Below are 72,089 nucleotides of genomic sequence, written 5' to 3' on the forward strand. Positions count from 1 at the left end.
CCTAGTACACTTTTGCCCCGGTCTTAATCCTCTTTTCGCCTTTACAAGACACTTCTCACCAAACCATTACAGAGGCTGGATGGTGGCCACGCTGAAACCTTGGAACAGCATTTTTTGTATATTTAGAAGTTTTAGCATAGGTTTTGTCAATTTGCTTATTAAAAGCTTCTTCAACAGTGAAAGTGCTCTCATCTATGAAAGGAATATTTTCATGGCCATTGACCGCGTGCCGCTGAAGAAGCTGCCTACATCTTTCGAGTCTAAGAGTTGTCAAAAGATGACCAGTTGAGTGACGAAAGGTTTTCATGGGGAGATCACCTCTCATTAATCTCGACATGGATCTGGTCGAGACATTCAATTCCCTGGACATGATTTTCTGCTTTCTAAGGGGATTTCTGCACTGGTTCGTACCACCCGAGGACGACCATTTCTCTTTCTGTTTGTCTGTCTGTCACTTCAGACGTTTGGGAAAAACGATTGATCGTACGGTAACTAAATATTCTGCAAATATTAAGTTTTTTCAGCAATGCGATTTTCTTTAGCTCCCAACTCCATTGTTAAGAAGCGAAATTTGCACCGAAACTGAGTATAATTTATTATGATTAAAATGTGTCATAGAATTTATGGCTGGTCTAAGTACATTATTGCATGCATTCCGAGTCATAGTCATTGCAGCCATTATTGCTTTAATAGCAGCTTGACTATCACTGAAGATGTTTGTGCGAGTGTCGAGTGCAGTAAATTCAAAAAATAGCATTCAGATCCAACATAATTACAATATTATTGAGATGGACGCCAATTTTTAAATGTTAAGACTAAATTTCTACCCGTCCCACTCCCGTTATCAACTATAAATCTAGCATAGGCTATGAGTTTAATTGATTGTAATTGCCAAATGCCAGCCCAAATTAGGTTTTACTAAAATGTGCGCGCGTATAAAAAGTTCGATTCGGGCGAATTATCCACTTCCTTACTTATTTCTCTTCTCTAGCATAAGCAAAAATATTAAATTCGTAGAATTATAACTTCATAAAATTGCCAACGCATTCAACAAAAATTAGTGAATTCGCGTGAAGCGTCTATTAATAAATGGTTAAGCAAGAGAGCAGTTTGTGCTCGTATTACTATCGTACATCGCTTTGAAATATCTAAGAAAAATTCCCCGTATTTAGCTGAGAAAGCTTTTTGTTCTAAAAGCTCTTTCTTTCCGGTATGTTTACATTCCTTTATGTGCCTGCATGCATGAGTGTCTGTATAGGAGTTACGAAGCATTTTTTATAATATTGAAATCTCTAATTATTTTAACGCTATAACAGACGTGATATACATACATACGAACCCCCAGCTAATAGTATGTTCGATGAAAACTTTGTATTCTTTTCATTTACAAGTTAATAACAAAGCCGTGCATACTCATACACAAGCATTGTTTGCGCTTATAATTATATACACACTAAAGTTAGCTTTAACCGGGAGGCTCTGCTACACAATACAAATTGAAAGGTATGGGCTGTAAATACCACTTAGAGCCACCTCTCGAACCAAACGTTATTTTACACTCAATTAATGTGTAGGAGTATAAATAATTGACGCATACATGCTTTGTTAGACGTTTGGCCGAGCTCTTCCTCCTATTTGTGGTGATGTTGTTCCACAAATGGAGGGACCTACAGTTTCAAACCTACTCTGAACGGCTGATATTTTCAAGGCAGAAATACACTCAGAGGGGTGGCCGCTATTAGAAAAAACTTTTTCTTCATTTTGGTGTTTCACGGAGGCTTAGACCCACATCTTCGGAATGGTACTTCAATCCATTCAGCTACGGCGTCCGAACACTTTAAAAGGCCCAAGCAATAAACCAGCAGTGATTTTTAAAAATCCAGTTTCTTTATTAATAAAACAAAACAAAGCATTTACGTTTCAATCACATTAATTTCAGCTCATATCATACGAGGTGCCAGAAAATTAATCATCCAATTTTGTTTTTGAATAACTATTTTCTGAAATAAAAAAATGATTTTGGGCTATGGAAATCTTTATTCTGACCTTCAGGCACTCCATTACTTGTTTGTTTGTATGCTGCAGCTGTCTAGTTCGCAAGTGCCAAATATGATTGACGCATGACGCCATTTGCAAAAATTATAAATCTTCAGATGCGGTGAGAAATTTTGCCCCACCTTGTATTTTAATAAAAAATGCTCTGAGAACAATTAAAAAAGAAGAATGCTTGGGATGCAGTTCATAGGGAAATGTTGGCTTCCAGATTCCTCTGAGCTGTATCAAAAAAGTAGCTACAATGGAAGCGGATGAAAATATGCGTAAAACAGGCAATTGTGGTTCTTAGAAAGCTGACTATGGGAACGGGAAGTGTTGATGGAATTGATGCACTCGAAGGTTTGTCATTGTCAGCCGAGGGGCGAGTGCTATTTGAAAACACTTTTTCTTCATTTTGGTGTTTCACCAAGATGCGAACCTATGTTCTCTCTAAATTCCGAATAGTAGTCACGCACCAACCTCTTCGGCTACGGCGGCCGCCAATTTGATATTAGTATTAAAAAAAGTTACAAAAACTAAAAGTTTATGCACTTTTTCTACAAAAAAAATTTAAAGGGATGTGCGGCCAAAGTTCGGTTACTTATTGGTCGAAGCCAAAACGAAATTGAACTGAAATTTTGTGGCCGAACATGACCGAAACCGAAGCCAAAGTTCAGAGATCTCTACTTATTACTTTAAACACTTAAGGAAGTACTAAATTCGGTGCGGATTGAAATTTACATACATCTATAATGTACCACCGCACATTTAACTAAAATTAGATTTGAGCTGGCTGCTAATTTTTGGAACAAACAAGCTCATAGACTATGCTAAATGAGTGCCCATGGCATCTGAGTAACTGCTCTGCGCTTACAGACTGGCAGAAATTTAATCTTAAAATATAAAAAGCGGACTTAATTTTTATCTGGTTTTATCTGGTCTAAATAATATAATATTTAAGTGATATAAAAATGAGGTGGTTCAAAGTTTTACTCGCATCGTATTTATTTTTTTCATCAATAGTACCAAATTTGGATGGTGCTTCACTTTTTAACAGGGATATCGCAATTTCTCCCTTTCTGAAAATTGCAGAAAGATATGGGATATGGGTGGATTTATTGACCAAGTTCGTCGATTTTCATCACCAACCTATCATTGGATAAAAAGTAATGTACCAAGTTTCATTGAAATATGTTAATTTTTGCTGGTGTTATCACGGACGGTCAGATGGACGGATGGACAGACACGGCTAAATCGACTTCTCTCATTATTCTGAGTATTTTGTATACATATGACTGTATCTATTTTGATTCCTTTATGCTGAACGAAATTATAACCCCCTTGTCCGCAAATGCGCGGCTATAAAAATAATTGTAAATATACTGCCATACTCGTATTATATAATCTGTAGTGTGAAAACCTTGCTCAGATACTATGTAGAATGCTGGATCCTATAATTTCAAACTACAGTCGAACCTCAATAAGTCGAACTTCGATATCTCGAATATTTGATATCTCGAATCAGATTGCTTGGCAATGGCGTTTAGAGTGAGAATTGTGTGTTATTTTTACTTGATAACTCGAACTTCTATTACTCGAATATCTTGATAACTCGAACAGAATATTTGGCGCCAGCTTTGATAAGCCGAATTTCCGCGTGAATCCTTTTATTACGTGTTGCTTATTTTTTAGCAAACAGATGTCAGCAGTTGGGTCGCTGCACACGTATTTTATTAGTAGTTCTTACGCGAAAATAAACTCTGTTGACATGTCATCAAAACGTTGTTTAAAAACTTTATCTATTGATGAAAAATTTAAACTAATAAAGGAAGTAGAAATGGGTGCGCGAAAAAAAGATGTAGCTGTAAAGTATGCTATTCCGACAAATAGAGTGTCAACTATTTTAAAAAATAAACAAACGGTTATTACTGCAATCGAAAGTGATGGTGCAAGTGGGAGTTCAAAGAGACTAAAAAAGCCAACATACGTAAATGTGGGCAAAGCAGTTTTAGAATGGTTTAAATGGGCAAGATCACGGAATTTGCCTATATCCGGAGGATTCCTTAAAGAAAAAGCATTGGAATTTAGTAAAAAATTAGAACAACCGAATTTCAAGGCAAGCACTGATTGACTCGATAATTGGAAACGAAGGTATGTACATTCATAAAATAAATGTGCACGCTGGCACCTAAAGTTATTTTTTTTTTCTAAGATCTGGTATATGTCATAAAAAGGCGTGTGGTGAGAGTAATGATGTAAGCGAAGAAGACTGTATGAAATGCCAACGTGATGTTTTACCTCATTTATTAGAAAGTTATCAGACGAGACGGGCTTATTCTTTAAATGTCTTCGAGATAACACCTTAACTTTTAAAAACCAGAAATGCTATGGAGGAAAGCACAGTAAACAGAGAGTTACGATAATGATTGCCGCAAACATGGATGGATCAGAAAAATTGAAATTACTCTTGATAGGTAAAAGTAATCAACCCCGCTGTTTTAGAGGTGTTAAATGGTTACCTCTCGACTATAAAGCAAATTCAAAGGCGTGGATGACGGGAGCCTTTTTTGAAGAATGGCTTCTTAACTTAGACAAACAATTTGGAAAAGCCGGAAGAAATATTCCACTTTTTATTGACAACTGCCCAGCCCATCCTAAAGACATCCAACAGAGATTAAAGTTTATCAAACTTCCATTTTTTCCCCCGAATATGACATCCAAATTACAACCACTCGATCAAGGTGTCACACAAAATTTAAAATGTCATTATCGTCGCAGAATTTTAAAAAATACTATAAAATGCTTTGAAGTAAACAAAAATCTTAACATTACATTAATGGACTGTGTTGATGAAATAACTAATGCATGGAATATCGATGTTAAGCCGGAAATCATCTCTAATTGCTTTAGAAAAGCCGGCTTCGGTCAATATTCTGAATGGGAGGAAGAAGATGGCATTCCTTTGGTTTTCATAAGCGAACGCATAAAAGAAAGGAGTGAGGAAGAAATTCAACTGCAGAATGAATATGAAGCTTGGCAAAATATCAAAGGTACATAAGGTGTCACCTTTAATGATTTTATGCATGTGGATGACGATATTGTTGCTTCAGAGTTTCCCACAGATGAAGATATTGTGGAGCTATTGGGATCTAAATCCGAGTTTGATCATGATAGCGAAAGTGATATAGAAAATGATTTGCAAGATGATATGCTGCAACCAGTTTCAAACGAGCTAGTTGCAAATTCGTTCAAGATTTTGCGGTCATATTTAAAAACCAATGAACATACAACCGATTCTCTGTACAATGGTTTAAATAATATTGAAGCTTTTTTTGAAGATCATAATAAAAATCCTCTTGTCAATCCCAAATAACTGACTTTTTTACTTTAAACGAATGAAAGCTATACATCTATTCATACAGTGTTCTTAATTATGTATATATAATTTTAAAATATACACATACAATATTATATAGCAACTATACATAATTTGAAGCATGTACTGTTTTATCAATAAAATTGTTTGCTAACCCTTGATTTTTATGGATTGTTTTATTTTTCTATCAGGTTTTATTTTGTTTATGGATTTTTATGTATGTATGTACATATGTATATTATATTTGATAACTCGAAATCTTGATAGCTCGACTTTTTTTTGTGGCATGTCATAGTTCGAGTTATCGAAGTTCGACTGTATTCACACATAAATTTAAATAGTCGCAACAAGGTTAGAGGTTAATTTATGGACGCCACGGCGTATGAGTGTTTTTAAATGAATCAGTCTGCAATTAATCATCATCTTAATCGGGATTAACGACTTAATTCCGATTTACAACAGGGCTTAATTCTTATAATTTAAGTGGAAAACAAAAAAAAACTTTTTATAATTAATACAAAAAATATATACAAAAAACATGTACTCATTTCTGGCACTTACTTCACACTTTTGCTACAAGCATTACAAGGACTTCTTATTGCATAGCTCCTCTAATCGCATACCCCACTGCTGTACTTTGCAGTTTGTCACTCATACGCCGTGACTCCGCTGTAAGAATACTGCTAACGGCACGCATAGCAACGCTCCTAGCAAGCGCCCTATAAAATTATTGATCCAGCGGGAGCAACTAGCGAAAATGTGATATTTCGTTGCAGCAACTCATATAAAAATAAAAAAGCATTTAAAAATAAGATATAAATAATAAAATTAAGTGTGAAATTTGAATAGATAAAAAATAAAAAAATATGAGTCTAACAAAAATCTACCTCCGTTATTACCCACCAGGTAGGTATTATTATATTTGTTTCACTATTTAAAAATTTTCACACGAAGTTCCGCATTTTAGGTTTAGCACTTAATTGCCGCACTGCCGACGGTCAGGAAATGCTGCATCACATCGATTTGTTGGATTTGAAAGCAAAGTGCGTAATTTTTACTTACTATCATACAAATAAAATAAAAATAGTTTTTGTTCATTGTAGCACTCAAATGGAAAGGGTACTCAATAGCCTCACAATTGACCCAGAAAGCTCACAACAAGCGAATAGACAATGCTGCAATAAAGCAACGCTCGATTGTGCAACTAACACCAGCGCCAACTGCATCAATACAGAAGAAATTAAGTCCGCAACATTTAAACAGCCTCTGGCCACTAATCGCAGCACAACTGATATGCTTTTTCTGCAACAAATAATCAACAATTATACAGATCCTCTGCGGCAGGTTATCAGAAAGTTGCAACGAAAATTGTTAGAACCCACACAGAAGAAATTCTATTTGCATCGGCGTGTGGGCCACCTGTTGCCATTGACCAACATTTGTTTCGATAGGAGTGGCACGCGTTGCTTGACTGGCAGTTATGACCGCACGTGTCGTATAATCAATACACAGGATGCAGGCGAAGAGCAGCTGTTGAAAGGGCATGATAATGTGGTTTTCTCAGTGGCCTTCAACCAGCCAAAATGGTATTTTTACTCAACTGAAATGCGTCGCACTCCTTCAATTACTACCGCTATTTTTATTCTCTAGCGACAAAATAGTAACCGGCTCCTTTGATGGCACCGCTAGAGTGTGGAGCACTTCAGATGGACAATCGCTGTGTACGCTCCATGGACACACAGCCGAACTAGTGATGGCCGAATTTGATCCCATAAAATCAACAACGGTAGCTACCGCCTCTATAGATGGCAGCGCGCGTTTATTCGACATAGAGACAGCTTTGGAGCTGCAGGTGCTTAGCCATCACGGTGCCGAAGTGATTGTAAGTCGCTTCAGTCGTTGTGGCAATATGTTGCTTACAGCTTCCTTCGATGGTACTGCAGCAATTTGGGATATACGAAATGCATGGTAAGTTCGTGTTGAGCAACTCGAAGCCATCTCTTTCAAATACCTTTTCTAGCCTTACGTCTCAATTGCGTGGTCACACCGCTGAGTTAAGCAACTGTGTTTGGAATTTTTCGTGTAATCGCATTGCTACCTCTTCGCTGGATAGCACAGCTCAGTTGTGGGACATACGACGTCTGGATGAGCCACTGCAAAACTTAACTGGGCATCGTGAGGAGGTGCTTGATGTTTGCTTTGATTCGACTGGCTGCCGATTGGCCACTTGCAGCAGCGACTGTACGGCGCGCATATGGGATTTGCGTGGCGACTTCGAGCTGCTGTCCGTTATGGAGGGGCATAGTGACGAGGTGTCAAAGGTAGCGAATATAGCTATTTTATGTGTACTATTTACGAGCACTTTGCTGCATTCCGTTGCTCTCAGGTTTGCTTCAGCCCTTCTGGCGCTCTTCTGATGACCGCCTCTGCTGATCACACTGCGCGCTTGTGGCTTACTGAGACTGGTCAGTGCTCGCAAGTTCTGAGCGGTCATGACTCAGAAGTATTTTCTTGTGCCTTCAGCTACGCGGGCGATATTATTGTAACGGCTTCGAAGGACAACACTTGTAGGTTGTGGAGATGATATGACTGGTATACCGTTGGATTCAGTGATGCAGATTAAAATAAGTTTTAGACATAAAAGTACGCATAAGAGTTAGCTTATAAGGTCACGATTCCCCATTGTTACAAATAAAAGTATTAAGTGAATAGGACAAATTAACTAAAAACAGTCGGCTAATGGGGGCTTTGAGTAATAGAAGTCTACTATACATCAGAACTAGCGAGCTTTCCACAGGAAGTTATGCGAAATCTTCAGTAGTAGAATTAAGTGAAATATCGAATAAATTCGTTCAATTGCAGTGGATGAAGCGACAAAAGTAATCATCCTGAATATAGAGAACGGAGAGTATCAAAATAATTGCAGTTCTTGAAAAGCCAATTTACTTTACGGTAGCATGCAGCCATGGCCTAACTTGATAGAAAAATGAACTCATATTAGCCAGCCGCCGTAGCCGAATGGGTTGGTGCGTGACTACCATTCGGAATTCAGAGAGAATGTATTTTGGAATCTCGGTGAAACACCAAAATTAAGAAAACGTTTTTTCTAATAGCGGTCGCCCCTCGGCAGGCAATGACAAACCTTCGAGTGTATTTCTGCCATGAAAAAGCTCCTCATAAAAATAACTGCCGTTGGAAGTCGGCTTGAAACTATCTGTGTACGAGTCGGGCTGCCACGCGTCTTATGCCCAATTGATGACATGTTGCGAATTGATTCGTGAGACACGCTAAGGTGAAAATCGCAGAGCACACCTACGGTTGGCTGATATAATTAAATGCCAAAAACAAGCTAATTGACAGATCACGCTCAAACTCCTCGACTACTACCACTACTCCTCGGCAGTACCAATTATTTTTATTGTTATAAAGCAAGTGAAATCATTTATTGTTTATTCATTTATGAATAAATATGAATTCTGGAAAAAACTACATCAACAGTTTTTTTCAATTACTGTATACCTTCTGGGAAATAAGAAAATATGCTGCTGTAAGTAGACTTATATTAGGTCCATTACTGTATACTGACTCACAGCTTATTTGATGCAGGTAATACATACTTTTTTTAGAAAAAAGAAATGACTCGATGTTTATTAAATTGAATAAAAAAATGTATACGACTCGCAATGAGATTTGTATGTACTGTTCACCACTGCCGAAAGAATAACAAAAACAAAGCTTGCTGAAAAAATATAGAAACAAATAGTTTTCTCATCAAAATATGTTCACAGTTTAAATGAACTGTGTATTTTATATTTTCTCAGAGAATGTAATAACGGTGAAAAGGGTTTTTTCTGTTTAGCTTAGCGTCTTAAGTCATTCTCAAAAAATGTTTGTAAAGAAAAGTTGAAAAAATTTTAATTTTTTAAAATAGGAAAACGGACCTCCCTTGAAAAAACCAACGAAAAATTGCAGAAATTGTTGCTATTAGTTCCTTAACTGCCCAGCACATTATAGAAAGACTTCGCCACGAAGATCTGCGCCAAATAAAATATTTAATGATGCAGTTAAGGGGTAACACCACTGTACACGCGTAAAATAAACACGATTTTTAAAGAATTTTTTTGTATAGAAGGAAAGGGGAAACAATCACTCTGATTTGGGAAGTTATTACTTATATACTAAAATACAAAACTACAAAGTTTGATCGAAAAATTTTACAAAATGGCGGCATTGGAGACATTTTTGTAATGTGGTTTCTCTTGATGGAGCTCCGCGGCACGCAGCACAGAGGGTGCAAATTTTAATCTGGAACAAAGAAACATTTTTTTTTCTTAATCTAGATAAGAATAGCTAGAGACACACGTAGGGGATTTAAAAAATATTTATTTTTGTGGAATTAGCAAGCATTTGAGGGAAAAAACTCTATTTTGGACTAAAAAAACGGCACTTAAATAATTATAACAATCGTTTAAACTAATCTATCGAAAATCCCTTACGCTCTTCTCTTAAGAAGGTTATTATACAGACGTAGTGAAAAACCTGATTAAAAATATTTAAAATTGTTTGAGTTATGCTGCGTGCCAATTTCAGAAAATGTGTTTTGAGAAAAACGCGTTTAAAGTTTGGAAATTTGGAGAAGTCGTTAGGTAGCAGTCACTAACGCTTGGTTAAAAGCTTAAAATATTTATGAAATAGAGTTCGGTAACGTATAAAACTTTTTGTTCTGTATTTTAAAAGGTTCAAAGAATTTTTTAAGCTTATAAAAAAAATCAATTTTTTGAAATTTCTACAGTGGTGTTACCCCTTAAGAGGTGGATTGTTTGCAAAGTTAAAGAAACCCCCGATATAAGCGTTCCAAAATTAACGAACGAAGTCAAAAAATACTTAGGCAAGGTCTGTTACCCTGACACTGTTCGTAGAGTTCTGCGCGCAGAAAATGTTCATGGAAAGACTGCCCGAAATAAGCCGTTGGTTAATGCTCGTAATAGAAAACAAAGTTTCCCAGACAACATTTGAACAAAGACATTTCGTTCTGGAAGTCCGTTGTTTTTGCGGATGAAAGCAAATTTAACCCTTTCAGGTCTGATGGGAAGTCCTACGTTTGGTAAAAACCAAACACCGCGCTTCTAACATGTAATTTGCGCTCTACAGTTAAACAATGCGGAGGCAGTGTGATCGTATGGGGTTGCATGTCCTATTCAGACGTCGGAAATTTAACATTTATCGATGGAAACATGAATAAAGAGATGTATCTGGATCTGCTAAAAGATAATTTAGTACAAAGTGCGAATAAAATTGACATTAGGGATTCGTTTAGATTCTACCAAGGCAACGATCCCAAGCATACGTCTGGTATTGTAAAAACTTGGCTTATCTGGAACTGCCCACATATAGTACAGAGTCCAAATTTCAACGTTATTAAGAATTTGTGGTCAGTGCTGGGAAATAAAATAAGAAACCATAATATTCCTAATGCTTCTGTTCCGAGTATGCAGCAAAGCTTGTAGAATATATAATTCCCGATTAAAAGCTGTTCTGAATCAAAAGGGATACCCCACTTATTAGCCGTAATCATGAAATCGAAATATTAATGTGTTTATGTTTTTTGAATACTTTTAATTTAGTGCATCATTTAAGCTATGACCTCAACACTGTAACTGAATTATTTTAATTTGCCATATCTTTCTTATGAATAAACATTTTTTTTTATTTTTCGTTATTAAATAAAACATGTTATTTAAGGGGTTAGGCCACTGTAGAATTTCGAAAAAATCGATTTTTTTATAGAAATTGATACTTTGCAGCTTCTAGAATATTATGCAAACAAAATTAAACCGAAAAAAAAAAAATTTCTTTCAAATTTCGCGCATTTCCTGCAGCGCGTCAGTTGTCCCTAAAATTACTATATGCATTAAATTCGCGCCTACTCAGAAGATAAGTGTAACTGCTTACCGAACATTCACTGAGTGATGCGGCGAAAAAAGCACGCTCCAACATAAAATCAACCAGAAAAGTAGCAGAGGACAAAAACTTCAACTCAGAAGGGCAATTATATGGAGCTGGTATCGCAGATTAAAGGTAAAAAATTTTATGTAGTTGAATTTATCATATTTTGAAGATTTAAAATCAATTTGAAACTTTAAATGCTACTATCTCAAAATACTATTTTTTGCATCGGCACGCAGCACAACTCGGCGAGTTTTTAATATTTCTCTTTGAAATTTTGTACACATATTAAGGGCATCATTACGCAGTGAAACACGTACGGAATTTTCGATAAGTCACTTAGAAAAATTTTCATATTGTATATAAATTAAGAGTCACTTTTTTAATCGAAAATTCAATCTTTTATTTCAACATCCACCAAATGAAATTTTTAATGAATATTTTTAAAATTCCGTACGTGTTTCACTAGCTATACCTACTCATGCAGATTAAGAAAAAAATTGTATTTTGTTCCAGGTGAAAATATACATCAGTTATCCTGCGTGCCGCGGAGCCTTCTAAAATTTTCATGTTACTGGAGAACAGCTACAGCACCGTCATTTTTAAATATTTTTTGATCAAAATTTGTTTGGTTCATCTTCAATACATAGACTATAACTAAAACCGATTTTTTATTCGAGCTTCCCTTCCCTTCAAAAAAAAATCGTCAAAAATACGTTTTTTCAAGCTGTTACAGTGGCCTAGCCCCTTAACAATAAAAAACATAAGATTTTTTTCTGTATTGGAAATACCATAAAATATATTTGATATTTTAATAATTTTTTTTGGCTGCACTTTGGCTGTGAGTCACTGTATGCATAAACTTATATGTGAAGTTTATATGCGCATAGGAACTTTTCATATGTCACTTCACGAGCAGTTACGAACCACCCCCTTTTACTGTATTAACTAAATTTCACTCATGGAGTTAACTAAAAACGTACAATAAAATTGTGATTTGGAAGTAACGTTTCCTTCCGTTTACTTCGCCAATCTGGATGTTAAAAAAAAAAACCTATCGATAAATTGACAAATAAAACTCGAGCCCTTTTTTTACATATAATCTTTGTATTTTTAGTTATCATTCATTTATTAACATTCACTACAAACACGAGTGTATATCTTCTTATTACCATTTCTTTTGTTTCTTTTATTTAATTATTTTTTGTTTCTTTTTTCATTTTTTTTTTACTCACTTACATCTTATTACCATTTTTTTACGTTTTTTTATTAAGGTTCTCAACTACTTTTATACTTTTTATTTTATTCTCAGATTACAAATACATACGTAAACAATATAAGTATTTAGTTCCTGACAGTATGGAAAATTGTAAAATCTTTGTTTTGTGTTTTTTTTTTGTTTTGTTTTATTTTAAACTTAGTTTTAATGCATTCTTGTAGGATTTGTGTTTCTTTAATAAATCTGTTGCTTCTAAACCATTTTTTGCTTTCATTTTAGTTAATACGTAGGTCGTAAAAAAGTAAAAGAAACTTGGTAAAACGTGTAAATGTGCTCTTACAACAAAATTTGTGTTCGTTTAAAAATTTTTTGGCTGCTAGCGCTCCAATTTAGAGCTTTTGGGCAACAATGAAATCAGGCTATTGTTGTAGTATTTTGTTTTGGTTGTTACAAAACAAAGCCGAAAGTAGCACAAGCTCAGTCCACAATTCTCGCCTTAGTTCGTGCTTCCTCCACATAGCGGTAGCTTGTGCGCGTTTTACGCATTTTCAAATACTCTTTCGAGGTTTTGCGAAATTTTCGCCGCCACGGGTTATGTTACTAAAAACTCAAAACTAATTTCCAACGTTGATTTACTAATTTTGATACAAAACAAAAAATACTAATTTACGTCTGTTTTTCGGTATGCAGTTTTTTACATGCAACGCTATTAGAACATAGTTAGGTTTTGACTATGAGTACAATGAATTCGTATGACTCCAGAGACACATCGTTGCTGTTGTAGGCAGGTGTTTAGACGGAAGCAGCAAGTGTGTTGTGTTTCCTAGTTATCGAGATATCATCATTGTTGTCTTCCTAATGTATGTAAATAAAACTGTACACTAGAATTGTGTATGTATTGCGCTTTAAGCCATTGTGTTATTGTTTCCATTGGCCTGCGAGCTGGCTTAGGCTTCCACTTCAATGGCATGTCTCCAGCCACTCATATGCTGAATGTACTTTATCCCACGCCACATATAACCAACCACAAACAACCCAACGTAACGGCTCAAGGCCATTGGTGCGCGGCTCCATATGATCGCTCGCAATTATGAACTGGCATATGAATTCGGGTATGTCCGCATGTGGAAGCTAACTGAATGCTCATTTTGAAACATTGCTCAGTGGCAATACGGCAAGACGTCTGTACAAGATGTATCCCATTGCGCTGACAGCCCACACACTTTGTTTAGCGAAGTAACTCTGGTTAGTAGTCGGTTGTTAGTTTCGCATGAAGCCTGCATTTATACTTTCTTAACCCTAAACTTTGTGTTTCTTTCTCTTGTATGTGTGGTTCTGGCATTTTGATTGAGTTTATTCATTTTTTATTTCTTTGTTTTCTTAGTTATATTTCTGTTTGTTTGTTTTTTCTTTATTATTTTTGGTTATTTCAGTTAAATTTGCACTTTATCAAAGTAATAACCGATTTCTTTTGTTTTTAATGTTTTTGTTTATGACGTGGTTCAATGAGATGGGCTCTGTAAGTACACATTACAAGAAGAAAAGATCATAGAACGAAGACACACATTGGTTTTTAAAACATTGAAACAATATGGGAATTCTGATATGCAATAAAGTTTTAAGTGCAAGCAAATAATGATGATGATGTTAATGTGGGATAAAACAAAGACATGAGAAGAAAATAGAGCTAAAAATAATTAAAATTAGCGTACAATAGTATTAGCTAAGCTCCAGCTTAAAAATTTTATCGTAAATTGGTCATTAGCAAGTAATAGTAAAACTTAATCAAATTTGGCTCTTTGCTAACTATACTCTGAAGTAGACATTTAAGAAGTTATTAGCACTTTTTTTTTAGTATGTAGCTTCTACTCAAATATGAACGAGACGTTATCAATGACATATGGCAAAAATAAATTTTTTGTTTTTTGGTAGGACTGTTATAAGCTTACATGGCAAATTTCAGCGTGATATGTCACATAGTTTGTTTTCTGTGCTACTGTAAACAAGTCAAGCACGAGTGTGTTCTTCGAATTTAACGATGGAAATTCAAGTTGAACAAAGAATTTGTTTGAAATTTTGTTATTCCAACAAAATTTCGGCTTCAGACGCCTTAAAACTGTTGCAGACAATCTATGGGGACTCTGCTCTATCGCGTGCACGTGTTTTCCAGTGGTACAAATCGTTCAAAGAGGGCCGTACATCGGTTGAAAACTTGCCTCATGAACGACGTCCAGCAACATCAGTAAACGACGAAAACATCGGAAAAGTAAAGGAAATTGTGCTTGAAAATCGCACAAATCGCAAAATCGGTTAACGCTGAATATTATTTAGACGTTTTAAAGCGTTTGCGCGAGAACATTCGTCTTAAAAGGAAGGAATTGTGGGACAACAAGTCATGGTTCTTGCATCACGACAATGCGCCAGCTCACACGTCACGTCTTGTTCGCGATTATTTGAACAAAAATAATATTAATATCGTTCCGCAAGCACCGTATTCGCCTGATATGGCTCCATGTGACTTTTTCCTGTTTCCCAAGCTCAAGTTGCCGCTCCGTGGAAAACATTTTGAGACAATTGAAGTCATAAAAGAGAATTTGAAGAACACACTCGAACTTGACTTGTTTACAGTAGCACAGAAAACAAACTATGTGACATATCACGCTGAAATTTGTCATGTAAGCTTATAGCAGTCCTACCAAAAAACAAAAAATTTATTTTTGCCATATGTCATCCGCGGACCGTATTATTGATAACGTCTCGTTCATATTTGAGCAGAAGTATGAAGAAATTACGTCTTAGTTCTTAATAAACGGTTCACTAGACAGGACTAGTTTAGCTCTTCTTTTATGTTGCATAAAAAAAATGCATGACAATATCAATAGCAGTATGTCATTAGTGTAAAATGCACCTAATTCTCTTTTTACACGATTTTCTTTTAGAGAAAAAAAAATTTTTTTTAACCTTTTTTGAGTATTTGGCCGAGCTCGAAAAATCAAGAATTTGTTTCTCCTTTTTTTGAACTGCAATGAACGGCAAGGGCGTAAACCATGCCATGATAATAGTTTTATCAAAAAAATTAAAAATTATCTACCAAAATTATTTTACTATTACACTATATACTTGGGTTTATTTTCCTTTAATTCCTCAACTCTTTCTTACACACCTCTAAAAAGTTGAGGAGCTTTGTCTATGTTTAATTTTGAAGCAGATCTTTTGGCATTCTTTTTTTTTCATTTAATTTTATTTAGTTTAATTATTTTATTTTATTTTGCTTGATATGCCTTCAATTCAATGCATTTAATTTAATTTAATTAAATTTTGATATAATTTATCATAATTTTTTTATTTAATTTCATTGATTTAATTTTATTTGAATTTATATATATGATATTGATATGATTATTTTGTTTTATTTTATTGTTTTAATTTTATTTTGTTTTTTTTTTTTTGTCTTTTTTTTATTTGCTTTTTCCTTTTAATTTATATTAATTTGGTTTGATTTAATTTTATTTGATTTGATATGATATGATTTTTTATTTTATTTCATTTCATTTTATTTTATTTTATTGTACTTCATTTCATTTTATTTCGTTATATTTTATTTCATTTCATTTTATTTTACTTCATTTATTTTTATTTATGTCTATTTAATATATTTTTATATGTTTTTTAATATATTTATTTTATTTAATATCATTCATTACATTTCATTTCTTTTCATTTTATTTCATTTTAAATTCATTTTTTTTTTTAATTTTATTTTAATTTCACTTCTTTTTATTTTATTTCATTCCAATTTTTTTTATTTCATTTTATTTAACTTAATTTAATTTTCTTTTATTTTATTATATTATATGTCATTTCATTTTATTTTGTTTCACTTAATTTCATTATATTTCATTTCATTTAATTTAATTTCATTTCATTCCTTTTCATTTCATTTCATTTCATTTCATTTCATTTCATTTCATTTCATTTCATTTCATTTCATTTCATTTCATTTCATTTCATTTCATTTCATTTCATTTCATTTCATTTCATTTCATTTCATTTAATTTAATTTAATTTAATTTAATTTAATTTAATTTAATTTAATTTAATTTAATTTAATTTAATTTAATTTAATTTAATTTAATTTAATTTAATTTAATTTAATTTAATTTAATTTAATTTAATTTAATTTAATTTAATTTAATTTAATTTAATTTAATTTAATTTAATTTAATTTAATTTAATTTAATTTAATTTAATTTAATTTAATTTAATTTAATTTAATTTAATTTAATTTAATTTAATTTAATTTAATTTAATTTATTTTAATTTAATTTAATTTAATTTAATTTAATTTAATTTAATTTAATTTAATTTAATTTAATTTAATTTAATTTAATTTAATTTAATTTAATTTAATTTAATTTAATTTAATTTAATTTAATTTAATTTAATTTAATTTAATTTAATTTAATTTAATTTAATTTAATTTAATTTAATTTAATTTAATTTAATTTAATTTAATTTAATTTAATTTAATATAATTTCATTTTAATTTATTTCTTCCATTTCATTTCATATTATTTTATTTATCTATTTTTTACCTCAAGCTGTCTGTTTTTACTCTTAAGTTTTTTTTTTAATTCCTCTATAGAACGGATCTGTTAATAATCCTTTCGGATCTGTTAATAATCCTTACTCGTAAAGTGCCCAGAAATTTAAAATTTCCGTCATAAAAAAATTTAAGTTTAAACTTGACTAAAAATCTATTTTTATTCACATGCTGAAGCGAGATTATAAAAATAGTAAAATGGCCTGGTTCTCGACGAAATTATTCTCTTTATTCTCGATTAAATATAATTTAATTATATTTTTTAGTTTTTTTTTCAAGTTTTTTTTTTTACTTTAAAAACTTGTTTTAACTTCGTATTTTCATTCAATTCCTTTAAAAATGTGAAGCAAGTTACTTGAACTGGCAGCTTTGGTAGCCTTTATATTGGCATCCTTGCAAAAGCCTTTGCAAGAAATCACTCGATAAGTTACTTACTTCTTCAATCGCGAAGCAAGAGTCGGGTATGGCGTACGCGCCTACCTGGCGTTTTGAAAATTCATAAATTTAAGGAGTTCCCGCAATAGCGGACAGACCAGTAATGTTAAATAAGTACAATTTGATGCTAAAATAAAATAAAAATAAACTAGAATAGCCTGTCAATTTGTGGATTTTTGTCCCTACATACTCGCATACCACAAAAAAAAGAATAGTCATTTCTTTACATTTTAAAAGCGAGAAAAGGTATGAATTTCTTTCGAGTAATTTTTCCTAAGCTTTAGCTACAATTCCAAATATATTTTATTTTATAGGCATATGTCTACGTATTTTAATTAACGGTATTCAATAATCTATCAAATGCTCACTGTATTTCATTTGTTGGTAACAACTGTTAAAAACTGTCGATTCTTCTTAAAATGATAGATGGCCAAATTTAATTGAATTTCTACTACATACCATAAAATCATGCAAAACAGCCAGAATACATACATATCGTATGTATGTATACGCCAACACATAGAAACAAGTAGTAGAGTCACCAATTCACAGTCATAGAGATTTAATCATTCACATTCAATGTAAATAATTACAGAGCAAATAGAAAAAGAGGAAAAATAAAATAAAATGAAGACACATTCATTCATAATTTCACGCATTCATGCATCCATTCATATTCGTTTTGTTGAACTTGAGTTTTTTGCTGATTCGTTGGCAACCTATTTGGCAAATGAAAACTGCAACTTGTGTTGGTTAAAAATTAAAACTTGAGCATTATTTTTTTAAGTATATTTTTATGGAATAATTTAAACCGTTTGATAAAATTCATTAAACTAGAAGAGAAGAAAAAATAGATAATGGTAAGTAAGTGGAAAAGGAAATGAGTATAAATCGATATAGAAATAAATGTGGTGAAAAATGTGTTATGCTTATTTGGATACAATGGCGTTAATGGTTCATATAAAAATTAGTAACTTAAACGTAAGTTAAGTTAGTAAGCGAAGTAAGCTAAAGAAAATGCGGCATCAAATAGGTACGTTAAAAACAGCCACTAATAATAATGAGTTTAATATACATATATGTATGTATGTAATAAAATCTAGCGAAATTCAATAAATAAATGTTCAAAAATAGTAATAAAAAGTAATAAATAAGCAAAATGAGATAGTTTACAATTCATATCTAGGCGCAGAGAAATAATAATGAAGAAAATATTAATAAGAATTGTACGCAAACAAAATATGCATGAGTAAACGTATTATCTTAAAGCATTATATTGTAAAAATATATTAAATATTAAAAAAATAGTTTCGTACTTCGCATTCCTGATCTGGGTATATCTCTTTGAACGTTCGCTCGATGACTGCGTATCTATAGATGGAAGAAAAAAGAATAACAAAAATAAGCAAGGACGTTATATTACCGCTAATACGTGTATTTACTCACTTTGACTGTAAGCCGCCACCAGGAGGAAGACCTTCAATATCCTTACTCTGCAGTGCTTGCAATACATCAAAGTACTGCGTGAGTTCATTGCAATCTATTTCATCTGGAAGGCAAAAGGAAGAGTGTAACAGTTGTTAGAAATTTTAACATATTTAGGTGACATTTTAATGAAGAATAAAATGCATTACAGCTAGACGTTAGTAGTATATTAAGAAATTCAAAAAATTTATAATAATATGCTAATGTAGCCATATACTGGTTTTTTGGATTTTACTGGTTCAAAAAAATCTGATGCGTTTCAATATTTCGTGAGTACATTGCTAGTTAGATGATATGTGCTAATGTCTGCTTAAAAAAATATTTTAAATATTTTACAAATTTTTTAATTGTTTTAAGAGCATACATAGGGTATATATTTGGTTGATGATATTGGAGCGAAAGTCTAGTTGGCATCTTACCCATGTTAATAGAAAAAACTTTCACTTTTATTTCAAAACCTTGAAAACTAGTTGAAAATTTGCCTCTAATAGTTGAGAAACAATAGTAACTAATACGTTTCACTAATTCGTCGAACCTTAGTGCCCTGCCCATACTTTATACGAATTCGCAGAGAGTGCTCAGAAAGGGAAAATCCGAAGAAGGCGTTGTCACGCACTAAAAAAATATTCGAATTTAAATAAGCCTACCATCTTTGGGAATTGTTCTATGGTTAAAATGTCACCGCTGTTGTTGTTCTAGCAGCATAAACATTATCCATACATGTACGGAGAATGCTGCTGAAGTGACAGCCATTGGCCCTATATAGATCCGGGTCGACCCGGTAGTATAGAACCGACTGTCGTGGGAACGAAAAGTCTCTGTCTTTGGAGCAGATCAAGATAATTGCTTACATTCACATGTAGGTCCATTTTGACCGAGACGTAGAAATTATGGCATTTCTTATAATCAATATTTTAGATCAATAGAACAAGAAACTCTCGGATTGTGCCCCTTTGAACTCTTTGAACAGAAAATCTGCGCTGATTTAAAATTAAAAAAAGCTTCTTGAGAAGTACACTCGAATTAGATTTTAGAATTTAATTGAAAAAGCAATTCAAGCTTGTGTCCTATATTGCTGGTAAGCAAATTTCAAAATCGTGGGCATCACTTGATCCCGAATTTTCATAAATCTGTATTCAATATTGTCAATGTCGTTTCTGCGACCAATCCCAGGAGATTCGAATGCACCTTCTCCTGGAAAGTAGCGCTATAGCGCGGAGAAGTTTGAGACATCTTGGCCAATTGCAGCAAGAAGAAAGGTACATACGCTTAATCCAACCCGGCTCTATCCTGAATTTAATAAGGGAATTGGGTCTGAATGAGGTACTGTGATGTGTAGATGGCACAAAAGACCATAGGGTCGAAGTGCGAACCTCATGAAGAATCTAATCTAAGCTAATTGTGGGAACAAATTTGTACGAGTATACATCCCATTTTGATATACGGAAATTGTCAGGTTTCAAGTCATGAGCTTTAATAACACACTTCTAAGGTTTTTTAAAGACATTACTCAATTGAAATTTAAAAAATAGTTTAAACAAAAATAAATAAATGGCGCGTACACTTCTGTTAGGTCTTTGGCCGAGCTCCTCCACCTATTTGCGGCGTGCATCTTGAAAGTTTTAAGCCGACTCCGAACCGCAAATGATTTTTATGAGATCTTTTTCATGACAGAAAAATACTCGGAGGTTTGCCATTGTCTGCCGAGGGGCGACCGCTATTAGAAAAAACTTTTTCTATCATTTTGGTGTTTCATGCACGAAGAAAATAAAATATAGCTTATGTATTTATTTAACGCGTCGTCACTTTAAAGTCATTTACCGTCGTTTATCGGTCCAAAAACTATCACTCCTGCTTACTTTTTCCCTAAAATTTGTAGCTGTTCAATTAATAACACAAAACAGATGCATGCATGCAATCACATCTAAGCAATTGAAAAACACATACAAAAAATATATCCGGTAAAAAGATAGGAAAAATTCTATAACACGAACCTTGATTTCTTGATTTTTTTTCATATAAGCGCTACAAATTAATTGTTTACTCCAAAAATTAGCCTTTGAAAATCAATTACTTCCCATTTCAAAAACCACAGTTCTAGTTAAAGAATTTCAACTGTATGAAAACAATCTCAAATGGTATAAGCCACTACACTTACACAGCCATGCATGCATACCTATAACTTAAATTAGGAAATTTATGGAAAATAATAGTTCTAATAATTAGCATGAGTTAACAATCGATTTGGCATTTAGAATAATAAATAACTTCAAATGTGAGTATAACAATAACAATCTTAGTTTAACATACAAAATAAAAACGAATTTTGATACAACGTACCTTATGCTCACGCTCTTTCTAAACGCACTGTTTCTAATAACGCTCATATCTATGATAGATCGAAACGTTCATTATTTTTCATTATCAGTTTTAAATGCTTCCGTCAAGCAAAACTATGAACCTTATGAAATTTAACGAATGGCAGTATGCGAGATTGCAAATCAAAACAAGCACAAACAAAAATTAAAGAAAAAAAAGTAAAAGAAAAAAAAAGAGTGTACAAAATGTTGAGCGCAAAGAAAAAATTTTGAACTAACTGAAACTCAAAAGCAATGTAGGATTAATGTAGGTAAGATTTTGTTTGTTTAAGTGGCCTCACAAGAGACTACACAAATGTACACAGACGAAAGTACAAGTCGGTAAGTTTTATTTCTTTGAAATTTAAGATAGGAATTTATTTCTTAATTTGCAAATTCGAGTCTGGCAACGCATCAAAATTCATTTTTACATTTTATTACCAATACCAATACTATGTTAATCTTTTTTTATATTTATTGCACAATACTATTTGCATTTATAATTGAATTCCGTTTTCATATATTACAGTACACCTAAATAACTGCTATTACTTTACAGATATTTAAAACTTTTTTTTTCTCTCCCTGCTTCGCTGCTATAGTACATACACACATTTACATACATAAAAATCGTTTATGGATTCACTTATCGCATAAAGATGTGCAGTTTTGATTGTTATTATTGCCTTTTTTCTTTGTGTATTGCCTCATTTAATACTCAAAATTAGTTTTTGAAAACTTCAAAACAAATTAATGACTGTTTACGTGAGCATAAGGACGCTACTAATTGCTAGAGGATTGCAAAAAAAAATTTGTAATTGTTAGTATAAAAATAAGCAAGGTTGTATGAGGTATGGAACGCATAAAATGTTTGGGAATAAACTGAATGTTGTTTTGAATTTCAAAAATGCTGATTTTTCAATATCATAACATCACTGAATTCTAATGCAGTGGATTCTAGGAGGTAGCAATTAAGTTAAATTCTATTTTTGGGTATTATTCTTTTTTGTTTTGGTTTCTTTTAGATACGCTTTAAGAGTAATACTGTTTATTAATAATATTAAGTTCGTTTAAACGCTTAAGAGAAAATAATAAGTTTAAAATTATTTCATTTCCTTTTGATAGCTTTACGTGGCTTTTCAATTTCAATTTCAGTTACTTCGTCATGATGTGGGTATTTCTCTATATAACAGATCTGCGATATGCATTCAATAAGAGTGCGCCAAAGCTATAGTCTTACTTTTTGCAGCACTGTACATTTTTTTAAATTTCATTATTATTCAATCATTCGTCACACTTGAAATATATTGTGGCATCAAATCCTGATAACTTTTCGCTTGCTTTCCATTTTAATTTTAATATTTTCACTAAAGGCTACGCAGAGCACTACACATTTTGCTAAACTAATTAAATTTATCTACTTATTTTACATTTTATTCCTTCACGTTCGAAAGCCACTTTACAAACATTTACTATGCGAATTTCAAATTCTCTAGATACCATATTATTAATTCCAACTATTTTACAATTCTAGGTGTACGAGCCTTTTTGCGACATTCAAGAGAGCTCTTTTAAATGTCTCGTGCTCATATGAGTGCGGTTATAATGTAGAAAAGGGGTAATAGAATAAATGTTACGAGTCGTAGGAATAATCCTTGGCAGTCATTGTAGCGAATTCATTACAGAGGACAAAGAATTAATTAAGAATCTAAAAGTACTTGAGGGATAGCATAATTCGGTATTGACTAGTAAAATGTAGGTATATCAAGAACTTATGATTTACAAAAAAAATTTAATAAAATATAATATTACATTTAAACGCCTATTTAACTTGAAGCACATATTAACTAGAATAATTTTCACATTTGCACTTAAAAGGAACAATTAATAACAAACTTATTAAAACCCGAGTTAAACTCGCGATTGAATAGGTAGATGACTAGTGAATGGTTTTGGAGTTTATCGATAATCTTTTTTTTTTTTATTATGCTCACTAAAAATTTTCTGTAAAGGGGGCCACACACGCGCCATGCTGACACCACCAAATGATTGCACCATTAAACGCGATCCACATACCGCACCAGCCCTACCATTTTTGTGAATAAAGACAAAATTTGTGCGGCCACAATTATAGTGGCTATTGTCCTAAAGATAAAATATTTAAAGTATAGTAATGATAGGTTGAAAAAAAGCTTTTTTGAAAGCTGAACTCTGTTTACTACTTAAAAAGTTCCTCGAATAAACAAAATTCGAAATACACGGCACAAGCATGCTGGTACAATCATGAGAATTATCAAACTCGTTTTTATATTGCGCCAGCAGAGAATAAAAAAACACCACAGGCACATTCACGATCAAAAGCGTTCCCACGCCAGTCCGTTCCACGTAACCGGAACGACCGGATTTATATCCGACCAAGGACTGTCACCTCGGCAGCATTCCCGGTATATGTATGGGAATTGTTTATGCTGCTACAACGATTACTTGATGGTGACAGCACGCTGTTGTGTGCTGCATGGACCCTTTACAATTTCCTAATTCAAGTTAATTATTTTATGAACCTATGTATATATACCAGAGATGCGGATAGTCAACTAAATTTTAAGTGAACTTCACTCTTAAAAGCCACTAACGCTAATGGTAGTGGTGCTGGTAATTTTTTACCACCAAAACAAAACTGTTATATTAGTTATACTAAAATAAACTTTCAATTGTCAGCTTAAAACTGGCACAATTTCCACTTAATAGTCTGAATAGTGGGTTAAATTTTTCTAACTTATGTAATATTATTTAGTTGTTATTTTTATACAAACATACGTCTCATAGTTATATAATTTTCTTGTTACTTTTTCACTTAGTTGCGATTTTTTCACCACCGATGCTGAAGGTTTTAGGAAATTTTGCCACTACCACTACACGGCGCTTAGTTAAAATTTTTTACTCAATACACCATTTCTAGTAGTTGAAAAAAATGTTTACCACTACTTCAATTAGTGAGTGTGCAGAAGTATACAAGCTAACTCTGCATTAGTATAATTGAATAGCTAAATATTGCACTACTTTATAAATTATTGGACTATCCCCATCTCCAACAGGGTTGGGCACTTTATACTACCACTAATATTTAGTGGTAGTTAAAATAAGGTAAGTTAAAATAAATTCCGAAGTGTGTTCATTCGTGTACGCACAACAAATTCGAATTATAAAATAAATCATTTTCATTATTGCCTAACCGCTGATGCCCTATCAGTTCAAGAATTACGAATGCCGTATATATAACATGTACACGTAACGTCAAAACGTCTACACCTAGATTAATGATTAGAAACAAAAAAGTCGATTTAAACAACCTCTTGTTAGTTTCTCGATTTGCTGTTCCAACCGTTTGTCTGCCTCAATAGCTTCTTGAGTTGGTTTTGGTGCGCCCGGGAAAGCAATTATTATTATGCTCATATTATCTCGACTGCCCTATAATGATAAACACACTCTTGAATGCAAATTCAAAATATTTAAGGGTATATGCCATTTTTGCGAACCTTATGCAAACAGGTATCCACAACTTGATTTGCAACGTTCACTAAATCGTTAGTGATTCTCAGCCTCGAATGAACAAAACTGCAGACATCCTCATTGGTCATGACATCCCATATACCGTCGCAGGCTAAAACTAAAAACTCATCCGTATCTTGGCGACTATCTCCGGTTCCGGCGACACGAGTTGTTCGCATTGGCCCTTTTCTTTCACATTTTTAAAATCATAGTCACCGAGCGCGCGCGATACCGCCAGTGTTCCGTTGACACGTTTAATCATTACACTACCGCCGGCATTGTGTATACGCTCCTTTTCTTCAGGCAGAATGGGCTTGTGATCTTGTGTAGCAAATACAGGTACACCTTGTCGACATAGAACCGCGCGCGAATCACCGCAATTCGCAATGTAAACTTGTGTTGGCGAGATGAACGCACACACCGCAGTAGTCCCGCCACATTTCTCCGCATTTTGCGTCAATTCGGGCAATTCCCGCATTACTTCGTCGATATGCAGAAATCCGGTGCGTATGCCCTTTATGTGATCGCCATTTTTAAATTCATCCGTGTTAATGATACTATCGAGCAGATGTGAGGCGCAATGCTCCGACACCTTGCAGCCGGCATGACCGTCAAAAACGGCAAAGAAACTCCAGTCCTCCAAACCGCTTCCAAGATCGGCACGCGCATAATACGCGTCCTCCATTTCGCAACGCCAGCCTTGCATAGAGCTGACGCCGAAGAGCAATTTATTGCCTTCGCCATGATCATTATGTTTAGTAGTTTTCGGCTTATCCAGGAAACCGCCCATTGCTTTTGTGCATGCTGTGTTTAATGGTGCGCGGGTAGCAAAGTAGCTGAGACGTTCGGTGGATCAATTGTTCGGTTGAATAGTTGACTGATAGATACACTAATATTTGTTTTTAATGTCAAAATTATATTTTATGTATGCGTTTTTGAGATCGTCTACGGAATCAATAACAGCCTGAAAAGCGAAACAAAAGAAATTATTAGAACAAATAAGCATAATTTCGATTTAAAGGCCCCTAATTGTGAAATGAAGTTATTGTGTGGCAATAACAAGATACCTTAACAAGTGTTTAATCGTGATTAACTCCTAGTTCATACAAATTATTTTACTAACGAATAACATAACCCAGAAATTTAGAGATTGTGCATATAAAAATCAAAGTTATTTTTGCAACAAGCCTACCCGCTACGAGGTTGGTATATATTAGCGTGTACTTTTGAGGCGAATCGTCACTTTGAAAAATCAATGATTACACAATTCGCAAAAGCAAGAGCATTTATTGCATACAACATCCGCAAAATCTCATATATAAGAGCCATATTACCATGGTGAGCTGATGCGAAAATGGCAATATGCGTTTGGTCGATTATCAGGACTGCCACAAATTGAAAATACACTTGGCAGGCGACAAACTGGCTGACGAATTGCATTGCACACACTGTATGTATATGTATATGTATATATGAATTCACATACATTCACACATCTGTTTAAGAATATTTGTAGATAGGTACATTACTTCCTTTTTTATCAAGAATTACAAGCCATGTAACTTATCACTGTTCATTTTTTGTAAATTTATTTCCACACTACCTTTTTTGGTGTTTATGTTGGTTATGTGAATGTTGAAATCACTTTTCTTCTACTGCTTAGCAAAATAAATGAAAATTTTGTGTACAAAAAAGAAAAACACAGCGAGCGCGTTAGTGTTCAGAGATGAATAACAGGCCAGAACGTTGTGCTTCTTTTTACACATTTTCATTTGGTCACAAGCGGCATAAGTGTTTGAATAGGGGTGCTATAGAGGCACCTTCAACTTTTAGTAAACGGTCACACGTGAATCGGCGAGAGACGGCAAAATAGAGAGCAACGAGTGCGCCTTAAAAAACTAAAGTAAAGAGTGCAAGGTTTTCCCTCTGTTAGTACCTACTAGCGGAAGAATTCATGTTTTATCTAACGAATATCAAATTTATATAGCGCATATGTATGAAAATTATGATGAAAAAAAAAACATTTATTTAAATTCAAATTTTACTTTTGAGCAAAAATCACATCTGTCAATAAAATCAAAACATTCGCCCATGTAAATAATGTACCCTTGCCCGTTATCCAAGCAAACATTAACGTACAATTGTGCAATATTTATGTCTCCTTCAAATTTTTTAATAATCATACAAATTAATCAGCAATAAAAGTAATTTGGACATGAGACGCAATATGTAAAATGCGCGCTGAGCGGAAAAAAGACCTGCAATGAAAATTTTACAAATCCAAATCAATCAAAGCACCACCCACATACCCTGCTCATCTCTTGTCAGTTTTAACTACATACATCAGTAACAACCACTTGACAGAGCTTCAAGTATCTGAAATGCATCAAACGCAGTGTTGGCTTTAGTTCATAGCATTATGGCGTCAACGAGATGGAAAATAGCCTCGGTGCTGTAACGCGTAGCCATTTCTCAGGTGCACACACGCACCCACACGCTGGGGGCAAAACGCTCTTTGAAATTACTATAAACGTTCTCTCAATTGCTCCTCTTCTAAAATTAGAAAACAATATGACAACATCACCAACCAATCGAAAACGATTGTTACGGCGTATCGAACTCTGGCATCTTTTCTGCGCCCGAGATATGGTTTAAACCAATTATTTAGAAAAGTATATTATAATTTTTGATCTTACTACTTTTTATTTACACAAATCTAGCCGGTGGACGTAATAAACGGTATTTGCTTTTCACTATAAGAGCCCTCATAAAAAAGTAAAAAAAAAAACATGGGAACACAAGTACACGATAAAATTTTTGGTTATGGTACACGAGTGTTCAGCCTTTTCCCGTGCCATTGTCATGCGCTTCAGTACTTTTCGTTAGAGTTCACAAGATTTTTTACAAAACAAATGTTATACAAATTAAATACGCTTATTTACAAATTGAGATTTCTTGAATATACAGACGCCTCCAATTCGCTCACCTCAGCAGCAAAGCGAATGATATGATATGACTTCGCCAAAGATAGGCTAGTACGTCCTTAATATTAATGTGTGACTCGCAAATATTTACTTTTAAACGTAGGTACTAGTATTGTTTTATTATATTACTTGTTTGCTGTTTTCAGTGACCTTTCGCCAACAATTTTTTAAATATAAACTGTATGCAAAAACGCGACCACGACAAAACGACGAACAGCGAATGAGAACAAACCGCGAACGCGAAAAAATGGAGATGGCTGCAGAGATGCCACCTCATTAAATCAAAGGAGAGTAAGCATTAATTTTTAAAGGAGGAACTGTAAGAAAAGTTATGTTGATTTTTTGCAAAAGTATTTGTAATATGAAATTATTATTATAATGACAAATATTTTCTGTAAACCACGATAATTCGCACTCAGGATATTTGGAAACTACAGTAATTAGAGAGCATTCATACAGGGCAACTTTTGTCGGCACAACTTAGGGAATTTTTTGTATATGAAAGCGGTCTTAGGTAAGTTATCAAAAAATTATGTGACTTGTGTCCCTTTATCGTATATTTAAGTGGCCTTCTACTTGAAGGTCAATTATTAGCAAATCTCTACTCTAAAACATGTTATGGATATAATATGGACCTCCATTTGCTATTTATGGACTATGAACAAGCCAACATGAAATAGCCAACAAAGTCGTGTTACCTAAGAAGCTACGGTGTTCCAAAAACAAGATAAAAAACAACTAGACTGATATGATTGAGGAACACATGTTTAAGGTGAGACATCCAAAGAGTTTGTAAAAAACTAAATAGACATTAGTTGTGTTAGATAACTAAATTAGCCATCACCAGCCATCAACCTCAATCCAAAGAGAGGAAAAAGCGATTTGCCACCCTTGTAAAAGCCTCTAAAACAAGACGTATCAGTTGAATTTAATCACACATTTTTGATTGAGTATATAGATAAAAAAAATTAAAAAATGAACTTTGTTTAAAAAAAAAAAACATTTTATATAAAAAAATGGGTTGGATAAATAGAAGATAAAATTACCTAACCCTTAATAAATAGAGTTCGCCTTCCTCTTACCGTAGTATTATGCATGATAAAAAGTAAGATAGAACTAGGTCCGTTCTTTCCATTTGTCGATCATGATTTTTTTTTTTGTTTTGAAGTTTCCCAGCATTATAAGGTCTTTCCCGAAAGAGTATGAGAATGTTGTGCAAAAATAAACTATCTAAATATAAATTTAAATAATCAATTTCAGTTTTTACGTGGGATTGATTTTCAAGAATAAAAAAAAATAAAATAATTGGAAGTTATAAGGGATGCACAAATACCGAATGTAATAAAAATGCTCAAGCTATCTATTTTATTTCCCACAAGATTCGTAAAATTTTATATGTACATATGGACAATAAAAATTCTAAACCAAGTGCAAAGGAGGGAAGATGTGAATAAAGATGTCCGGAAGTTCTTTGTAGCGGTGAACACTGGAGCATCCATTATTTAAGGTAAAGATACAGCAAAAAGTCTAAAATTCTCTTTTTTTTATTTTTACCGCCCAGAATAATAATATAAAAATATTTTAGGTTTATAATTTATTTGAATGAAAATTGAAAGTAAAGCAAAAAATGGAAAGATAGTGTGAGACTAAATGATTTGCAAACGTGAAAAATGCTTAAAAAGCCGAAACTGCAGCGGTTCCTTTTTACTATATTGTTATCATGGTACAGAAATACAAGTAAAAACACTCTTCTTCTTTATATATTTTTGACACGCACTCTAAGTGTGACTTAGACAGGCGTGTGTAATAGTGTGAGTGCTTAGTATTTTTCCTTGAGCGTATTTGCGGGGCTGTTATGCCAAATAAAAGAGCATTTGGAATCAGCTGATCTCAGTTGGGGGTATTTTTTGATAACCAACAGAGAGCGTTTTTACTTATGGATCTATACAATGAGTATTATAAACTGATTTTCCCTGCTGCTGTCGTTTGAGAGCCCGGCCTCGCTCAGGATCATAGCACTGAAAATGTGCACTTCTCTTCTTAACCACATTACAAATAAAACAAAATTTAATCCTTGCCAACAGACCAAGGGGCATTAGCAACAGTGAATGCGAAATTGTCATCGTGCGAGTTTATTTTTTTCTGCGTACTTTGTTCTGTCTTTTATTTGCCGGATATATTTTGGACTAAGGATGATAGAATACCGAGTTGCCCCTTCCGGATTCGCTGTGTCTTCAAAGCCCATGAATAAAAAAACAAAATGAAGGATAATTACTTGTTTGTGGAGAGAAAAAGTAGGCAAAAGCAATTCAAGAAATTATAAGCACATACTTTCTTGCCACGGAGTTTTCCACAAAAAATATGCATTTGGAGGTTCTATATTAATTTGTGCTTTCATAATTTAACACACGGCTCGTTATTTTCATTAGTTCGTTTAGTTAAAATCTCACAAATAACAATATTACCAACCCATTCACTGAATTTTCACAAACATGTTATTGCTGTTTTGTTTTTTTAGTTCGTTTGTTTTGTATTGGTAAGGGGCTTAACGTCAGATTTGGCAAAATCGCGTAAAAAAAGTTACTGTTTTTGGAAGACGCCACCTATAGTACTCAATTCGCCTTGATTTTGGACGCTAGCTACACGTGCACTATTTATTGTGGAAATATTTATATACTTTGGGATATGAATCACGATCCATCAATATTTCACCTTACATGGTCGATAAACCGATCCAAATATCGCGATATATATTGAACTAAGCTCATTAATTTTCTATCAAAGATGCAATATTGATATTCATAGCGATTTTATTTAATAAAGTACCATTAATTAGTTAAAACTAAAGCTAGAAAAGAAATAATAACTAAAAGTAAAATGGTTGAAGCGGATGTGAATATAAAAATGGATTGATTACTTGCCTGTTTTAAGCAGAATGTGAGCAATTAAAGCTCGTTTATGTACGAAATTTACAAAAAAGCGTTTTTCAAACCGAGTTCATTAATAAATTAGTGAACATTAATTTGTAAATATGGTTTTAAACAGAAGAGATATAACTTCTCCGGTCTGGTAACCTATTTCGAGAAAATAACCCGAAATCTTTGGGCAAGTACGCTGGAGTAGCCGTTTTCTTTTTAATTGCACTCACTTGCTGCTATTTATTCCGATTTACGGATTTTGTTTTCTCAAGCAACGTGTGCAACCGCCTTAACATTTTGTTTTGTTTAACTTTCCGGCTGAGATATGGATATGCGTGTCCATTGGATCGGAAAGTTTTTATTTAAGAGCGTAACTGTAATATTTTCGGATTTCGTCGGTTTTTAACTTTCAAAGCCTAGTTAATTTTTTGGGCAACCGATTCAACTTTATCTAACTGGTGTTACTAAAAACCAAGGACATATTGAGTAGTTTCGCCAGCTGATTGAATAAAACTTTAATTTCCGCGCGGTTATCCATTGTGTCGTCAACCATGCCGACAATTAAAGTAACTCCTTTGGGTGCTGGCCAGGATGTAGGCCGCAGTTGTTTGCTATTATCAATGGGTGGCAAAAACATCATGCTTGATTGTGGCATGCACATGGGCTATAATGATGAACGCCGTTTTCCCGATTTTTCGTATATTGTGCCAGAAGGTGCCATTACCAGCCACATTGATTGTGTCATAATTTCACATTTTCATTTGGGTAAGTGAAACCTTATTTAATAATTCGAGTGGTGCAATTTGACATTTTTGGTGTATGTACAGATCATTGTGGTGCCTTGCCGTACATGTCTGAGATGATAGGTTATTCGGGCCCTATTTACATGACGCACCCAACTAAAGCCATCGCTCCTATTTTATTGGAGGATATGCGTAAGGTGGCTGTCGAGCGTAAAGGCGAATCAAATTTTTTCACCACGCAAATGATTAAGGATTGCATGAAAAAGGTGACTGCCGTCACTTTGCATCAAAGTGTCATGGTAGATAATGAATTGGAGATTAAGGCCTACTATGCAGGTCACGTGTTAGGTGCTGCAATGTTTTGGCTGCGTGTGGGTTCACAATCAGTTGTCTATACGGGCGATTATAATATGACACCTGACCGTCACTTGGGAGCGGCATGGATAGACAAATGCCGGCCTGATTTGCTAATTTCCGAAAGTACCTATGCAACAACTATACGTGACTCGAAGCGTTGTAGGGAACGTGATTTCCTAAAGAAAGTACACGAATGTGTTGCCAGAGGCGGAAAAGTGCTCATTCCGGTATTTGCATTGGGACGCGCTCAAGAGCTATGCATTCTATTGGAAACTTATTGGGAGCGAATGAATTTGAAATTCCCCATTTACTTTGCGGTCGGATTAACGGAAAAGGCTAACACCTATTATAAAATGTTTATCACATGGACTAACCAGAAGATACGCAAAACATTCGTGCAACGCAATATGTTTGACTTCAAGCACATTAAACCATTTGACAAGGCCTACATTGACAATCCAGGTGCAATGGTTGTATTTGCTACACCTGGAATGTTACATGCTGGCTTATCGCTACAGATTTTCAAGAAGTGGGCACCTAATGAGAACAACATGGTCATCATGCCCGGCTATTGTGTACAGGGTACCGTAGGCAATAAGATCCTCGGAGGCGCCAAAAAAGTCGAATTTGAAAACCGTCAAGTAGTTGAAGTAAAAATGTCGGTCGAATATTTAAGCTTCTCTGCACATGCGGACGCAAAAGGTGAGTCAATAGTGTACAAAGGACATTTTTATATTGTTTTGCATGTTTTTCTCTTAGGCATCATGCAGTTAATACAAAATTGTGAGCCAAAGAACGTTATGTTGGTGCATGGGGAGGCCGAAAAGATGCAATTTTTACGCACTAAAATTATGGAGGAGTTCAGCATCGAGACATATATGCCTGCAAACGGCGAGACTTGCGTTATATCTACCCCTGTAAAAATACCAGTTGACGCTTCCGTTTCACTGCTGAAATCAGAAGCACGCTCTTATAATGCCCAACCGCCAGATCCTAAGCGTCGACGACTCCTGCACGGTGTACTTGTGATGAAAGACAATCGCATAATGTTGCAGAATTTGACTGACACGTTGAAAGAATTCGGTATTAATCGTCATGTAATGCGCTTCACCTCGAAGGTGAAAATGGATGATCCGGGACCACGTTTGCGTACTGGCGAGAAACTTTTCGCTTTGCTGCAAGACAAATTGGTGGGATGGACCGTGAGTATGCAGGAAAGTTGCACCATATGCGTAGAAACAGTCGAGATTAAAATTGAGGAAGACGAAAAAGATCCAAAACACAAAACTATACTTATAACTTGGACCAATCAGGACGAAGACATAGGCGCTTACATACTGAACCTTCTGCAGAATATGTGTTAAAACGTAAATTTTGTCCATTTATTCAGTTATTCATCTGCCTTAATACAAGCAGCTTTGCTCATACTGAGTAAGCACACAAAGTTGGTAATAAAATATATTTTTATTATTGTAAGACAATTGTAGAAAAACTATTTATTTAGTATCAAAGCATTAAAGTACATATTAAAAGTCGCATCGTCCTGGAAACTCAACTGTGCATCTTTGACAAATAGACAGGTGACTAGTCAAGTTTATAATGTAGCTCATTTGTCATTTAAGAGAGCTTCGGTTGCCCCACCGGGCCCGCTTGTTGTGCAAAGCTATTGCTATGAAAAAATCTTCCTCCACTTGCAGTACTCGAACCCGACGTGGCACCAACGTTTGTTGTTGTGGCACCAGCCGAAAATAATAATGTATCCACGGAAGGTAATTTTTGGCTTGTTGATGACTGTGCCAGCAATGGCATGCTCATTGCGGTCATTGGATGTAAGTAGAAATGATTGATGATCGCTTGAGTTGCCGTTGGCAAGGAATTTGAATTTGGCGCCGTGAATTGTGTTGTGACTTGCGGCAACATATGCTGTAGTTCAGGCACCGATTGATTCGCCATCGCGTTATTGAGATTGGTGACCGTTTTTGTTGGACGCTGCGCGTTTACCGCAAATGAATTTACATGGAAACTATTTGAAACAGCTGTGGTTAACTGCGCATTACCAACATTATTATTGTCCATTAACTGCACCATTGGCATAGCAGCCGGCGTTGCTGTTAGTTCGACGGATGCTGGCGACGAGTACGGCGAAGATTCTAATGACGAACACAGTAGTCGCTGATTGATATCCTTCAATGTAACTAAAATAAAAACACAATTTTTAATTATAACTAATTCAGCATTGAAATCGGAGCAGACTTACTGTACTCTTCTTCTTTGATGCGCGTCGATGACAAATCCATTGGATCGAATTCACTTTTTATTTTGAAATGCAGCGCTGCTGTAGCCTCAGATGACGAAATTGCATTATCGGTGTCCATAGCAGCGGCATGCTGTGCCACGTACATGCCACACTCTTCCATTTCAAGTGCCTGCTCCATAATGAGCTCCTCGGCTGAAGTGATACTGAGATCAGGAAAATTACTGATTGCACATCGTGTATCGGCTAATACGGATGGGGTTGCATGTGATTTTGAGGTAATTTCTGTTTCAGTGATTTCCCGTTTGATGGACGACAGCAACGTGGAGGCGGGATAAGATTTTTGCACTTGCTTGGGCAAAGGCTGCTTCCGTTCGCGCTTCGGTTTCGGCATTTTGCATGTGTCAATTTTATTTGTTGTTGTAATTGCCGGAATTGGTTTCAAGTTCTCGGACACTGGTAAATGAATCGACGGCACGCTATTCGTCGGGCGTATCCCTTCAGTTTTGACAGTTGCACTTGCGGAAACAACGAGGGAAGGTAAAGGATTATTATCCCTAATCGATACTAATGGTGGCGGCTGTGCTGGTGTCGGCAAAGGCAACTGCTGTGGACACTTTTTCTTGCGCTTGGATGCTTGAGACTTCGGAATCGCACCAGCTACTGTCGCATTTTGAACAGGCGTTGCTTTATTCTTCTCAATAGGAACAGGTTTTGTTGTCACTTCAGGTTGCCCAGTCTCGGTATTCGCATCGGCGGGCTTTGCTTTAGTAGATTTGGTGGACTTTTTAGAACAGTAAGACGGAATGTTTTCCAGATGTTCGCCAGTTTTATGATCTACTTTGTGCCGACGACGCGTATGTTTCAACCAGTTTGGAAAGTTTGTGAAGTCTCGCGGGCAATAGTTGCATTTGAACGGCCGTTCTCCCGTATGAATATTGGAGTGCTGCTTCAGCTTGGAATTACTTATAAATGATTTATCGCAGACGTTACAAGCAAATGGTCTTTGCTCGAGATGCACGAGATTATGTACCTTGAGACAACGTTCGGTCTTGTACATTTTGCCGCATTTCTCACAACGGTACGAGCGTGTCTGGGCATGATATTTTTGGTGACGTTGCAGATGAGAACGTTCTTGAAACCTAAATAACAGTAAATAAGTTGATGTTAGTTTCGAAATTGAGCAAATTTAAAAACTTTTTTACCTCTTTTGACATTCCGGACATTCGTAAGGCTTTTCAGCTGTATGGATACGAGAGTGATGAGTCAAATTAATTTTTTGTACAAATTTTTGGCCACAGATATCACAGCCGTATTTTTTGTTATCACTATGTATTTTGCGATGCATCCACATGCTGCCCATTTTAAGGCTGAGGAGAAAAAATACAATTATATGACATTATTTTTTCTGTTATATAGGAAACTAGTTTGCTTACCATTTGCCACAGTCGGGGCATTTTTTCCAAGCGTCTTTTCGCGGATCCGTTGAACGATGCGTTTTTATATGCTTCTTCAAACCCGCTTCCTGTTCGAAGTCACGGTCACACATCGAACATCGATAGTGTATCCGATGTCCGACAGCCTCGTGTGTGGCATATTCCCTGCGTCCCTGCAGTATGAGACCATCACAGTCCAGGCACTTAAATACCGGTTCGGGAACATTGGTACCGCTTTCTTGGGGTGCAGATTCTTTAACGACCCCCCCTTCAGCCTGAGATGTTAGTGTCGCAATGTTATTACTAATACTATTACTGTTAAAACTTGGTGCATTGGTTTCCGGTACTGTAAAAATATTGAAACTAGATGATGAGATCGCTTTGTTGCTACTGACTACAACATGATTGGTGGGCGCACGTTTGATATCGATTGTATTTTTTGCAAGGGTGTGGATATTATCCACAGCTGCATCATCAAGATGTGTTGCATTCAACTGGTAGGGTTGACCAATTGCACTGCTCTCCTTTTTGAAATTACGTTTAATTTTTTCTTTAGCCGGGCCCCGCTCAGGCTGTCGTTGTGGTTGTTCTCCTTGATGGGGCTTACTCAATAAGCGTTTAAGTGGTGAAGGCGTGGGCGGTGGTGCTTCGGGTCTTAGAAAGGTGCCACTGAAACTTGGTTGGGGTTTCTCTTCTTTTATTATTACACCGCCTACAATTTTTGCGTCACCATTTGGTGTAAAGTTTTTATCATAACTACTCGGTAAAATGTCCACAATAGAACAGTCCTCTAGACCATCGTCACTTATACCACCACTTATCAGTGGTTGTTGCACATCATAGCTGGCGTTCGTCAAATCCATGTGGGAATTCTGTGCACTATCGTCTAGAACTCGCCAAAAATCTGTACTCGATAGACTGTTGGTACTAGCTAGCATAGCTGCTGAATCGCCGCTGATAGTGACGCAGGCAGACAAATCGATGTCCAATGATTCGTCTTTGATGTTCGAATCGAAGTTATTAAGACGTAATAAAGAACTCAATATTTCATCGTTGGCCCCCATTTTGGTGGGTGTACTCGGTGCTCTTGGTTTTCGCGGCATTTTTTTGCTGCTTGGCGCTTCTTTCATTCTCAAATTGATCGTAGACTACACTGTTGTTGTTGGTCTTGAGGTTAAGCGGTTTTCTGCTGCACGTCGAAACGGCGTACACTTTGGCGTTTACAAACACAAAACAAACAATTCACTTTTGCGGTACGTCCATAGCATTGGTATGTGCTAACAAATTCACAACAAATTAACGTCGTTTGCTAGTTATTTCACAAAATTCACGATTATATGGATGACGCCTTGTTTATTTTGCCCACACATGGAAATGTTCGGAAAATGTTTGACTGTAAACGCCATTTTGATGAGTGCTGCCAAATTGCATTAGCCGTGGGGTAGAGTTGCGTTCGGAAGGCTTTGTAATGGGCTCATAATATTCGGTTAATCCATTAAACGAGTTCTTCGAAACGCTGCCGACTATTCGATTAACCGTATTTTCTCGACTATTAGATTAGCCGTTGATATTCGTGTAGTCAATTATTATGATCTTTTATTATAATAACATTAGCACTTGATTCGTAAAAATTAGTGGAAGAAATAAGAATATAAATAGCACATATGTGAAAACACGGAAGAGTGGCTGCTATTATTATTATTTGTTCGTTTGATTGTTGGGGCAAAGTATTGGAAAAGTAGAAAACAAAATATTAATTCGCCTTGTTTTATTCTGTGCTGACAGCCACATGGACACAGCGAAAGAAAAAAACACTGATATACCAACACCACCTTTAATAAATTCGCCTCGATCTTTCCTTAATTCCTTAATTTAGCGGTTTGCCATGCGGTAATCCATTCCATAACAAAAATCGATACGACAAAATCAGCTGTTTGGGTTAACAAGTCGAATATTGCAAACTAGGCGGCAATAAAATTGGTGCGGGTAAGCCCATTTGTGAAACAACATCAAGACGTACGCCACAAATAGGAGGAGGACTACCTCAAACTGTGGATTGACCTCTGCTTCGGCATATGGATAATCGTTTCTATTTAGCTGCAGGAACGTTCCGTTTAATTCCTCACTTATGTTGCTGGGGACCTAATATCTCAGGTTGAGAGACAACTTAGAGCTTTCAGAATAACAGCGATTTCGACTAAAAAACAGAATCTTGTAACCTCCAAGCTTGAAATTTGAAATTTGAAAAGTCGAGCCAAGGAGCACCAGGAGATTTGGGGGCTACTAAAACACTCAGGCTAAAAAACCCATTGTATTTAAAGCTTTGGAAAGGGGGTAGATAGTCAAGGAGAGAAGGAGAAAAGTATCAGAGATAGAGATAGTTAGTCCTGTGAGAATTTTCCAGATTCTTTGGCAAATCTGTAAATATCCCCCAGCTTTCGAGAACGAATACTCTCCCAGCTTACTCAAATCTAAATTCTGCCTCTATATTATTGTATCTGTATTGCGATTTTTTGCAATTAGATGCTATCAACGACTCGTAAGTGAGCACTGAGGAATATTCATGAGCTAGTCGCCCGTTATTGTGCAACAGCTGCAATCCACTGTTGTATGTTTTACGCAAAGGTGAGGGCTATCCAAAAGAAATTTGTGATTACAGGGTCCGGCCCTCGAAGTGTAACCAACTTCAGGCCGCTCGCGTAGCTAATGCACGGGCATCAGTTGTCTGTTAGTTGGCTAAATGATACTCCAAAGTATTGTTTACAAGCGCGCGGAAGCATTTTGCCGAGAGTAAACGCGAAAAAAGAAAATCAGTATTGGATTTCAAACGTAATAGTGTGATTGCATTTGGCTGGAAAATCACAACCACCGATTGTTCGTGAGGGCGAGCACCTTAAAGTAAATAAAGTTTTGGTTTGTCGCACCATTACTCGTTACAATGATAATGATAGCCTCACGAAACGTCATGGAGGTGGTCATCAAAAGACTGCAACGTCAACGTGAAATGGTTCAAAAAGTGAAGAAGCAAATTGAGCGCAATCCCCGACGAAGTGCCAATCAAATGGTGAAAGAACTGAATATATCTGACCATAGCATCCGCCGCATACTAAAAAATGATCTCAAATTCAACAAGATCCAAAAGGCGCATGATCTCAGACTTAAGAGAGCGAAGGAGCTGCTTCGCTTGGCCGAAAGCGGTCAATTTCCGAACATTGTGTTTCTGACGAGAAAATTTTTCAAATGCGAAAAGTTGGGGCATCGATTAGTCACCAAGAGGCAGCACCCGCCACTGGTAATGGTTTGTGTAGCTGTAACCGCAGATGAGCGCTCTCCAATCGTTTTCATCGGGTCTGGCGTCAAAGTAAATGCGAAATATTATCGGGAAAGTATTCTGGAGTCAAGGCAAAAGGTGGTCATAATTCTTAATTTTGTATTATTTTCACACGTTTTTTACTTGGAATTGAATAAAAGTAATTTTCCAAACTAAATCTATGTCCTTTATATTTGGTTACACTTCAAGTGCCACACCCTGTAAGTTACTTGACTATGATGTGACTTCTTTTAGGAGCTAGCGATGTCATCCTAAAGTAATATTTGTACAAAAGAATTAAGTAAACAATAATTTTAAATAAATAGTAATTGTATTTTACTTATTTCGTGCTTGGGTAGTATGCATACGTTAGTCGTTTTTGCTATTCGTCTGTGCGCCTAGAAGGCCTAGTGTTAGTTGTTAGTGCAAACGGCAAATATTGTAGACAAAAAAAAAACAATTGTGCAATCGTTTGAAGTTAGTGAATTGCACTACTGGTTCAATTTATAATACGTTCTGTTCGTTTTGTTCGCCGTTGTTAAATGGGCAGCACCTTCGTTTGTAATTGGTAGCACTGACAAGAGCACAGTTGTTTGAAATTGGTAGCACTGACATGAGAATGTATACATGAACATGAAGTTATATGAAATTAAAATTATATATATCAGAGACATATTTCATGTTTATTGAAGTTATTGCAAAAAAACAAAAAATAAAAAAAATTATGCCATGCTGTTAGGCATAAACTATTTCTACAGGCTGCGTATTATTTCAATGCTGTCAGGTTCCAAGCAGCGAATGTGGCGATGAATACATCTACTGTGAGCGTCAAAATAAAGTGTACAAAGCATTTTGTTATAATATGGATTTTATTTTAGTCTTTTAAATTAGTATTTGATTCTGTACTAATTACTAGAAAACAACGAAAAAAAAAAAATAAATTACAACAACAAAAGTTGTAAGACAAAACAGAAAATTTAGTGCATATTTTACGCGTCAAAATAAAGTGTACAGCGTACATCAGTAGCATTTTAGCGATGTTGTACGGTAAAAAATACCGTTATATTTGGTTGTTTACTTAGTTTTTCGATGCACTGAAACTTTTTTCATATTGTATTTTAATTGGTTGCAATCGGCAGAGTGAACAGTTTTTGTCTACAGTAAATTAAATTCTATTATTTATTTTTTTTAATAATGGGTAAACAAACTTTGACTGCTGTTAGAGAACTGGTACTAAAGCTTCGCAATGAAGGTAAAACCTTTTGTGAAATTGGCTCTATTGTAAACAGAAACCATAATACTGTGAAAAAAATAGTTGACAAATACAAAAAGTTCGGCAAAGTAGAAAATCGCCCAGGTGCAGGCCGTCCAAAAATTTTAAATCAGACTGAAGTAAGGTCTATAGTGCGTGATGTGAAGAAAAATCCCTTTAAAAGTGCGGTCAAAATATCACAAGAAGTTTCAACTGCATCAGATACTAGCGTACATAAGTGCCAGTACAATACGTCGAGCGTTGCAAGCAAATGGGTTACATGGTCCTCCCCCACGAAAAAATCCGCTAATATCGACAGTTAACAAATAAAAAAAAAAAGTCTTGATTATGCAAAAAAATACGAAAATCGGGATGTTTCTTTCTGGAATAATGTCCTGTTTAGGCGTGAAAGTAAGTTCGAGGCTGGACAGAAAAAACCGGTTAAAGTCTGGAGAACCAAAAATAAAGAGTATGCCGACCAAAATTTGATAACCACAGTTAAGCACGGTGGGGGTTCGGTGATGGTGTGGGGATGTATGGCGGCAAGCGGATTTGGCGATTTGGTTTTTATTGAAAGTACCATGAACAAAACAGATTATCTGAATATTTTACAAAATATTTTGCAAAATAATTTACTTACCAGTGTGCGGAAATTAGCCCTGCAGGGATCTTGGATCTTTCAACAATATAATGATCCCAAGCACACAGCAAAAATAGTAAAATAATGGCTGCTTTATCGTACTGCTAACATTGGATCATCCTCCATAGTTACCTGACTTAAACCCTATTGAACATTTGTGGGAGTATTTAGAGCACCAAATGCGGAAAAGGACAATCACCAATATGGATATGCTGAAACTCGCTATAAAGGAAGAGTGGGATAAAATGTCATCTGACGTGACGAAAAACTAGCTGAGTCGATGCACCGAAGACTGTCTTCCGTTATCAAAGTAAAAGGGAAATCAACAAAATACTAAATCGATATCATTTTTGTAAAATATATCTCTGTACACTTTATTTTGACGCGTAAAATATGCACTCAATTTTGTTTTTGTCTTACAACTTTTGTTGTTGTAATTTATTATTTTGTTGTTTTCTAGTAATAAGTAGAGAATCAAATACTAATTTAAAAAACATGAAATTAAAATATATTGTTTTGTTATAAAAGACTGAAATAATATCCATATTATAACAAAATGCTTTGTACACTTTATTTTGACGCTCACAGTACATACATACGTATTTTCGTACGTTCTTAATTCATTTCCCAATTACCCTTCGAATTACGTAATCCGCTCCACAAAATTTGGAATATCGTCAACATTTCCGCGAATTTTCTCAATTTTAGGTAATTTAAACTCAATTACCTTTTGAATTACGAACCAATGGATTCCTTCTAATTTTTAACGGAAATGTATTAAAATTAATTATATGGCTAAAATGAAATTAATGAATCAAACCTAAACTAACAAATATCGAATAACACCAGAAAAATTTAAATTTTGAAATTTGATAGTAAAAAAAAAAATACTAGGAGGCTTCACAGTTTGTTCCAAATTGTGTCTGAAAATGTAGGCGTCTACATTTTGCGACATCTTTGGCATCAAACTTTGGAGTACTCCTCTCTAGCAGTCGTCGCAAAATTGTTGCAAAACTTTGCTGGTGTTGCCAGACATTTCTTCTTTCCGTCAATTCGGCTGTTTCGTTTATAGTATAATTCATATTCTGCAAGAGCATTCAAGCTCTTTGAAAATTGTCATTCCGATGATAATATGCCGTCTACAAGTGAACTATTAAATGCAGAGTGCATCCAGAATCCACTAAATTTATTAATGAATTATTCATGGTGCTCATGTTAGCGTTTCCCACTGGAATGGAGGGTGATTAAACTTCATTTCCTCTGTCGTCATTAGCGGTGTGATGCAATTCCTTCGACACCACTTCGATAAGGTCATCATCACCAATTACATCAAACGGTGGCGAGTACCTGTTCATGTTGACTCCATGATGATGATGCCTTCAACCGTTGCAAACTCTCTATAGTCAAATACGTCCTCTAGCTCGTCATCCAATGCGCTTTGTTGTAGAATCAGTCCTATTGTCCCAATTTTATGTTTTAATTAATTCATTTCAATAGTAAAAGTTTACATGTATGTTTTACCAACCTGGGATAGTTTCTCTGTCCTTGAAAGTTGCAACGTCTTTTTGACGTGATAACGTCTTATAATTCGATTTAACAGGCTGCACGCACGAAAAAATGTGTCGTTACCTTGCTCATTGCCGTTACCTTGCTCATGTGTCGTTACCTTGCTCATTGCCGTCACCTTGAATGAACTGCAAGCGAAAGCGCGGAACGAACGACAAAGCAAACAAAGCAAACGAACGGCAACGTTCGACATCTTGCTCTCTCCTACTTAAGTGAGGGTATATGTGTATGTATATGCGCATATGTACATATATAATATAAATTCACGTATTTGTATTTGCATATGCCTTCTTATTGATTATTATTAATTTGATTTACTTGAAGAATTTAAAATAAAACCAAGTTTGTTAATAATACCTGTTGTTTTAATGTTATTATTATTTTTTGACGTGATAACGTCTTATAATTCTATGTAGCCGGCTGCACGCACCAAAAAATGCGCCGTTATCTTGCTCATGCGTCGTTACCTTGCTTGAACAGCATGTTATGTTATGTTATGATATGTTATGTTATGTTATGTTATGTTATGTTATGTTATGTTATGTTATGTTATGTTATGTTATGTTATGTTATGTTATGTTATGTTATATTATGTTATGTTATGTTATATTATATTATGTTATGATATGTTATGTTATGATATGTTATGTTATGTTATGTTATGTTATGTTATATTATGTTATGTTATGTTATGTTATGTTATGTTATGTTATGTTATGTTATGTTATGTTATGTTATGTTATGTTATGTTATGTTATGTTATGTTATGTTATGTTATGTTATGTTATGTTATGTTATGTTATGTTATGTTATGTTATGTTATGTTATGTTATGTTATGTTATGTTATGTTATGTTATGTTATGTTATGTTATGTGATGTTATGTTATGTTATGTTATGTGATGTTATGTTATGTTATGTTATGTTATGTTATGTTATGTTATGTTATGTTATGTTATGTTATGTTATGTTATGTTATGTTATGTTATGTTATGTTATGTTATGTTATGTTATGTTATGTTATGTTATGTTATGTTATGTTATGTTATGTTATGTTATGTTATGTTCTGTTATGTTCTGTTCTGTTCTGTTATGTTATTTTATGTTATGTTATGTTATGTTATGTTATGTTATGTTATGTTATGTTATGTTATGTTAAAGTATATTATGTTATGTTAATGTTAACTCATTCTCTATATCCATACCAAATATCTATCAAACAAATAAAATTAAAATTTTCTTTTGAAAAATGCAACCATTCAATCAGTATTTTCTTATGATGTTATCACGTTAAACTATCGTCAGTAAACCGACTTTACAGACAACCTCTTTTAGTTTCCTTTGCTCTTAAGTACGCTTGCCGCAAATTCCGCACTTTGGTACGAATCGCCTTCTTTATATATACTTAGCTAAATACTTACAGTATTAAACACTGCAACTTGGTTTTCCAAAGGCTGATTGTCGCGCAGAAAATCTATTAAATTTTGCTGCTATGCCTCAGTCCATTTTTATAAGGCGCCTTTCGTTTTTTATTTTGAAAATTTGTAATTGCTTAACTTAATTTCCAGTGGCAATATGTTTTTTAAAATATACAAAATAATTTTTTCTTACTTGTGTTTTGTTTTCATCAGTCATTGCGTTAAAATGCAAATCAGAAAACGCGCACAATAAAATTAAAATATTGCAACCCTGCTGCGAAGTTACAAAACGTAGACGCTCAAAAACCATACCTGTGAGTGTGACAAAATGTAACGGACGTCGTTTTCGAATTTTGGAAGAAACCGTGAACGTCCCAAATGTTTTGTTTTGGTTGCTTGTTTACTTCAGGTCTGCTCATAATGCAAATAATTTGTAACAAAGTTTTGGTGTTCATGTATCCAAAAACTTGCAAAGTAGGAGAAAGTGAGAGAGCAAAATGGCACTTCATTTTGAGGGAAGTTACGTTAAAAATTTTCAAGTGAGAAAAACATCTGATCGCAAAGTAAAAATAAAAACGAATTAAAATTTGCGAATTGTGTCAAAGCTCTAAGTTAAAATAAAAATGATGATTAAAAGGGTGAATGTAAGTAAATATAATATATTATATTTTAGATAAAATTTATAAAGTTTATTTGAGGTCATCAATTAAATAGAAATCGACCAATGATATGGCGGCATGCACTTCTGAACCACAGCCTCCAATCAGTTTTGCTGCAGTTTCCGAAATGGTTGTAATTCTTGGTTATTAGCTAATTTGGCCCAGCAGGACACAACTGCACTTTGCTCTTGGAATGCATGCATCTGTGTTTCAAGCGGAGTTCAGTTCAAGAAGCGATGAACTTTGTTTTGGAAAACCGATGGAGAGACAGATCTGTATGTGTCTGCAGCGACAGCCAAGCTGCGCTCATGGCCTTAGACAGCCCTCCAACCACATCAGAGGTAGTTGAGTCCTGTAAATCCAGGCTGAACTATGTCGGTAGACATAATAGCCTGATGCTAACATGGGTCCCGGGACACGTGGGTATCGCGGGTAACGAGACCTCTGACTCCTTAGCTGGGATGGGCTCATCAAAGCCACGGTTAGCAAATGGGTAACTACAATCCACAAGCGAGCTTGGCAGGCTGAGAGAGGCTGCAGATGGACCAAACTGATGTTACCTGTCATGTTCGATCGACTGTTGCAAGCCTTTCAGTCATTAAACAGAAGGGAGTGCGGACGGCTGATTGGACTGATGACGGGCCACTTTCTGTGGGCGAAACACATGGAAAGGTTGGGCATCTCAGACAGTGTACTCTGCCCAGCTTGTGAAGAGGAGAATGAGACGGCGGACAACTTTCTGTGCGTCTGCCCCGCCTTCGCTCGAATCACGTTTGAGGTCTTTGGCACTGATGTGTTATGAAGCGACCATCTTGGCTCCTTGGCACCACAGAATGTACTCAAACTTCTTCGGAGATCGGGTAGATTTAAAGAAAATTAAAAGGGAATCCAATGGACTTAATTAATGTCTGACTGCTGCACTTGCTAATTGTCCCGACAAAACACATGACATATAAAGGGTTTTCCAATAACAGGTGCTATTTTGAATAGCCCGCTATTTCGGTAGATGCCACTTTTGCAGCTGTCATTTTTTGATATTTGACAAGTAGAAACTACGCCATTAACAAAAATGAAACGATACACGCTTAAACAACGCATTGAAATTATTAAAATTCACTATTAAAAAGGTGAAAATTGGGCAGAGACGGTTCGTAAAACTCGAACATTTTTGGGTCATCGTGAAGCACTTTATCGGACAGCAATACAGAAATTGGTAAACAAATTCGAGCTGTGGGGACAAGTTAGTGATGTGAAGAATAAAACTTGTGCAAGTTGCTCAAGAACAGCCGAAAATATTGCTGTTGTAGCCGAAAGTGTTGAAGAAAATCCAGGTTTATTTATTCCTCGTCGTTCTTTGGATTTAGGCATTCGTTGTTACACCGTATTTTGCATAAAAATTTGGGGCTTAAGGCTTATAAAATCCAGTTAACACAAGAACTCAAGCCGGCCGATCATCGAAAACGTCGTGTCTTTGCTGATTGGGTCGTTGTAATGCATGAAAATGATCCGAAATTCCATCAAAAAATCATTTTGAGTGATGAGGCCCATTTCCACCTCAGTGGCTTCGTCAACAAGCAAAATTGTCGGATCTGGGGCTCAGAAAATCCAAGAGTTATTGTTGATAAGCCTCTCTATCCTCAACGTGTGACTGTTTGGTGCGGTTTATAGTCCGGCGGAGTAATTGGACCTTACTTTTTCGAAAATAAAGCTGGAGCAACAGTTGCGGTGAATGGATTGCGCTATCGAGAGATGATTAACGATTTTTTATGGCCGGAATTGGATGGTATTGAAAAATTGAATTTTTGTGTTTGCTGACAGCTGTTCGTAAAACTTGCACATTGATACTGGTGTTGTGTTCATGGCGCGAAAAGAGAAAATCAGTAATGGATTTCAAACGTAATAGTGTGGCAGGAAAATCACAACCACCGATTGTTCGTGAGGTCGAGCACTTTAAAGTAAATAAAGTTTTTGTTTATTGCATCATTGCTCGTTACAATGATACTGGTAGCAACGCGAAACGTCATGGAGGTGGCCATCAAAAGACTGCAACGTCACGTGAAATGGTTCAAAAAGTGAAAAGGCGAAATCACCGACGAAGTGTCCATCAAATGGCTGAAGAACTGAAAATATCTGAATGTAGCATCTGCTGCTCCAAAATGCGTATGATCTCACATCAAAGCAGCAACAAATCATACTTGAGAGAGCGAAAGACTTGCTTCGCTTGGCCGAAAGCCATCAATTTCCGAACATTGTGTTTTCTGACGAGAAAATTTTTCAAATTGAGCAATTCGTAAACTCCCAAAATGATAGGGCTTATTTGACCGACCGTTCATACGAGAATTTGAGTCATCGATGTAACCGTAGGTAGGCGCTCTCTAATCGTTTTCATCGAGCCTGGCATCAAAGTAAATGCGAAATATTACCGTATTCTGGAGGTTGCTTTGAAGCAGGGGGTAGACTAATATTTTGGTGGCAGACCATAGACGTTTCAACAGGACTCGGCAACGTCTCATAAAGCTCGAGTGAAGAAAGAATGGCTAAAAAACAACGTTCTGAGCTTCATAACGTCCATACAGTGGCTTTCAAATTCACCAGACTCGAATCCGATGGATTATTTTCTTTGGGCTATTTTGGAGAGCAAAGTTTGCACTAAAAGATGCACCAGTCTCGAGGGTCTGAAAAAAGCCATTGTCCGCGAGTGGGCTATAATACCTGTAAGTCATATTCGAGCAGCTTGCGATTCGTTTCTGGACCGTCTCAAGTGGTGGCCATATCGAGCAAAAGTAGGCTGATTCTTGATTTTGTATTATTTTCACAAATTTTTTACTTTGAATTGAATAAAATAATTTTCCAAGCTAAATGTATGGCAGTTTTAGTTGGTTACACTTCGAGTGCCGGACCCTGTACATTTGTACGAGAAATCTATTTTGTGTGTTGTGGGGAATTTCATTCAAAATAGTTAAAATATTTTGGCAGCATGATTTGCTCATGGCTCTCAATTTACTTAAAATACATAACTTAGGAATGCAAAACCTACAGCTCTCTAAGTTTTCTAAGTTAAGTGGAGTTAAGGCACATGCTGCTGGTATGGTAGGTTGACCTAATTAAAAAAAAATTATTTCTCAGTTTTGGCTAATAGAGCTCTAAAACCTACAGCTCTCTAACGTTTCTAAGTAAATGGAGTTTAGGCTAACCAGAAACATGCGTTGTTAGCCTAAGTTAAGTGAAATTATTTCTAAGTATTGGCTAACGCAGCTTTTACTTGTTTTATATAAAAGTTGTTTGTCTTCAAAAACGGTTTGTTGTTCCAAATGTCTCTATTTTGTTGTCAGACGCATTTTTTATATTTTTAGTATTTACGTTTTTATTATATACATACATATCTATACATGTACGTATTTGTTCTTGTTCTGAAACTAGTAATTACTCGATTAGTGATTATGATACACATAAAGTCCACCAACGTACCTAGTCTGTTTTTTAGTAAAAGGTTTTCTTCGCTCATGTTGACTATTTATTGTATGGTTTAGCAGCACAGACGAGCAAACATTGTAACAAATACATGCATAAATATACATACATACATATGTATGTATGTATGTATGTTTATATACGTGCACCATTTAGCCAGCGATATTAATGAAGTTGTTCAAATCGCAAATAAAAATTACAAGTACATAAGAGTACTCGTACAACATGAATGGCACAATAACAGCACAACAAATCTACAACAACAATACAGAATCAAATCGAGCAACAGACAACTTGACGAGATACAAACGTATCGGCAAACCAACTTGTCCAGTTCAATTCACATCACCTTAACAACAACTGACCCATTGGATATGCATATGAACATGGATACACGCACACATGCATACATTTATTTTATATCTACCTGTAAAGTTGGCATACCTATTCTTGCATATGTATGTAGATGTAAAGGCTTTTGTACCTAGTAGGAAAAACTTTAAGAAGTAAGAGTAGTTAAAAACAACAATTTTATTTCGGTAAAACGGAATTTTTTTGATTCAAACTTAATCATTTCAAAAAGTTATTTTCCTACATAGTTACAGGCCTTTCGTATGACGAATTCGTTTTGCTTTTAATGCAAAGTTATCACACTTCGAAAATGAGATCGAGAGCCGAATTGAGGAAGTAATGTTCGCTAGGGGAGTCCAGGATTTTGTCTATTAGCGCTTACAAAAACAGTTTTTCTAGACCAATCGCGCAATTTGGATCGAATTTATGTGACGTCAATATAATATACAATTTTGTCGATTTCTTACAGAAACAGGCTGCTTATAGAAGCATAGAAACGAAGTGATTCTCATGGCACGAGGTCACATGCCACTCGAGGTCAGCATGCAACGAGGCGACAAGTTTCTAGTGAGTCAGAAATCGGTGAAATATTTGGGTATTCAACTCGTTTGCAGGCTTACGTTCTGGTCCCAGATACGGCACGCGGATACTAAGCAGCGAAGATAATGTAGCAGACTTATAGCGAACATCGGTGGGCCAATACAGTGTAAAAGAAGGCTGATCATGGCGATCATAAACGCAATACTCCTGTACGTCAGCGGAATATGGAGTGATGCGCTAAACTACAAAACCAAACGCAAAGCTCTGGTGGCTATACAACGAACAGCTGCACTCAGAGTTGCTTTAGCCTACCGTGTAGCAGTTTTTGTGATCAGCGGGTAGATACCTATCCACCTCATTACTCGGGAACGAGTGGATGCGTGGGATTCCAGGAAAGAATACGCCACCACTAACCACGTGGAATGGAGATGTTAAACCATGCACCAGTGGTAAAGCCGATGATACGCTGAATCAAGTGGCAGATGGACGGCGATGCTGATTCTTACAATAGGCAAATGAGTTCAAAGGAACTTCGGGGAAGTGGACTATTTCATGAGTCAGTTCCTTTCGGGTCACGGATACTTCCGGCAATACGTATACCGTATGGGTAAGGTAAGCGACCTCAAGTGCTTATTCTGCGAAGCACCGAGTGATGATGCCGAACACACGTTCTTTAGTGCGACAGGAGGCTTGTGGAAAGAGATGCTCTGAGAAAGCAAATTGGCGACATCGTATTACGGACAAATAAAGATAGACCTCGACGCATAGATAGGTACAAAAGAAGACGAGCCTGTAGCATGAAGCTGGCTACAAGTATGGTGGACGCAGACGTGGGCAAATAGAACTGGCCCATTTCAAGGAAGTCGTTCAGGGCCGCCCCGAAGTAATGCAGAAGTCCCGGGAATGGAGTCTCCGCAGAAGATAAGAGGTCGGTGTAAGTGCAAAGGCATTTTGAACTCTACCTCACCCAGCAAAAAAAAAAAAATGCTGTTGTTGTGGCATCGCTAGAGCAACAATAATATTTATATGTATTTCGGTTTTGCAATGTGGTTGTTCGAATGGAAGCAAACCAACAAACAAAAGAAAAAAACAACAAGAAAAGAATGGATTATTTTGACCTGCACATTACCAAATCGCTAGAACATAAAACAAACTAGCTGCTCTGGTAACTTCACCTTGTATAGATTCACCTTGAATGTTCGTATTCTTATTTATATAATACATATAAAGCATGATGAAAAAGGTAGTTTCACTTAACATTTTTTTGACGCATATTGAGAGTTTTCTAATGTCATAATGTGTTCATATTGCTAGCAGTGTTGCCATATTGTTAATAGTTAAAAATAAATCATGGTATTTAAAAATTGAAAAAAAAAAAAAATGTGTACAGGTTTTTTTGTTTTGGTATTTAAAAAAACTGTATGCCGGTTTCTTTGTCTTTTATATCTTGCAGCTTGTAAATGCGCAACTAATTTTTTTGTTTTTTCAGTTGGAAAAAGAATTATTGCGATTTTCAAGCTGGTAGCTATATTTCAGTGAAGACGCCATATAGCTCCTCGAACCATGCAACTCCTTGCAGGAATGCGGCTTGCTGTTGCTCTGTTTTTTTATGAGGAGGAGAGTTTTTTTTCATCAGGGTAGGAATACACTCGGAGGTTTGCCATTACCAGCCGAGGAGCGACCGCTATTAGCAAAAGTAGTATCAGCAAAAGTCAAATGCCCAACATAAGTGATAATATTATTACGTACAATTACCTTCTTTTTTGTGTCATTGCAGACAGTCACTAGTATGAACCCGCAAGGTAGCAAACGGCAAGGTCGGCCTAGGTGTACATGGAAGAGAACGCTTGAAAAGGAGATAAGTGGTACCGTAAAGTCATTTAAGAAAATTTAAGTTATTGCGAAGGACCGTACGTGATGAAAACGTTTTGTGGAGGCTTATGTTTCATTCGGTACAAAATAATTGAAGATGGTGATGATCATTCGGTATATTCGGGTTCGAAGCCCACTGTGGAAATAAACATCAAATTATAGAAAAAGTGTTTTTTTCTAATTGCAGTGGAAATAAACGCGGCTTAACTAATCTCTACAAATAATCGATTATTGCAATATTCTGTTCATCACTAACAGTTGCACATATTGCACATAGCGCGTCCCAAATTGGGGACATCAGAATTCGTTTTAGAGGTATGGTTCCTTCGGTAAAGTTTCTTATTTTGATCCCTAGAATATGATTTTCACAGAGCAATGGGCGATTTTTTTGCCTCCCCACAAAAGACACTAAAAGTTCGACCCAAATTGGGGGACATCAGAATTCGTTTTAGAGGTGTGGTTCCTTCGGCAAAGTTTCTTATTTTGATCCCTAGAATATGATTTTCACAGAGCAATGGGCGATTTTTTTGCCTCCTCACAAATCGACCCGGCCTAATATTTATATTTTCGTTTCGGCTGTTAAAACGCGTTCCCCGTAGCGTTCAAACAGAAAAAAATCGCAGGGAGCCATATCAGGTGATTTCGATGGCTGTTGGATGGTATTCGTTTCGTTCTTGATGAAAAACTCACGGATAATGGTGGCACTGTGCGACGGTGCGTTTTAATGGTGCAGAATCCACGAATTGTTTTCCCACAAATGCTTTATTTTTTGGCGAATCGTTTCACTTAAACGTCCGACCTTCTAGCGAAAATTTGTGGTACAAAATACCGTTGTAATTCACAAAAACCATGAGCATCACTTTCACTTTTTTCACCGCAAACGATGTGTTTTTTTGGTCTTGGTTCATTCAGAGCTCTCCACTCACTCGTCTGGTGTCTGGATTGGGTGTCGTACTCATAAATCCACATCTCGTCTCCAGCAAAGATGCGTTTGATGAATGTTGGGGCGGATTCAGCTCGGGAAATCAAGTCTTTGGCAATATCAACGCGATCCCGATTAATGAGATTCTGGTTTTTGAGACCCACTTTGTAGGAACACGGCGCAAACCAAAATAATTAACTACAATGCTCTGAATGCATCCCTAATCAATGATAAAGCCCTCTGCCTGCTCTCTGAAAATTAATTTGGGGTCATTGATCAATTTTTCTTTGACTTTATTTATGGTTTCTTTCTCAATGGACTCACGATCTCTTCTGAAGCATTCATGCCATACATAAATGGCTCTTTTCTATCAATACCGAAACAATATCTCAACACTTCTTAGGCGGTCGCACCATTGAATCCATTTTTACTCGCTTATCCCATTCTTCTTCTCAAATAAAGGGTCATTCAAAACTGAGGCCTAGATGTCAGTAGTGAATAATTCCTAGAGGTCATCTTTGACTTTAGTCAAGTAGACAGATGCACAATTTTCCTCGACAGAAAATCATTCAAACTCATTACGAAAATTGTCGATCTTTAAGAACAACATATCGCTAAATTCTAATTTTTTTTTGGTGGAAATAATCGTGCGAATGAGTTCACATTTCAAAGGTTGGTGCAAAAATTTCAAGAAACTGGTTTTGTCGAAAATATGAGCATTGGCAGACCAAAAACTGGACGTTCTGCTGAGAATATTGCTGCTGTAGCGCAAAGTGTTGCAGAACAACCTTCAACATCGATATCTCGAGGCTTTCATGAATTCGGAATTCACGAATCGACTGTGTGGGGGATTTTACCTATAGACGTGCGCGTGGTGGACATTTAAATGATGTAATTTTTCACATAATTAATTTATAATTGTTGAGAATCGCATTTTGAATTAAAATAGGAAACCTGAAAGAATCTACATTTTTACCTGTTTTATTTTAAAACAACATCTGGGCGCATATTTCAAAATACATTTACTTTTAGGCGTACCGCACTTGAAATATGTTCGGTAATTTTTGCTTAATACACCAATACTACGAGTATAATTTTCACATTCCTCGGAGAAAGCATAGCACACTTTATGACATAAAACTGACCACCAGATGATTAGAACCTTGGGTTTCACTAACCTCCCTTTATCTCCTATTCTGGATGATTAAGAGACGCTTTATTCTTTCATTTTACTCAACCGGCATACATTGTATTTGTAGTTACTAAAGAATACATGGATAAGATCAGGGACCTAGGCGATTTCATAATATATTCCAACCAGTTGATTTCAGTTCAATTTTATTTGCAAAGTTTCTGGATATACAAATTTTGATTAGAAAGAGAATGAACCCGTAGCGAGTCGCTAATTGAGAACTCAATTTGTAAATTTACCTACCGGGTAGATAAAATGGTGTATGCACGTACATATATGTACATATGGATGTGTACATGTGGTTGTATGCACATATATAACTTCTAAATTTTTATTTGTTTTATTTCCTGTTGTACCCGTTTATTGGCCAAATGTATGTACACATGTAATTTTGAGCAAATGTGTGTATGGTTGTGTGTGCATATGTATGTGTATGTGAGTGCAAGTGCATTTATTTGCATCTACGTACATTTGTATGTATGCCTGTTGCTGATGCTGCCTCTGCGTGGGTTGTTGCTCGCTTGTTTGTTCATCTCGTTTAACTGAGATTTCGTTTAGTGCGCACCGCTTTGACCATTCATTGTCTGTCCGTCCGGCCGTTCTCCCATATGTCCGTCCGCATTGGTAATGTGCAGTGAATCAACATCAAAGGTAGATGATATTACACACCGATTTGGTTGAAAATAGCAAATAAAATCTGAGAGCAACAATTTTCAAGTGTTTGCCCATAGAAAAAAATTCATAAAGGAAGACCAGGTAATTTATATGTACACATACATATACGAGTATATACATACATATACATACAAGAGATTTTTATGCTATTTTTGACTTTTTTTGATGATAGGTTTAAGGAAAACTTGAATAACTTAGCCGAATTTTGACCGATTCAGGCTTCTAAGGTACCTTCGGAAAGGTATTGCACGCAATTTTCATGTCTTAGAAAATGAATCAATTTGCGTCCCAAATATCTTTTCGCAAATATCATTATTTTGATTTTGTTGGTAAAATTTTTAAACACTTTTATGCAGATCTTTTGAACTTTAAACTCTTCTATCATATGAGATAACTTTTTTGAAAACATTTTTTAAAACTAGTTTTACTAAAAGATAATGCCACATTCGACAGTATGTGCAGCTCTGACAGTAGGCATGGCGTAGACCGGGTGCTAGAGAATTGATTTCCTTCAATACCAGCCCAAAGAACCGTCACGGTTGAGGAGGATCTGCTGGTGTCATCTGGGGTTAATAGAGGCTGTCCATCCATGCTATCTCCATTGCTCTGGTGTATGGTGATCGATCCTCTACTCCCCACCTTAAATCATGCTGGAGTCTACACATAAGCATATGTGAACGATGTTGCCTGTTTGTTCACGCGCCCTTCGCTTATGAACATCGGTAGAAAAGTGCAGAAAACTCTGGATATGATCGACACTTGGTGCTGTGCTTATGGGCTATCGGTACAACCCCACCAAAACTGGCATTGTCCTCTTCACCAGAAGGAGGAAGCTTGCTGGACTCGTTCTGCCTAAGCTAAAAGGGCTTACAATCCAGCTATCCATCGAAATTAAATATCTTGGAGTAATTCTCGATAGAAGGCTCCTCTGCTCCTCTGGAAACCACACGTTGGAACAAAGACATCCAAAGCACTGACAGCCTTCTGGCAGTGCAAGGGGGTGTTTGCAAAAACGTGGGGTCTTTCTCCTAGAGAGGTCCTATGGATCTACATGGCTATGATAATACCTATTATCACCTATGCATCAGTGGTCTGGATTAGTAGACTCTCTCTCGTGGGAGTCAGGAGGACCTTATCGAGACTACAACGCACTGTGACCATATGTTGCGACGGAGCTTTTCCGACTACATCAGGCCCGGCATGAGATGCTCTGATTAGTCTACCACCACTTGATGTTTTCATCCAAGGAGAGGCCTTGAAGGCCATCTGCAGGTTGAAACACAATGGGAATTGGTATGGCTCCTGTACGGCATTGCAAAACAGAAAAGGCCCGGACTTCGATCCAACGGTTCTCTCCATGCCCCTTGACTCCATGCCATCAAGAGTCCTATTTGAAGAGAGATACAGTGTGGTGCTGCCAGAAGCGCAATTGTGGTCAAACTCTGAAAATGAGTCCGGCAAACACTGTTTTCGCATTTTCACGGATGGCTCCAGGATCGAGCACGGCTTCGGCTGTGGGGTCTACGTGGAATTCAGCGAGACGAAACTGCACTTTGCTCTTGGAATGCATGTATCTCTGTTTCAAGCGGAGGTGTATGCTGTTCAAGAAGCAATGAACTTTGTTGTGGAAAACAGATGGAGAGGCAGATCTATATGTGTCTGCAGCGACAGCCAAGCTGCGCTCAAGGCCTTAGACAGCCCTACAACCACATCAGAGGTAGTTGAGTACTGTAAATCCAGGTTAAACTATGTCGGCAGACATAATATCCTGATGTTAACATGGATTCCGGGACACGTGGGTAACGAGACGTCTGACTCCTTAGTTAGGTTGGGCTCTCTGAAGCCAACTTCTTTCGCTCGGAGCCAATTCTGCCACTCCCTTCTGCAACCCACAAGCGAGCTTGGCAGGCTGAGAGAGGCTGCAGATGGACTAAACTGATGTTACCTGTCATGTTCGATCGACTGTCGCTAATCCTACTGTCACTAAGCAGAAGGGACTGCAGGCAGGTGGTTCGACTGATGACGGGCCGCTTTCTGTGGGCGAAGCACATGGAAAAGGTAGGCATCTCAGACAGTGTACACTGCCCACCTTGTGAAGAGGAGGATGAGACGGCGGACCACTTTCTGTGCCTCTGCCCCGCCTTCGCTCGAATCAGGCTTGAGGTCTTTCCCGCTGATGTGTTAAGAAGCGACCACATTGGCTCCTTGGCACGACAAGATCTACTCAGATTTCTTCGGAGGTGGAGAAAATTTAAAGGGAATCCGAGTGCAGTACAATGAACTTAATTGTTTCTGATTGCTGTAATTGCTGGTTGTCCCTACAAAAAAATAAAAAATAAAAATAAAAAACTCGATTTTTGGATGTATTTCCGAATCGGTGCTGGGAACTCTTAAAATATGGTAAATTTTATAATTCCGATAGAAAAACTATATCGATTTGTGTTTTTGTACGTAGAGTGATGCACCCTTTGTAAGTATTTAATTATCAATTTGCAACGAAAATATTTTTAAATTTATGTTTTTTTGATGAGTCGAGGCATATTTTTATCCAAAAGTTTAATATTTTTTAATGTACGGTTACATATAAATTGTGCTGAGTTAAAAAATTGATCGTGCTGAAAATATCGAATTTATTCGTTAAAATTTTTGTACGATGATTTATTACGATCTTTCTCTCTCTCTCACGTATCAGCTCACACAAGAGTTTTTCAGCACTCTAAAAAATCCAATTAATGAGTAAGGCGGATGACCTGATTTGTGGAGGAGTTCTATATTTTGTACTTATGTCCTTTAAGCTCTGAAATATTTTTCACATACGCATAGCTCATAAAGTCTTTGTTCACCTATAAATATTTTTAAGAGAATTAAAAACACGATATAAACTTATAATGGGGTTTTCAATAAGACTTGTTATTTTGATATTCAAAGAAAAATGCTATTTTTGAATATAATGATCGGATGTTTATTTCATTATAAAGAGGAAGATATACCGTTAATAGTGGAAAATAACATCAGGCAAATGACCACCACGACCACGCCTTTTCATGAAATTTTCCATAACCGAATTGCAAAGTGGCTGCCCTATGTCCTCGATAGCCTCACGAATTCCATCTTTGAGGTCTCGAATCGACCCTGGGCTGTTGGCGTGACCTTCTCTTTCACGTGACCCTAAAGAAAAAAGCCACAAGGTGTTAAATCACAAGATCTTGGTGGCCAATTGTGATAACCTCTTCGAGAGATAACACGGTCCGGAAACATTTCCCGTAAAAGATCAATGGTTTCGTTGCTTGTGTGGCACGTAGCGCCATCTTGTTGAAAACAAATGTTGTCCAGATCAATATCAATTCCGGCCATAAAAAATCGTTAACAATCGCTCGATAGCGCAATCCATTCACCTTAGCACCTGTTATTGGAAAGCCCTTTAGTTTAAAACATATTTTATTTATTTATTTCTTAATTACATTATTAGGTTGCAAAAGTACAAAAAATAAAGAAAAATAACGATATTCATCCCTTCTTGCAGCAACATGTGATTATAGCAACCAAAATGTCTGCGTTCATTTTTAAAACATATGGAAAAAGTTGTATAAGAAATACACAATAATTAAAATTAATATTTTGTTGGACAGCCACGATGTTTTAGGACTGCACTCAGTCTATTTAACACTGAGTTTACTAACTTCTTTGCTTCCTCGATTATATTAATCGCTCATTCTGCCCATATAAGCCTCTTTATTTGTTACTTCCTGGTGTCGAATTCTTTTTATAACATAACCCACAGCTGTTCAATAGGATTGAGTTCGGGCGCCTGTGGGGATGTTTTGAACTGTTTTGAAGCGTTGTACTAGAGCCAAAGCTCTACAAAGCACTCCGCGCTAAATTTATTTTTAAATTGTTCCAATACCTTCAATTCAGTAAATTTCAACTGATTTACACCACTTGCCGCCACTTGACTCGTCTGAAAAATGTCTTGTTTCCGAAACTCTGGAGGCTTATTTATATATATAATCACTAGCAAACCCGGCGAACTCCGTTTCGCTACCAGCGAACTCCGTTTTCGCTTCGTTTTTTGTAACCTTTCGTTTGGGGATTAAAATATGAAGAAAAATTATTTTTTTTTGTTTTATATTTGAAAAGGATAAATTTTACTTCATTTCACAACAGTAATGAATTCATTTCGATTACAAAAATGAAGTGTAATTTAGTCGAATTTCTCTAAGTTAAAAATGAAAGTGAATCCAAAGTAAATACTGAATCGAAGCGTTATACGTGTCCGCAAATTATCCGTTACGTTGAAGTGCTCTTTGGTAAACTACATTTATTGTTCTTCGGTCTGATGTTAACACAAACAAAGCGGATGGTTTCCCAACTCGTGAGCACGCAACGTATAGCTGCCCATGTGAAAACCTGTGATTTTCTAAATTTCTCCCGCAAACTGCAAGCGATTGGCCTTGCGACTTGTTAATTGTCATTGCGAACGCAAGGCGAACCGGAAATTGCAATCGTTTGAAGTCAAACGGAAGATCAGTCGGAATTATTGGTATTCGAGAAATACATACATTTTCACCTGCGTACTTTCCGTTAAGGGGTAACACCACTGTAGAAATTTCAAAAAATTGACTTTTTTTTATAAGCTTAAAAAATTCTTTCAACCTTTTAAAATACAGAACAAAAAGTTTTATACGTTACCGAAGTTTATTTCATAAATATTTTAAGCTTTTAACCGAGCGTTAGTGACTGCTACCTAACGACTTCTCGCAGTGAATCATCTCCTGGGCGGTTATAGCCTAATGACTAACATTCTAATGATAATAACCTAATAGTAAACAAATGTAATTTTAATTTTTAGTTTACAAATGTTGTTAAAAACCTATATAGTTAGGAATTCTTTAGTACATTTTAGCAACTCACGTTAGTACAATTACGGTTATCGTGTACAACTTACAATTACTTTTAAATTATTCGACGGAAACTTGTTTCCAGTTTACATACGCTTTTGTGTAGTTTGTGAACAGGTCTTTTGTATTTTGGTAGTGATTTGAAGTACAAATGGAAAATTAAAAAGTGTATTTAGGCAAAAAAGGTACGAAAAAATCGTATCCAACGCGGCGTCGAAGCACTGCAACGAAACGACCGTTGAACAGATATGAGGCTGGAAAAAAGCGCAAGCCGCAGGTTCTGTAGCCGATTACCATCATAAGTTACCCCTTTCACAACAAATTTTTAATGTTATTAAACCCATTTATGAGGACCTTACTAGAGACGATTTATTAAACCGTTGCTTGGGAGGATTTACTCAAAATAGTAATGAAAGCTTTAACACAGCTGTGTGGAGTTTAGCTCCAAAAGCTTATTCTAGTGGCAAAAAATTCTTAAATATTGCAACGGATATCGCCGCATGCAATTTCAATGATGGACTCCAAAATATATTACGAATTATGAAGGTTTTAGAAATGGAAATTCGGTTACAGTCCTACAATTTTTGTCTTGAAAGCGATGATAAGCGCATTTAGCACGCTGAGCAGTCACTGACGGATAGAGCAAAAGAGGCGCGTTCCAACCTTCAATCGTCCAGAAAAGAAAAAGAAGAAGAATATATTAATACAGAAGGACTTTTTTATGGTGCAAGAATTGCAGATTAATGGTAAACAATTTTTAATATTAACATTTTTAATTTTTTCGTATGTATTACATATTTCCAAACCTTAAACGCGTTTTTCTCAAAACTCGTTTTCTGAAATTGGCACACAGCATAACTCAAACAATTTTGAATATTTTTAATCATGTTTTTCACTATGTCTATATAATAACCTTCTTAAGAGAAGAGCCTAGGGGATTTTCGATAGATTAATTTAAAAGATTGTTATAATTATTTAAGAGCCGTTTTTTAAGTCCAAAATAGAGTTTTTTCCTTCAAATGCTTGCTAATTCCACAAATATAAATATTTTTTAAATCCCTTACGTGTTTCTCTAACTATTCTTATCTAGATTAAGAAAAAAAATGTTTCTTTGTTCCAGATTAAAATTTGCACCCTCTGTGCTGCGTGCCGCGGGGCTCCTTCAAGAGAAACTGTATTACAAAAATGTCTCCAATGCCGCCATTTTGTAAAATTTTTCGATCAAACTTTGTAGTTTTGTATTTTAGTATAATATATAAGTAATAACTTCCCAAAAAATTCTTTAAAAACCGTGTTTATTTTACGCGTGTACAGTGGTGTTACCCCTTAATAATGGTTGCCTCAATCAAGTCCGGCATAAGTCTTTTCACCGCAAGTCGAGTACCGTTGCAAAGTCGCGGAGGATTCAAATGACGCAATATCATAATAACTGAAGCAACTTTGAGTTGGAAGTTATGTGGTGGAAATCCTGGTAACTCCAGAGAGTTCAAAAACTCCGTTAATTTACTAATCATCGGGATTAGTTTTGGAATCAACGGATTTGTATGTCACCAAATCGCCATCGATTTTTGATTGAATGGTGAAATTCAGTGCGCATACATCATTATTCTTTGCGGCGAGAATTGCTCGTTGACTTAGCCAAGCATAATTCCGATAATTCTCACTAATGTTTGGGAAAACATTTTCAATAAGAGCTAATTGAGTGTCTTCAAATCGGCAAAAGTCGTTGGTAAGAGAAATTAATACAGCTGTCGCATCAACTGGGACTTTTTTGCATTACCAACAGCTAACAATTGTTTGGAAAATTGTGCAGCACTTTGATAATTTTGCAGTTGAACTCTCATATTAGTGGTTAGCGATAATGTTTTTACGTCATTCCATAAAGGTGATGCCTTCAGGCAAGCATTCAATTCATCTGCAGGCGTTCCACGGGGAATTACTGGCAACGTCTGCCTGAAATCGCCTGCCAACAATATCCTCAAGCCACCAAAGATGTTGTTATTTCGTCGAAGATCCTTCAGTGTGAAGTACTTCAAGTGATTTCTTATGCGACATTGTGCACTCATCCCAAACAATGAGCTTGCATTGTATCAACAATTTTCCCATTGCACTGGATCGGGAAATATTGCATGTTGGAGTATCAATTGCGTTTAAATTGAGTGGCAACTTAAGCGCAGAATGTGCAGTACGACCGCCATCTAGAAGAGTCGCCGCAATTCCAGATGATGCTAACGCCAAAGCTATGTCACATCTTGATCGAATAGTGGTAAAAATCAATGAAATGACAAATGTTTTTCCTGTTCCTCCAGGTGCGTCCAGGAAGAATAGACCACTGCTTGCATTAATGTTTCGTACACTTGTTTTCGCTGTTCATTCAGCAACGGCTTATTATTTCGAACGAATTCCTGCAATGTATCAACATTACATTGCAGCTCTCGATTTAATTCTTGGTTGAATGCATCGTGCATCGATCGATTTGGCGTAATCATTCCTACTTCAATCAGTAGCTTGTTTGCAATAGTCAAGCATTGATCCTCAATCAGAATCAATTCTTCATGGTAGATTTCATCGGTTATTTGCATGTCGGGACTCGTTCGTTCAAATGCACGATCCACATAATTTGCACAGTTCAACTTACCACCTTAAGAAGAAATGCCTGCTGTTGAAGTTGAATAAAAATTTGCACAATACGCGTGATTGATTTGATGGTTTCCAATTGAACTATTAAGAAACGAATAACTTTAACTTCAATTTCAGAATTGCACAGTGAACACAATACCTGTTTTAAGTTAGCGTTTGAAAGAATGTGCGCATAATAAATGTCACATGAAATTAACCGAGCAGAGTACATGCTATAGACCTCACGGAGCCCGAGACCTTTCCAACGAATGCAAAACCGTGGAAATCGGTTCGTGCGTTCTGGATTTATAGCGTCAGGAAGGAAAACCCGACTTATTTGTATATTATAGATAAGCGAATTCAATGCGCTCTCGTCTGTTCACAAGTGAAATAAATAGCTTTTTTCGAGCGACTACACTATGATATCCAGCTTCTAACAGTTTCCGCACAAATCATCTTCTTTTACTTGATTACCTTCTTAACCGCTTACGCGATTTGTTTCTTTTCCGTGCTAACCGGCGCCAGTTGGACAAGCCAAGTGAAGCCAAGTTCTTTTCCACCTCATCTTTCGAAGGCAGAGGATGCCTTCCTTTTCCTCTGCTGCCAAGAGTCGGTACCGCATCGAATACTTTCAGAGCCGGAGCGTTTGTATTCATATGGACGACATGACCCAACCAACGAAATCGCGGGATCTTTATTCTATGTCGTCGTAAAGCTCATACAATTCATTGCTCCATCGCCTGCGATACTCGCCGATCAAAAAGAAGAGAAGAAGGGAAAGCTAAGAAGATTGCTACCCTACTGAAACATGTAAAACATTTGCAGCTACATATATTACATTGTTCTTCACGGATCCACTCAGTCCAATAGCCACCAAGGTTTTTAGCGATACGAACTTCCGGATGAATCTGTGTCTTTATGCAAGTCTCTTTTATGTGAATGCTAGATTTGCGTAAACCTTTTGATCCTGTGTAGAAACGCGCGAAGAACTACCAGTCTTAGCCCGGGCTGAAGAGTTGAACTGTGTAATCACCAGAAACTCTTTCTCTATTCAATTCGAAACATTTTTTCTGCCATAAATTTTTTTTACTTCTACGAAAAAAGGTTTAACAATTTCATCGAAAATATTGTTGCGCCAATTTAAATATTTGCAATTAAAATAACTGTGAACCCCAAAAACAAACTGTCAATAATATTCCGAAACCAAATGACAAACAATATTATGCAAAGTGATTAATTTCGGCAACTCAAAACAATAGTGAAATAAAATTCGGCCTTTGAAGCAAAGCGATGCCAAGAATCGTTGGGCAACTCACTCAGTGGGTACATACCCATACATACATATGTATGTACATATGTAGTTATATTCTTTTATGAATATTTTTGTATGTATATACATACATACATCCATTCATATGTACAAAAGCATATTTATCGAGTGAACAATTTGTTGAGCGCATTTGTATGCATCTGAAAAATACATACACTTGTGAATGATTGCAGATAGCAACAGCAACAGCAACATCAACCTCAACATCAACATCAACAGCAGCAACAACCACAATAACTGCTACCATCATAAGCAAAGACAAAAGGTAAGCCCAAATCAATAGGCCTTAGTGAAATCAGCGAGCAATTGCTGTTTATCCAGATCGGCGGCTGTAAAGCTTGCGCGCAAAAGTCTTAGATAAGCATCGCTTAGGCAGAAGCTGTCAAAATATAACAAATACGTACTTTGTGCGCCAAAGCCAAATGGCTACAAAAGTCCCAAATCTTAACTAAAGGTGTAGTCAAATATTTTTTTTAGTTGAATGTGTATGTGTGTGTTATGTGTATCTGTATGTTAAAAGGTTGAAGGGCGCAGTGATCGCAAAAAGGATCTTCATCAGCGGCCACATACCGGCGAATATGCATTGGAAACACATTACAGTGGCTCAGTTAGCTTTCGTTTGTTTGCATTTTTTTATTTGAGTCAAAACAAATATCGTGCGATATTCAAAATTATTGAGATCATAAATTTACAGGCATTTTGTGGTTGTTCAGCCGTCGGCTTTACTTTAAACAAATTTTTTGTTTAGCTCGTTTTTGGAGAGTTTTCGTTTAAGTTGTTTAATAACAAATGAGATGTACGTGGGTATGTATGTATGTATGTACAATATAAGCGAGGTATGTCGTAATTCATCTCGGCTTATCAGCGTGGATTATCGCGCTTTCTTAGAGACAGGATTAAGTATGTATGAAGAAGGCATGAACCTTTTTTGTGTTTTTGAAGAAGAGAGAGAGATGAGACAATATGCTAGCACTAGAGCAACAACCCGAGAATACTTTGATATTCAAATTGCTCTATTGCCACCACCTTGGATTAATGCGTCAGCGCCATTAGACCCTAGATAGGCAGGAGAAATGACCGTTTTGATATCATTATGAGACCTCCAACAGGCTATCTGCCAGTCAGAGCTGATGATATATTGGGTAAGATTGATGGAACTTAGGTTGGCGCACTGCCACAGGCTGTCGAAGAAAGGAGCACCTAATGACCTTAATCATCTGGCTGCCAAACCTGGACAGAAGTGGCAGATCTACCTTAGGGGCCGTCCAAGATGTAATAGCTAGCGTAGAACATGCTCAGGTAGGTAATCGATACTCCAAAGACTTATTATTTTTAGTCACTCTGGATATTAGAAATGCTTTCAGCAGCCGAAGTTGGGAAGACGTAATTGAAGCCCTAAAGGTAAAATTCAAGATCCCGAATAATCTACTCAAGATTATTTGTAGCTATCTAAGCAATCGCGTGCTCTTATACGAAACGCGAGAAGGATGTAAGACTAAACAAATAACAGCAGGTGTGGGTCCAAGGATCAATACTCTGAGCTGAACTTTGGAATATAAGCTACGATGAAATATTTCGAATTGCGATGCTTGAGGATGTGCGCAGCCAAAAGGAAGATGAATCAGGTGATGACCCGAGTTCAAACATGGCTAGAGGACCATGGATTAAAGCTGGCCATCTGTGCAACGCACCTGCGCTCTCAGAGTGGCTTCTTCATACAGAACAGTATCTGAAGCAGCGGTGTTAGTTATCAGCGGAACCATCTCTATAGATATTCTAATCTATAAATCAAATCAAAAATTCAAAAATCACAGGGATCCCAGTACCTCGCTTCTCCGATATTAGAATCCAAACGCTCACACTTTGGCAGGCAAGATAGAATTCTGAACGGTACGGTAGATGGACAGCGAGACTAATACCCGATCTAAAAAAGTGGGTAGAAAGAAAGAACGGTGAGGATAACTATTACCCCACACAGTTTTTGTGGCGAATGGGAAAAGTGAGCCTATCAAACAGCATATATGGAGATACTGAGTATGATGATGCGGAGCACACCTTCTTTAAATGCGAGAGGTGGAACATAGAGAGAACAGCTTTGCAACGAGTATTTACACCTGAAGAAGTGATCGTGAAAATGATGATAAGCGAAGAAAAATGGAAATCCGTAGCAAATTTTGTGGAGGACATTGTCCGAAAAAAGAAGCGTGAAATGGAAACTTATGTTGAAGAGCATTGAGCATATGTTTCTCAAAACAGGAGACTCTGGACGCAGGGTGAGTAAGTAAGTGTCCTTCTTAGGACACCGTCTTGGCCCTCTACCTCGAAGCAATGCGGAAGTAGTCACGGAGTGGAGGGAAAAATCCAAGAGAAGAGGAATGATATTTTTAGTGGAATCACCCCACACGTGGTAGCGACGGTTACTATATGGTGCGCAGGCATTTTTAACCCAACCTCACCGCCAAAAAAAAAAAGATACCTGGACATTTACGGATCAAATGCTCAAATGCGCTAGAAGTATTCGAGAAAAAATTTCTGTGGAAAACTTGTCGAAAATTGCCCTTTGTCTACGGCGAATATGGCATACGTATGAATGATGAAGTGTTTGAGCTTTACAACGACAAAATTGCAGACAAAATTAGATCCAGCGGCTCCACTGGCAAGCTTATGTTGGGCGAGTGCTTGCAAACGCTACAGCTTTGACGGTATTCGATACCTGTTGGTGATGGTAGCGTAACAGGAATGCGCTCTCTGACCATGAGGAAAAATATTTAGCTTCCCTACGCGTTTGGGTAGCGGTTTATTGAACTGAACTAGGCGGTTACCGCGCCAAACAAGAAGAAAAGAGACTCGGTCTTGTAAACACCTGTCAAATATACTTCCAAAACTACTCGTATCACACCAACGCGGAAGGCAAATATTGAGCTCGGTTTTAAGGTCGGAAGCGCCACACTTTTATTATTAATATCATGTGAGTATGTGTGTATGGTGTATGTGTATGTAAATCTAACTCTTAATAATTAACCGAACCTCTCTGTACATTTATGGTGTACGTCTTGATGTTATCTTACAAATGGTAGAACCTATACTTTTAAGCAAATACACTCTTGAAAAATTATGTATTTTAATGTTAATTTTGTATGTAATTAGATATTTATCAACTTATTTAGATGAAAACATTTTGTTGAACAACTTTATTTAGGCTCTAAAACCCAAAGTGTTTGACATGATTGATGCCACAAATAAAGAATTTATTAAGTCAACTGAAAAGATATTTGTCATTCGTTACATAGATGTCAATTCTACGAGAATAAGGTGGTTGAGCACCTTACCAACAAGTGGTAAACATTCATACACACAGACGTCAATAAGAATGAACAAATGTCTTCATTAGGAAAAAGTATTCAAGCAAAAAATAAGGACCTGTTTATGAGATGCTCAATTTCATTTATGTCAAAAGTAAGTGTATACATATTGACTAGCATTAGGGTGCATCACTCTCTATACAAAAAGAGAAAAAACAACTCAGTACATTGGAATCGTAGAATTTATTATCTTGGAAGACCTCAACCAAAATATTTCGGAAAATTAGTAAGCTTAAGTGAGCTGGCCCGATTTGAAAAGATTTTCAAAAATTTGGTGCTTTTATAAAGATTGGGTTGGGGAATAAGTTCATAGCGTTTTTATATTTTTGTTATTTTGCAATGATTTGTTCGCTGTTTGCCAAAAGGCTAAGTATTTAATCGATAGAACTCTTTCTGCTCTACAAAACTATGTATTTTTAAGTTATTTAATTTTTATTTTTTTATTTTTTATTTATTAATTTTAGTTTTGAGGTTTAGAAAATGAATACCCAGGAGGCCTAAATCAAAAATTTCGACACTTGCTCTTCAGGAAATACGCCAAAGCCGAGGTTAGGTTAGGTTAGGTTGGAATACGATCCACTCGTCGTCAGAAGGATTTCGCGACCTTACAAGTTTGTGTACTTGCCCAACGCTCGCTGAGTTGGCGCGAATCCCATCTTTCCATGAGGAGACCGCAGGCAGTCAGGGGGATCCCAATTCTTTCTCTTCGTGGGGAAATCACCTCACATGTCTTGCCCTTGTCTGGCCAGCTCATTATTCTCACAGTTTCTCGCAATGTCGCTGTGACCAGGAACGCAGGTGAGGCTTATGTCAAAGAATTCCGATGCAGTCGAAAGTGAGGCTCTGACTATTTTCGAATGCACCGTCACTGATCCGAGGGCCCTTATTGCCGCTTGGCTGTCGGAATAAATATTTACTTTCTTGACTGTTAATACTTATGTGAGCAGCCATTTAGCTGCTTCCTTCATTGCGGCTGCCTGGAACACACTGCAGTGGTCCGGTAACCTGAATTGTAATCTGATGGGGAGCTCCTCGCAAAAAACTCCTCCGCCAACCTATCCTTCCAACTTCGATTTATTCGTGAACAAGTTCACCAGACCCTGCCTTCAAGTGTAGTCTTCCATTGATGGAATGTGAGTGGAGAAAGTTCCAGTCGGACTACATTGATCCGTTGACAGGGGGATGAGCTCAACGCTTCTAAGGATTCTTGAGTGCCCATAATTGAGGTTGAGCGTATAGTCGGAACCCCTCAGTCTGATTGCGGCAACTCTGCCTGCGATGTCTACGGGTATTACATTTAACATTACTTTGAGCGCCAGAGTAGGAGTCGTTCGTACCCCACTGATTCCAATGAGTGCCGACCTTTGAACTCTCTCCAGCTTCTTCACCAATGTCGTACTCTCTAGTGAGACTCACCAGACTATGACTCCACTTAACGAGATTGGCTTTATAATGCTATTATAGAGCCAAAATACATTTCTAGACGAGGGGCCCCATCTTTAGCCATCTTGGTGTCTATAGCCCTTGCATACACGGTTATTGTTGCCTTGCTTACCCTTTTCTCAATGTTAGCCTTCAACGTTAGCTTACTATCACATCGACGGAGCGCCCCCTATTGAGGGGAGTTGAGCTGTGGGGATTTTATATTTCCTCGTGAATAGAACCAGCTCCGCCTTAAAAAGATTCACCGCAAGCCGCAGTCCGCTGCCCATCGAACAACTACGTTCAGATATTCCTGCATCAAATCGTCCAGGGTATGTACAAACTTTTCTCTAACAATTAGTGCCACGTCGTCCGCGTAGGCAATCACCCTGCTGGCTCTTCTCACCAGCTCCTCCAGTAAGTCATTGATAATGATAATCCAGAGGAATGGTGAGAGAGCACCGTTTGTCGGAGTGACCCTACTTACCTGTTGACGAAAAGAGACGCCGCCCCACAACTATTTTGTCGCTAAGCATTCTGTAGATGAATCTTGTAAGGTCGGCTCCGACCCCCAGTTTATCCATTGGTGGAACTGGGAGAGCATGGTGCACTGGGAAATGTTCGAAAAGAATGCCACGGTCAACAAGGAGCTCTACATTGCCCAGCCACACCGCGTGAATGAGGCTATTCGACTGAGAAGACCTGATCGACATGGTCAAACCGTAGTCCTTCACGACAACGCCAGGCCCTATGTTGCAGAAGTCGTTACTCTGCACTCCAAGAGCTCGAATGGGAGATCCTTCAGCGTCCGCCGTATTCTCCGGACCTTGCATCGACCGATTACCATTTTTTCCGTTCCTTGTCAAACCATATGAAGAGCGTTACCTTCGATAACAACGAAGTCCTTAAGAGTTGGCTCAACAACTTCTTTGACACCAGACCCGGCGATTTTGGTCGAGAGATGGGAAGAGGTTGTAAACAGCAAAGGCGGATGTACATATAACTGATTAACTTAGTGATATAATTAATGTTTTTTTTTTAAATAAAAGTCTTCGGTAAAAATGCTATGAACATATTCCCCAATCGAATAGTGTGTTAATCCCTTCCGAATCCTTCCGAATAAAAAGATTTTTACAAGTCTGAAAAATAGCCATTCGTTTCTTCAATCACCTCCTTGTTTGGATAAAATCTTTTTCCCGCAGGCATTTTTTCAAATTGCGAAACAAATAGTTCGAGGGATCCGAGAGAGCCAAGTCTGGAGAATACAGGGGATGTAAAATGAGTTGGAGTGCTATTTCCATTAATTTTGCGGCCACAACTGCTGAGGCGTGTGCTGGTGTCATCTCTCTGACTTTGCACAAACTTCATTTCAAAAAAAAAAATTAAGATAGAAGAGGAGTTGGCTAAACACCCAACAAAGGGTGTAAGCCCCATTTATATAAGTATGTATGTATGTACTGGTATGTACATATAATATTTTTACAAAAATTACCATTTTGGTGGTATTTTCAAATCGGTAGTATTCACGTAAATCTCAGCTCCACAAATACTTTTAAATATAATAAAAATATAATAAATTTCATAATTCTGGTGAAAAAACCCAAATTTTTTTGTTGAGACACCCTAATGTACATATACATACCTGCATGTATGTACATATAGGTATGTATGTAAGTGAACAAAGGTACGAGAACTACAAATTTCTGTCATTTGACACATATCCGTGTGACACACGACATTTCTCCGAATACACAAATGCGCCTACACGCATGCGACTGCGGACAATGCAACACTCATACACGCAAGAAATGTGTGCACCCTACAATTTAAGTAGCCCTGCAATCAAACTGACCAGCTAAGACTAGTTCGCAACTAGGCAATTGTAACACTGTGCCAGTTTGCGCTCAATCCTTAACTGCCGTTCTCGGAATTATTGCGAGAATATAGGTTAAGGATTCTGCTACATTTTGCATCACTTTTGCGAGTGATTCTGTTCAATTATATTGCAGTATTATTTGTCTTTTCAACTACTTATCCACAAACAAAACAGAGATCTTAACATTTAATTTTTTTTTACATGATCGTATGTCCAAAACTAGGAGTCGCAATTACTCAATAAATATAGCCTGGCATCTTCTCGGCATGCTTTGAACCAGCTTTTCTGCGTAGCTCGTCGACAAAGAGGGCCAAATTTTGCGAACTTGATGAACGATTTGCTTTAAATAGTGGACTGGCTTTCCGGCAAGATACGTTTTCATAACTCCCCGCACATTTTCGATGGGGTTGGCGTATGTGGACTGGGAAGGCCAGTCCATTACTGTGACGCCAGTTTCTGGTTTTATTGTTTCTCAATGTGTTTTTCTGGGAGCAGTGGTGTTGATGATGTGGGACGGTAGGATATGTTCGCCTCATTCAGTCAACGTTTGAGGGTGTTGATATTCACTTCTATTCCCTTTTTAGCGAGAACTGATCGTGCTTGGCGTAATCGCAAAGAAGGGTCCCGCTTAAAAAGTTGGACGATCACTTTATCCTGCTTTTTTGTCGTCACTCGCTTCAAGCCGCGCTCGGAAAAGTCATCAACATTTTTGCCCCCTTTATACTGCTGATTCCACATCATAACAAACTTGTTTGATTTTTAAGAACTTTTGCAGCCGCAGCATTTTCGAATGCGTGCATAAAAATACCTCATGGAAACGCTTCGCGTATTTCTCACTCAATTTTTTTTGGTTGCGTTTACGGGAAAGTCTCGAACAACACTAGCCTGAGTGGGACTGTTACGCAGCAAAAAGCAGAACGAATTATACTCGTATCTAAGTTACAAGAAAAAAAAACCGGTTCTTTTCTTCATACACAGACTGTATGTATCTGATTTTAATAGTTGTAAAATCTTAGAACAAGTTTCAAGCAGAAGTCCTAAGCCCCTTAATAGTAAGGTAGTTTCACAAGATTTCATAAGGACCTTACATGAAATATATTTTTAAAATTTTATATAAATAAAAATTAAAGGCCAAATACACCAGGGAACATAGCGAAAAGGCACTTCTAAGTACATCACGAATATACAAATACTTAGACCAAGCAATAGGTTCAACCTACATAAAAGAAGGAATGCGGTTTAAGGATATCTCAATGATTTTCAAAGCACGATGTGATCTGCTTTTATTAAATACCAATAAATTCGGAAATGTGCCAAAAATGTGCGGCTTCTGAAATTTGAACGACGAAGAAAATGTGAAGCATTTTATTAAAATAAGTTCTATACTCGCTGAATTTAGAAATATTATTTTTAGAAAAATTAAAATTAACGTAAAAAGAAATTATAAGCGCATTAAATGGAGAAAACGAAGAAAATTACAGAAAAATTTTAGATGTTTTGGATTCAGCTTCAAGTTTAACCAAGGCACAGTCATTAAAGGTGGTGGCACTAGACCAACAACAATGTTTTGCACATTTGGTTGTCAAAGTAAAGTATTGGGAGGTAGAAAAAAAGAATGAATTCGCCTTGTTTTATTCTGTGCTGACAGCCACATGGACACGGCGAATGAAAAAAAAGAAATCAGCTGATTTACCGATACGACCTTTAATAGATTCGCCTTGAGTTTAACTAAAGGTTATTTTATTTACGTTTATACAATATAAGGAAAATGACAGACGACAAATTGTCAAGTCTTATGAACATAGGCATATATTTATAATATAAATAAAATGAATTGTAATCATTTTTTTTTTTTCTGAAAAATAAATTTACTTGAAGTGTTACAAGTTAAGTCCGTTATACATATGAAATTATAATCCTTCTTTTAATGAAGTTAGTTTTAATAAGCAATGTAAATATTAAAGAGATTTTAAATTTTCATTCGAAATGATCACCATTTGCTTTTACACAAGCCTTGAAACGATTAGGTCATTCAGCTATACATTCTGTACGCACGGTTTCCATGGATATTGACGTGCTGCTCGAACCAAAGATTGTTTGAGACTGTTGATTTCTATGAGGTCTTCGACAGGTCATGTTCTCCAATTCTGATCACAAACTGTAATCCAATAGATGCAGATCTGGACTTCTATACGGCCAAAATTCTGTGGCTATGAACCCAGGAATATTATTTTTTAGACGCTGCTGGGCAAAAACCACGCCTTATGGGCTGGATCGGAATCTTGCTGGAAGATCTAACGCTCTCTATTGAAGAGAGTACTACTCAAGTGCTTCACCACGCCTTCTAAGACGTCCTCCTGGTACATTTTTGTCCCGGTCTTAACCTTTTTTTCGCGGAAATGAAGAGATGTAACGCCTTCACAAGAGAGACGAACCATAACGCAGGATGGATGGTGGTCACGCTGAAGCCTTGGAACAATATTTTTGGCGTCTTTAGAAGGTTTAGCATAAATTTTGTGGTTTTGCTTATTAAAAACTTCTTCAACAGTGAGTTCTCAGATGTGAAAAGTATATTTTCATGGCCGTTGACCGCGTGCCACCGAAGTAGCTGCTTGCATCTGTAGAGTCTAAGAGTTGTCAAAAGATGACCAGTTGAGTGACGGAAGGTTTTCATGTTGAGATCAATTTTAATTAGTCTTGACATGAATTTGGTTGATACATTCATTTCCCTGGACATTATTTTCTGCTTTCTAAGTGGATTTCTGCGAATTCTTTCTCGAATGGCTTTTATGGATGCACTGGTTCGAACCACGCGAGGACGATCTCTTCTTTTTCTGTAAAATGTGTGTAAAATTTGTCACAGAATTTATGGCAAGACTAAGTATATTACTATTACTATTAAAAAAATAAAATAAATAATTCTGTTAGGTATTTGACCGAACTTCTCCTCGTATTACTACTGCTGCTAGTAAGGCGATTTTAATTTGAACTTTAATTTACATTTTGATCATATTTTTTC

The 72,089-nt window shown here is 36.4% G+C and overlaps 4 protein-coding genes across 4 annotated transcripts; 2 read left to right on the plus strand and 2 right to left on the minus strand.

Annotated features, from left to right (window-relative positions):
- Window positions 1-6,276: 6,276 nt before the first annotated feature.
- Window positions 6,277-7,994, plus strand: LOC129237241 (dynein assembly factor with WDR repeat domains 1). Its single transcript, XM_054871837.1, has 6 exons — window positions 6,277-6,316; window positions 6,378-6,453; window positions 6,514-6,996; window positions 7,061-7,378; window positions 7,431-7,731; window positions 7,797-7,994. The coding sequence occupies exons 1-6, from the start codon at window positions 6,277-6,279 to the stop codon at window positions 7,992-7,994; spliced, it is 1,416 nt and encodes a 471-aa protein (XP_054727812.1).
- A 10,393-nt stretch (window positions 7,995-18,387) lies between these two features.
- Window positions 18,388-28,230, minus strand: LOC129236106 (protein phosphatase 1B). Its single transcript, XM_054870313.1, is given in 7 exon segments — window positions 18,388-18,446; window positions 18,930-18,984; window positions 19,060-19,162; window positions 24,806-24,923; window positions 24,992-25,152; window positions 25,155-25,968; window positions 27,970-28,230. Coding segments are annotated over 6 exon segments (1,104 nt in total). The 5' UTR covers window positions 25,795-25,968; window positions 27,970-28,230; the 3' UTR covers window positions 18,388-18,419.
- A 2,885-nt stretch (window positions 28,231-31,115) lies between these two features.
- Window positions 31,116-33,487, plus strand: LOC129236108 (integrator complex subunit 11). The gene is made up of 3 exons (XM_054870315.1): window positions 31,116-31,671; window positions 31,734-32,708; window positions 32,766-33,487. The coding sequence occupies exons 1-3, from the start codon at window positions 31,458-31,460 to the stop codon at window positions 33,368-33,370; spliced, it is 1,794 nt and encodes a 597-aa protein (XP_054726290.1). The 5' UTR covers window positions 31,116-31,457; the 3' UTR covers window positions 33,371-33,487.
- LOC129236107 (serendipity locus protein H-1) lies at window positions 33,452-37,256 on the minus strand. Its single transcript, XM_054870314.1, has 4 exons — window positions 35,697-37,256; window positions 35,466-35,630; window positions 34,264-35,402; window positions 33,452-34,201 (listed from the first exon to the last, which is right to left on the minus strand). The coding sequence occupies exons 1-4, from the start codon at window positions 36,824-36,826 to the stop codon at window positions 33,624-33,626; spliced, it is 3,012 nt and encodes a 1,003-aa protein (XP_054726289.1). The 5' UTR covers window positions 36,827-37,256; the 3' UTR covers window positions 33,452-33,623.
- Window positions 37,257-72,089: the final 34,833 nt, after the last annotated feature.

The sequence above is a fragment of the Anastrepha obliqua genome, chromosome 1 (genome assembly GCF_027943255.1).
Source record: "Anastrepha obliqua isolate idAnaObli1 chromosome 1, idAnaObli1_1.0, whole genome shotgun sequence".
In the NCBI taxonomy this organism is placed as follows: domain Eukaryota; kingdom Metazoa; phylum Arthropoda; class Insecta; order Diptera; family Tephritidae; genus Anastrepha; species Anastrepha obliqua.

Excerpts from the sequence above, each read along its gene's own strand:
- LOC129237241 (XM_054871837.1), top strand. The coding sequence starts at position 6,277 with ATGAGTCTAACAAAAATCTACCTCCGTTATTACCCACCAG. Across the intron at positions 6,317-6,377 it reads CCTCCGTTATTACCCACCAG|GTTTAGCACTTAATTGCCGC; the intron begins GTAGGTATTATT and ends TCCGCATTTTAG. Across the intron at positions 6,454-6,513 it reads TTGTTGGATTTGAAAGCAAA|CACTCAAATGGAAAGGGTAC; the intron begins GTGCGTAATTTT and ends TGTTCATTGTAG.
- LOC129236107 (XM_054870314.1), bottom strand. The coding sequence starts at position 36,826 with ATGAAAGAAGCGCCAAGCAGCAAAAAAATGCCGCGAAAACCAAGAGCA. Across the intron at positions 35,631-35,696 it reads TGCCCCGACTGTGGCAAATG|CCTTAAAATGGGCAGCATGT; the intron begins GTAAGCAAACTA and ends TTTTCTCCTCAG. Across the intron at positions 34,202-34,263 it reads CATCAAAGAAGAAGAGTACA|TTACATTGAAGGATATCAAT; the intron begins GTAAGTCTGCTC and ends TTTTTATTTTAG.
- LOC129236108 (XM_054870315.1), top strand. The coding sequence starts at position 31,458 with ATGCCGACAATTAAAGTAACTCCTTTGGGTGCTGGCCAGGATGTAGGC. Across the intron at positions 31,672-31,733 it reads AATTTCACATTTTCATTTGG|ATCATTGTGGTGCCTTGCCG; the intron begins GTAAGTGAAACC and ends GTGTATGTACAG. Across the intron at positions 32,709-32,765 it reads TGCACATGCGGACGCAAAAG|GCATCATGCAGTTAATACAA; the intron begins GTGAGTCAATAG and ends TTTTTCTCTTAG.